The following is a 71,738-nucleotide window of genomic DNA, read 5'->3' on the forward strand; positions in this document are numbered from 1 at the left end:
AAGTAGTAGGAAAAAAACAAAACTGCTTCACTTGGCTATAGCTTTGACATGTAAACAGGTTGCTAGGTTACACAATAAAAGACAGCTAAATGAAGCCTAGACGTAAATTCAGCCTGGGAGACAAATTTCAGCATCACCTAGCACTTTGAGGTTTCGTTGAAATGTAAAGTGCAATATAAATAAAATGTATTATTATTATTATTATTATTACCTGCCTCCAGCTAAGGATCACGTCTGTAAAGGTCACACCTCCACCTCAGCCTATCAGTGCAGAGCCACACCTTTGTCACAGCCAATCATCATCCGCGGTCCTGCGTTTAAGCTCGCCTGCTTCCCAGCTGTGCTGCAACCCACCTCTACCCCTTCACCGCCTCTTCTGTCTGTGGCTTCACCTTGCTACATCCTCCACCGGTAAGACTCCAGTAAGACATCGCTAACTCTAACCTACAAACTATAATCCGTATATCGATGTCTACTGCAGGAGTCTGATCACCAAAATATTGTTTTTTATATAAATTGTTGTACAAAGGGGGATAAATATAAATGTTAGTGTTTCATAAACTTTTGCATATTTAGGTTACCATATATTTTGGTTTTGGGCTATGTTTAGGGAAACTTTGTAAATCACAGACGGCCTCATAAGTTTCTATTGCGGATATCGATATTACATCACTTATACGTGTAATGATAATTTGCCAATATATTTACAAATATCATTTACAAATTTAGCCAACAATAACAAAGTGACAATCACTATGCCAATGCCATAGGTGTTAAAAGGAATGTTTACTCACTTACATATTCTAGTTAAATTACTCTTTTAGTTCTACTTCTGAGTAAGTTCTTTTACTTTCCCACTAAAAGTTAATAACCTGAGTGACATTACTGAGTCACCTTTCACCTTTTGTACCTTTATTGTATATTTCAGTGGGGAAAATGTGCTTCAATAAAAATAACCCAGAACTGGCTCCAAAATTATGGCTCCACTGACAGTTAATTAGAAAACGGGCTGCTTATTTAGCTCGTTGCTTTGGAAGAGTTGCGGTTTGCCTCTAATATTGATTGAAATGTACTGGGGCAGAGGATTGCTTTGTTTTTGTGCTTAAAGGCTGTTTTTTTTTCTTGTGAGTTGCTTTATTAACACACACCCTTAGCCCACTGTGCGCTCCCACATGAACAGAGCAGCCAAATAATCCTCATTTAAGGAAACTGACTAAGCAGATTAAGTTTAATCATGCATCACAAACAAACCTTGAATTGTCTTTGGGTGTGTGGAAGCTGCACATACTTAGGAGCAGTTTGTTTGTGAAGTTTCTTAATCTTCAAGCAAACTTTTGTTTTAAGCTCAGAATAAGAGCTGTTTCTTGCCGCCTCGTTCTTGCCTTTGAAATAAAAAAGCAAAAGATAAAAAAGTGTTTGCAGACAATTCAAAGCATTAAAACAATTGTTTTCACTGTGTCTGAGTGTGTTTCCTCCTCTATGCTCTGGTTTCCATCATTTACCCAAAATATACACAACAGACCAATCCACAGGTGCTCCTGACCAAATCTAGCTCAAGATCTGGAAATGAGTTCCCAGGTGCAGCTTCCCTCTGCTCTTTTCTTGACAGGTTACATTGAATCATGGGTCAAATGCAGGGGGAGGACAGCTTTCCTTATATTGACAATAAGGTATACCTTGTAAAAGCTAAAATCTTTCATATTCAACATAAAAAATAAAAATAAACTATAAACAATTGTAAGTGTTGCAACTGAAAGAACAGATCTCACTGGATACATTTAGATAACTTCTGAGAGAACTTCAAATACAGCCTTTTTTATGTTTCAATGTTTCAACGTTTTCAAGAGGACATGCTAGTCCACCTGTTGTTGATACTGTAAGTAAAGTTCAGATTGTAGCTTGAGCAATTTAAACATGTTATGTTGAGTAGTTTTTTAAATAAAATATAAGAAAGTGTCATAATAATGCCAATAACATATTATAAAATCATACCTGTCTTTACATGCGGTCCATTTACTTGCACATCATGCAAATGAGATGGCATTCTTTGGCGCATGCGCAGTTCCTGCTCCTCCAGCATGTTTTGCTTCCGTGGTGAGCTCTGACTGTGGCTGTGAGGCTGTGTTGAATAAAGAGGATCTGTGAAAAGCGGAGCAGTTCAGGGACTTAAGTTAAACTGCATACGGTGAAGGGTAAGCGTGTCACGATGACGCTCATAAATCTTGCCGATAGTATTTCAACTGCACGCTTTGCTTTACTGCTGGTGTATGTTAGCATGTGCGGCTAGTGTTAGCATCTCGTTAGAGACACCGGAGACACCAAAACAAAAGTGAAACCAAGCTAATTCATAACGTGTCCGTTCGTTATAAACCGTTTTATTGCGTTATGCATATATATGATCTCAAAAGCAAATGAATGAAAATACATCATTACCGTAAAATTAATTCTTTAATTCTTTGGCTACCCTTTTTTTTCTCTTACAGGTGGACCACGATGTCAACAACAGAGCCAATCATCAAATCAAAGCAGACACAGAAAGAAATCAATGGAATTTCTACACAAGTTGTTTGTACAGAGTTTAGTAATCACATTTTTGTTGTTGTCACTCAGTATGGCAAAATAGGCACTTTAGTATCTGTCACACCAGACGCCAGGTGTAATGACATCAGCACTCCAACCTTCTCTACCAGAGTACTTCTGGGAAAAGACGAGGTATGTACCTGCACAGAGCCTACATGCTGTATTTTTATTATTTTACCATGACCCAGACTTTCACATAGAGGAATGGGTGGATAGTGGAGTTCAACAGATGTATTGCTAGAAAGGATATAGGAACAGAAACTTTTCAAATTTCACATTTGTCATCACATTGTACAAATATTCACTATATATATTATAATATTCATTTTTCAGATGGATGCCCTTCATTATATTTTGGTCAGATTTATAACTACACGGCAGCTACTAAGGCTCATTCATACTTCACAAGACGCAAGAACTTCTTGTTCTTGCACTCTGAGCTGCAGAACAAAATGAAGTCACTTTTGCCTTGTTGCCATGGAACTGTCCTCAGTTAGAAAACATTTCCATGGTTGCAAGGCAAAAGTGACTTCATTTTGTTCTGCAGCTCAGAGTGCAAGAACAAGAAGTTCTTGCGTCTTGTGAAGTATGAATGAGCCTTAATAACCCTACTGTGAAATAAAATACTACATATAGGTCGTGTTCACACTCTAGAATGTTACGATGTCAAAATATGAGGCGGAGGGCAATGTAGCCATTGCCCTCCGCCTCATATTTTGACAAAATAAAAATTCTCAAATGTTACACCTCATATTTGATTGTGATTGGATTCACAAACTGACATTTATTTATTTTTTTATGGCAGAGAGGCCTATCTACTGGACAACATCGCCTTAGTTACCTTAGTTGTATAAGCCAAAAACTAGTTACCATGGTTACCATCATGGAATTTTCAGTTGCCCTCCACCTCAGTTAATGTGATGTCACATGAACACAACCTTACGCTTTCCTGAAAGCTTCAGGAGACTATAACAATATAATACAAAACAGTTCCTGTTCTCTTAATGAAATGCTGCTGAGTGACCTCCCTTTGTTTGTGCTTCTATTTTCAGCCAATGACACACGTCTGTGCCAAAAATCTGACAACATTCGTCTCACAAGAAGCCGCTAATAGACCTGTATTATTGGGACTGGCCCTCAAGGATTCCTCAAAAGAGTCTTTACAACAATGTAAAGACTTGATCAAAACCTGTCAAGTGTGGTAAAAAAAACATGGAGCGAACGGTGGAGATGTGTGGGGGCTGTCTATGGTGTTATGATCTTTTGGTAACTGTTGTAGCTTTATTTCTTTTATATAAATAAATACTTGTCAGTACATTTTTTATAATAATAAAGAAGAAAGTGAGACCTGGTTGTTTTTGGAATAATTCCCCTCAAATTTCTTCTGAGATCATTGTGTTTGTTGTGTTTATTTTACAAGTAAAATATATGATGTACTGTACTGGAGTTTTTTACCATCTATATCACAGGAATTACTTTTGTAATTCTCATAGCATATTCCCCAATATAACTTGAACAGGTCACCTTTGCAACTTGATTTGGTTTGAATAACTGCAACGCTCTTTTCCCTGAGAGGGATAAATGGCGCTCCGCTTTCAATAGACTGTGTAAATGAATGGAATAAGCATTTAAACACTTTAAATTGCCCCATCAGATTGAAAAATTGAGTTAAATGTATTATAATCTAGCCGCTAACATTCTGTGGCTGTGATCGACTGCAGCTTTCACAAATACGCGGCATCAAAAGGTCATCGCGTTTAAGAGTCTATTTTTAGCTTTGTCTTGACTCAGCTTTGAGATCCAGCTATAGGGCTGTGATACAAAGGGTGAGGTGTGTGAACTTGACTTCTAATTACTTTGTTACATTTTAAGCAATATGAATTGGGGATTTTATTACAGGCCTGTATCACAATCACAACATAATTTTGCTTCAGGCATGAATATTTTCTTTTACCTGGCTGAGCACAGTTGTAAGATCTTGAAAGGGGTCCCTAGTAGTCCCCACTCCTCGGGCAATGCTCCAGGCAATACACCACGTGCACCCAATGTGAGGTTCAAGTGGCACAAAGGTTCCCTAGCGGACTAAATACGTACAGGTGAAACTCAGAAAATTAGAATATTGTTAAAAAGTGCCATTCAACTTAAACTGTGAAACTAATGCATATGATATACACTCATTACATGCTAAGTGAGATATAGCCTTCATTTGTTAGAATTTTGATTATTATGTCACTTTGCATGTAATGAGTCTATATCATATATTATTTTCACATTTTTAGTTGAATTAGAGAAATAAATGAACTTTTGAACGATAGGCCTATTCTAATTTTACGAGTTTCACCTTTACAGCCCATTTTGCAACAGTCACCATGTATTACAGGCTCTGTACCTGATTTTTGCTTTACAAACAATGAAGGTGGGAGCGGGTAAATTATTAGGTGTTTCCAAACTCATGGCTAACTTTCCTAACACATTCCTGGGTTCCAAATTGTTCACAGGGATGAGTTCATATGCACTTTTCATCATTTGAGTCACTTCCCAGGGTCACACAATGGATGAGAATGCTTTGTCAAAGGATGCAAAGATGTTTTCTACAAATATTTATAATATTTCCTAGTGAAAGACGACAAAACTAAAATTGTTCCACTATAACAGAAAAAAATATCCGTCATAGGGCTTCAAGGTTAACCTCAAATCAATGGCAAGTTTGCGTCATGAAGGGCCGATTTTCATCATTGCCAAAACACCAAGTTGTTTTACATCAGTGCTCCGAGACCCGCCATTGCCTTGATAACAAGCTGCGACCCAAATAAAACTGTAATTTGTCATATATCTTATAAAATATTGTATTTACCACACATGTTTTTATTGAACATTGCTTTTAAGACTGAAATTATGATCAAAACAACCCAATAATATTAATTTTAACAGACTCCAGTGTGTTTCCATGTTGTTTCAGATGGAAAATATTGAAAAAAAGTTCCCTATAGGCTCGCGACCCACTTTTGAGTCCCGACCCACCAGTTGAGAATCACTGTTTTACATTATATATGACCAAGTGGGATGTTCTGCAAAGACATTTAAAAAATACACTATAAAAAACACTATTTCTCGCATTTTTAGAGTACTTAAACAGGTATTTGATTCCTTATTTGCATAATGATATTTCTCAAAATCATACTGGGGGCCAGAGGTTCTGTGCTGGAGGGCCGGATATGGCCCCCGGGCCTTACGTTGCCTACCCCTGGCATAAAGTAACATCTAGAAATGTGTAGTTTCTGTGATCACATTTATTTGAGTAGGTTCTCGCGTTGTAGATAAAATATAAGTAAAATAAATATTTATTGAATGAAATATGCATAATTTTGTTTTGTATTTTTTTAATTAGTAGCCTATTATTATGATGATTTATTTTCTTTTTTTTTAAACATATTATTATGATTTAATTATGCATTATTCTTCACGCTTTGCTGTTAAAACTTGAAACGTTTTTCCAATTTCCATGACACGTAAAGGCAACACGATGACGACAGACGCGGCCCAGGCCACGTGACCAATCCACCTGTGCATAACCTGTTTATGTGCTGCTCTAGAAACTCACCGCTCACGGACATTGGCAAATCTTCCCTCTTTACACAAAGTTTCGTCCTCATCAATGTCGACACGTTTTCACGTTTTTCAACTCACCTGAATGGTTTGCGTGTTTTTACATTAGTTTGTTTTTTCTAGCCACTTTTATTGCTCCTCCTGTGGACTTCGCTCTCGACAAAGATACCTATCAAACAAGGAAGTGCTCGGCTGCTGAGGTGCTAACATGGATACATCGTCGGCGCTTGGTTAATGGCTTTCTCGTTCTGGATTTTGATCCTCTAAAGTTGGCTTATACACGGGCTGTTTTGTGGAGACTTTAACTGGATAAAGCTGATTCCTCCCCCCTCCTCTCTCTCCTCTTCTTTCTTCTGCGCACAAGGTGAGATAGCCCCGCTGTTGACTGTAATAACACCGGCATCATCAGCTTTTGGAAGTAATAATCCACCATAATCATTATTCTTGATTACACTTCTAGCTCCTCCTCGTGTCCAGTAATGCGTCTCAGAGAACATGTTATAACCTTTGCCCCCGAAATGTCGAAGTGTGCTCTGACTTGGTGGTGTTTTATGTCTCTCCCCCAGATGAACATCTCTTCTGAAGGCGTGGAGTCAGCAGAGGGTAATAATTCAGTTGTTCACCTGGATGCCCCTATTATCCCGGAAACATCGCACATGTCCAATATGACCATTATCCGGACAGGGAATGGTTCCGTTGATGACCAGATGTTCTTGAACACGGTGGCGGCCCAGGCGCTCTCAGGACTGTTTGTGTGGACGGCCCTGCTCATCACATGCCACCAGGTGAGTCGACAGGCCACTTATGCCATAACTTATAATCACATGAGAGTTGCTTAAACAGGAAACCACTATTTTCTTTGGCTTCCACATTCATTAATTTTTTTCACACACTTTTTCGTCATGTTTGTTTGAAGTTATTAATGTGTAATGATTATATATGATGTGCTGAATGTATACACTTTTATATAAAGATCAAAGTAACCAAGTAATGTTTGGTAAAGGTGTAGGCAAAGGTAAAGCCTCTTCAATACGAGAGATAAGAGAACATTTTCTTTCCACTCGTCAAGCGCACTGTGTGATCACAGTGCCGCGCCTGGGGATCCATCTTCAGACCTTGAACTAGGTTTGGTCTGTGCTATCTTGTGCACGTTTTCTTTTAAAGGGATGAGCTGTATTAGTCAGAAGAAACTCACCCAAACACTGAGATCCTGCAAACTTCACATTGAAAGGCCTTGCATGATCTGGGAATCAAAGCCGAGACTTTCTTGCTGTTGGAGATCCACTGTGCCATATATGGATTGGAGTTGTGACAGATATCTTAAAAACTACACTTTTTTCAACTAATTTGCAGTATATTTTGCTTGTTGTGTTCAGTACTTTTGCCTGTAGTGCTTTCATTCAGTTAGCCTGAGTCCTTTAGACTTGCTATACTTCCTTTGACTATAACAACCGTAAAAGATATAAAACATACAATCTTCACAGCAACACATTGACAAAGTGAATCAGTGCATGTGGCTCTTGTTTGTAATAATACCGCGCTACAGTATTCTGTCAGGATGGGAGTGTGTAATGGGAGACAGTTGGAGACAGACAGATTGCACCTCCTTTGCCAGAGGATGAAAACTAATTCTTCTATTTACAAAGGATTATTACAAACTGGGACATACTGTATCCCAGTTAGTGTTACAGGCATCTCTGGGTTTCCATAACTTCATGACCACACAGGTACGGCTCTCACTGCAGGTTTATTTAGTTTCTTTTCGGCTTAAGTGTTTGTCCGGAATCAAGGTTAGGACGATTCTAAGGGCCCAGAAGAGCAGACCCTTTTTATTTTTTTGCATAAATGTGCTAGGGCCCCTCATGCACTCAATGTGTGTATTTTGTCAATTTTGACTAACAAAGAGGGTATGTTGTATATATGTAAGTTTTATCAGAAAAAAGTGTAAGGGGCCCAGAAATGTTTGTTTCTGGTGGCGCCCCTGGTTGTCTGAATAATAATATTGTTGGAAATTGTAATTACTTTTGATAAGTTAGAGAAAATGATATTGGGAATAAACAAATAAAGAGAGGCCAACATGCGCCTGTGCCAGGGTGAGCTCTTTAATAAACAGATATTAATTTCTCTGAATTGCGTTATGCACCTTTCATAAGTGGCCTAAGCCAACATTAAAACACTCTTGAGTTTTCTGTTGTTTTTTTTGCTGTTTGTTTAATAAAGTTAATTGTAGAACCAAAAAGCCTGAGCCCACAGAGCAACCAGCGAAACACAGAGCCATCTTATTCAGACACGCTTCCAGGCTGCTGTAAATGACTGTTTTCTCGCGTGTGGCTGAGTTACCCACTGTGTGCGGATAATGGCTTATCATTACGGCTTTATCATTTGCTGAGAATGCAGTGGGGTGCAATGTATTATCAGCAGGGAAATCAATTGATATTAAGATAACATTTACAGCTTTATACACAGCCATTGTCGTGATCATGGTGTTTTAGGAGAAGCGTTATGTTACTCCGAATTCGTATTGACTTGTTATTAAGTTTCTCTATTCAATAGCCTCAATGTGTTCCCCCGCATGTGGCCGTAGCTCACGACACGCACGGATCTGCTCTTTCATTGCAGCGTTTAAATCTGAAAAAGCAATACCTGTTTAGAGATCCACTAAATTGGATACTTGCTTTTTAATATAGCCCTTGTTTTGTTGAACCCGGGACATTTTAATTGAACAAATAAATAGTGAAGCGGGCCGCAGGGAGAAGGCTCTAGTCACACGGGGAGAATAAAACGGTCCGAGTGCTGCAAAGCTGTGGTTTCATTCGAGTTGGCTCGCGAGAATTGCTATAGACTCTTAAACCCTCTTTCTGAATACTAAGCACAGATAGACAATGACCTTAGATCCTCTCTGCTGCAGTTGCCAATACTTTCAGGCTGGTAATCAGTGAAGTGTGTCTCGTCTTTTCTCCCTTGGTGTAAGTCCCAATGCGGCTCGATACAACCATAAAGCTTTCAATATTTTACTGTCATGTTTTGTAGCCTGCGAAAACCATCTTTAAAAGTTGTATCTTTTTTTCACTATTCAATTGTTCAAAAACGGCAAACTTCTAGCTTTTGACAAGTCTTGACCTAGAGTCCAGTCTTAAAGCTATGAGAATAACATGTTCAAATCCATTATTGTTTCACTGACGTTCTTCAACTTTTCTTATCTAAAATCACAGCCTTCAAGAAACTTGTCCAACCACATTATTTATTTGCATACTTGCTCATATCTAGCGCAACAACATGTACGTCAACCATACTATTTTTGATTAAACATTGATGAAAAACATGGCTTAATTAGATAACATTGTCCTATTGACCTGAGAATCGGTAAATAAACTGAACTAAAATAAGATAAGATAAGAGATGATACTTTATTGATCTCACAGATGGAGAAATTGCGTTCGATGAGCGAGCATCCGGCAGCAGCACCCATTCAGTGCGCACCACTCTTTTTCCACTCTTTTTTTTCTCTTTTTTTTAAATGTATGTCTAGTTAGAGATGCTGGTTATTAAATTAGTATCTGGAGGGGTTAATCGTTTGTCTGTCCAGTTCACCTGTCAGTAATCCCAATTTCTATGTCACTGATTGATGGACCTCTCTATATTATATATTCTAGCAAAAAGCCTCCGTGTCCATCTGGGCCATGACGTCTAAAAGAAACTCACAGTTTTTTGATATGTTATGCAAACAGGGGACATCTGTCTACAGTCCACTCCACCGAGGAAACGTCCAAATGCATCACACCCCCAACCTTCGTGTAATCACCCTTCAATGTGACTTTCTAATGGCCATTTAATCAAGCTGCATGTGGCAAAGAGACTCACTGGCTAAACAGAGAGGCAAAATGTCCCCTGGAAACACAAAATGACAAACTTAAAGAGGAAAATGTTCTGCCAACACTCTACTAGAGATTTATTATAGGCGAGTAAACAATTATATGCTGTTGTCATAGTATTGCTGTTCCTATCACCTGCCACAATAGGTGACTATGTTGTAAATTGTAAAGTGCCCAGAGTGGATAGACCTTGTTTGCTCATGGTTGGTTGTCAGTTTTTGTCCTGCAGGTAATTCTTGTACTGTCATACATGATGTTTGCAATGAGGTAGTAGTGGCAATGGTTATAGGTGTGGTAGAAGGAAAAGGTTTTGTGGCTGCACAATTTTGGAAGAAAAAAAAAGTGGTTTTAAAGCAGTAATCAGTAACTCATGCCCCTAGACGCCATCCAACATCCTATTACACAATGGAAGTGTTTCTCACTCAAACTTGGCTGTAAATACTCCTTTAAGTGGCGCTAGCCCACAGTTAGCTTTTCCTGTTAGCTTGTTAGCTTCTTCTTCGTGATTCTATTGGTGTGTATTGGTGGCTCTGACCCGGAGGCAGGGACGTTGCAATAGAATAGAATAGAAATAGAATAGAAAAAACTTTATTGTCTACCATGCACAATGATGGCAGACATTTGCCTTTGGCTTGCTCATACATTCTAATACATTTGCCCAGCAATGTACATAATAAAATCAGTTCATTATAAAATCACTTCACTGCAGACACAGTAGCAGCAGGTACACTTCATTAAGGAAAGGAAAAAGGAACAGACTGGCTGAACGACATTAATACCTACAACTTATTCAGCTCCTTGATGGCAAAGGGAACAAAAGAATTCCTGTACACATTTTTCTTGGCACAAGGAAGTCTGTATCTCTGCCCTGATGGAAGGAGCTCAAAGTGATGGGACAATCAGGTGGCTATCGTCATCTGTGATCTTAATACAGACACGACGCACTGCTTTACTATAATGCTGAGATAAACTGGTTTGTTCTTGGCCTGTTATTTTACTGCCCTGTTTAACAACTCTGCCAAGTTTAGCTTTGTTTTTGACAGTTAAATGACCAAACCAAGAGACTATGTTAAATATCAGTACGCTCTCAATTAAACACTGATAAACCCTTGATAAGATGTGTTCACTAACTTCAAAACCTCTCAGCTGACGCAGCAGGAAAAGCCTTTGCTGAGCTTTCTTGTAAACACAGTCAACATGTTCGTTAACTGTGAAAGAATTGTCCAAAATTGTTCCTAGATATTTGAATGAGTCCACTTGCTCTACATCATGTCCGTTTAACTGAAGTGGCTAGAACAGTGGATTTGACGGCCCCAGTTTCCTTTGGTTGCTAAAGCACATTTATTTTGTCTTATTTACGTTAAGTTGAAGGTTCCTGTCCTGGAACCATTTCATAAGCTCGGCTGTCGAGTTTACATAGTGAGCCACCGAGTCAATGTTGGTGAGACGTGCAACCAATGCCATGTCATCAGCTTGATTAAGGTTAAAATGTTTGTGTCATATCTGATTTCATTTGTGTATATTGAAAATAACAAGGGGGATAATATGCACCCTTGAGGCAGACCTGTGTTTAGCGTTAAACTGTCAGACATCACATATTAACTTTGACTCTTTGGGGTCTGCTGTAAACAGAAACTCCTTCAGCCACTGAATAATGGTGGAGTTTACCCTGAGATGAGTCAAGCGTGTGAGCAGTGTGTTTATGTTCACTGTGTTGAATGCGGAAGACAAGTCCATGAACAGAATGCGCACCCAAGACTTAGGTTTGTTGAGGTGTTCAGTCACTGTCTGGATGAGAGGCCAGAGACACCAGGGGGAGATGAAAGACCCCCCAATCATCCCATTAACACTTGTATTACCCCCAGAGGGACTACGAAAAGGATTTATTAAGGGAAACAAGTTACTTGGAACTGCTTTAATGACTGTGATTAGATTTGTAATTTATGTTTTAAAGGAGTGGTTTAGCTGGGAAAGTTTTGGGATTAAATTTTCTACCTATAACTCGAAAACAATGTTGATCTCAACTGGTATGATAATAATTTGATGACTGGCCCTGTTTCTCACGCCTCATTCAAAAATTTGCCCTGCGACCTACCCAGTTGAGAACCAATGTTTCTCGTGCACTTTGGTCAAAGTAATTTAGATTGTGATCTTGATGTCACAGTACGGTTCCTGGATTGCATTTTAACCCCCCTGGCCGCTCTGGCATGGCTTTAACTAACGGTGTACTATTTCGTTCTTAGACGTTCTTGGAATACAATGAATCTGCCTTGAGTTTAAAGACAGAAACATTGTACCTCATTTAGTGAGTCAACTATTCAATCGGAAATTTAAAGTATTGGTAATGGCTTCCCAGCAGAGTGCACATTGTAAAGCATAAAGTCTGCGCTGTGTCTGAGGTTCAAGTCAGGTGATCATTGCTTTTTTTATTGCCTACATACAAACTGACAGTGTAGACAGTGTGAGATAAATCCGTGCTATAAATACATCCCTGATTTGACTTCTCAATAGCTTGACAACCCACTCTTTTCTATGAATATCAATATCAAAACAACACACGCTGCAATACATCAACAAAGGTGTTTCTATTTAGGAATGTGTTTTGACAATATTGATCTGTAAAGAAAAGCTTGCTCGTGTCATAATTTATATCTTTGTGTTTTTGTTTGTTTCCCAATGGCAGATCTACACACATCTCCGATCCTACACGGTCCCTAACGAGCAGCGATACATCATCCGCATCCTGTTCATCGTGCCAATCTATGCCTTCGACTCCTGGCTCAGCCTCCTCTTCATCAGCAACGACCAGTACTATGTGTACTTTGACTCGGTGCGCGACTGCTATGAAGGTATGCTGTGCACTTACTATACTCCTGTTTGTCCTTTGAAAAAAGCAACGCAAAATGTTAACACGTTTCAAGGGTATCTGGTGTGATAATATTTATATTTGTTTAACTTTGAAAATTATTCGGTTGCCAATTATGCTTTAAACATGGAGAGATTCTTTAATAAGAGGTGACAAAGTAAGATAGTGTTTTCTCAAAGTACAGAGGAATTGAATTGCGGTAAAAACTCATAGCATATGGTTAGAGTGAAATAGGTTCCACATTCAAACCAGCTGATCTACGTCCCAACCATTAATTATTGTAATTCATTAAAACTATCTTTCAAATATGTCATGGAACATTATCTGTGTGCAGATCAATAAACTTCAGGGTTTATGATGACGAGGTAATCATACTGAACTTTAGCCCATGACCAAACAAGCTGTGTGTTTGTTATTCCATCTTCTGTGTGCTAAAATACTGCACCAACGTATAGATAACATTATTTGTTCCTCAAAATCTGAATCCAAGCCAATTATTAATGGCCACAAAACAAATTGGAAACGCTGTATTCTACTAAAGAGATCCCAATATCAGCAGCAAATAGAGGCAAGCAATAGTCAAAAAGCAACAAGACCACTTATATTGAGTCCAGAGTAGGACTGGGTACCATTAAACAGTATTGAAAGCAGGTTCCCGAAAAAAAAAAATGTTCAGAAAGCAGGTTTTGATGCCTGTTTGGTCCAGGGACTACCGTTTTTTTTTTTTTTTATTCGGTATCGATAAAGTACTGGTATTGATAAAATGTGCGTTACACAGCCCTCGTCCAGACAGAGCTTGGTTCAATGTCAGGAATTTAAACATTTTGCCTATTAAGTCTGACAGACGTGATGGGCAGGTATCTGTAACACCTTCTGACAGGACATGTGTGGGGGTTGGAGGTGATGTAGCTGGCTCTTTGAGTGACATGTTGGTGGTAAATTGGATGTAAGTGCTCTGTAGAACAGTGATTTTTGGAGGATTTGTTGACTATGTGCGGCAGTGTGTTGCGTGAGTCCACATTTCACACCAGACCATTATTGAAGATCTCTTTCAACAAACCTGTCTGTTGGAGACAGAATCCTTACGCACGACTAAGAACATTCTGACTAAGATACTCCCGATCTCATTTGCACCTTTATGGCCCTTGAGGCATTCTTACCCGTCTGTCTTTGTTGCAGACAGTGGTGTAACATTTCCTTAGGTCACCCGTATAAGTATGACAGCCCACATGGAGACGCAAAACCAGCTCTAACTAGTTTTTTTCAGAGCCATTGTTCCCTTGCTCTGAAACCTCAACATCTCTGGTGTTAGGTTTCTAAGGACTTAACACCTTCACTGATGATTTTGCATACTGTGTCTTACATTGCTTAAGGCCTAATTATACTTTACAGTTTTTGTGTCCCTGGGTGATGCTTTCCCAACGACCTGTGAAGCTTATATATAGTCTCTGTGAGCCGTGAAACAGATTAGTAAAGTTCATAAAGAAGACCATTATGTCATTGAGCAGAACCAGTAGCTTTGAGGATTTCTTTGACTCTGTGCTGAGACTGTCAAATCCCTTCTCATAGGGCCCATTACATATTGAAATATATGTACAGTATATTAAAAAAGTGATATCATAACTTTTCTCGAGGCCACAGTATCATTCTTCCTAAAACAGCTCTATGCTCAAATAATGAGGCTTTTCCTCATCAACTCCGATATTGATCAGTCTCTCCATGCTCTGAATGAGTGAGAGGGGCTTAACAAATCAGAATGTAGTTAAAAATTTATTTTCGAAGAAGCAGCAGATGATTCTCTTAAATATAAAGGTGCATGTGAATACACTTATCAAACACATATCAAAACTGTGATCTAGGCTTTAAGAGAGTAGTGAGTTGTTTTTCCTCCTCCACATTGATGGATCTAGTTTTCTAATCTTCTTGGAAACTTACTGTACACGGATGCTCCAAGAAAGCGAGGGGAGAGTTGAAAACGCTTTATTATGCAGGAGATTATTTTTCCCTTTGCTTTGGGGCAATTTTGCTGTTGATTGATGGCGCAGCGCTGCGAGAGGAGCACCGGTGTGTTACAACATAATGAACCTGCTCTGGACTGGACACCCCCTGCATTAGCTCCTTTTAATCCCTCCTTAAATAGCAACAAAGGATTAGCGTGGGATTGCGAAGTCACAGAGCCCTCAGGAGTATCCTAATGTAAAGACCAAATGAAGTTATTGTCTGAAAATGTAGAACTAATTGTTTTTATCAGTGCAAGTTTTCTCCAAAGGAATAGTTTGACCTTTTTAAATGAAGATATGCTTGAAGGAGAATGTGGATAATCCTAGAGTTGGGATCAGTGAGGACTAATCTACAGCACTGTGTGCTTGTAAAAGAAGGGTTTTTTATCTTCCAGCATTTGTCATTATGAAAGAATAATAAGAATATTGTTGGAAAAGTGTTCAGAAGTTCAATTTAAAGTGAAATGCTCCGACTGTTTTTATGTAGAATCCAGGCATAGAGAGGGAAACATTGGAGGCATAAATGTCACTCAAGACATTCTTACAAGTAGCTATATTTTCCATCAAGACACTTTTTAAGCCTGGCACTCGGGCATCTACTTTGACAGTGCTCAAATTCAGCGAACAACATCTCCATGGAGACAGGCTGGTGATGTCCTGCTATCAGCAAAGTTACAAGTCTGGTCTGAGGAGAGGCAGGAAAGGGGAAGAAGTTTTTTTTAAAAGGTCTTTCTGAACATTTAAAGCAGCACTAAGTAACGTGTTTCCCTTAATAAATCCTTTTTGTAGTCCCTCTGGGAGTAATGCAAGTGTTAATGGGATGTTAATGGGAAGTCTTATAGTTTAAGTTTATAGCTTATTTTTATCTAAACTCTGTGTTATATGTTTTTTATGTTTAATGTTGCACGTCTCACCAAGAAAAAATCCTATTTTGTGAACCTGTTTACAAGCAATGGCAATAAAAAATGATTCTTATTCTGATTCTGATTGGGGGGTCTTTCATCTCCACTGGTGTCTGGCCAGAAAAACACACTTGCAACTTCACTGCACTGAGTCAGGGTCACCGATAGACACTAATAGAATCCCGAAGAAGAAGCTAACAGGCTAACAGGCGGGCTAGCGCTACTTAAACAGTATTTACAGCCATGTTTGAGTGAAAAAAAAATATCTCCATTGGGTAATTGGATGAACAATATCCCTCTCTCCCTTTTGTCTTTTCTGTGAGCGTAGTATTTACTTTCACGGACAATTAATGAGTAAAAAACAGCAACATGCTACGACACCTGCAGTGGCGCTTTTGGCCTCTAGGGGCATGAGTTACTTAGTGCTGCTTTAAATAAGCATGTTTTTAAACACACTTTTTGAAAATGAGGACAAGCGCATTATGATGCTTTTACATTCAGTGCTGAATGTTTCATTTTTCTGTGGGTTTATTTGGGCTGCCGTGACCTTAACATTGTCAAAACCATAGCTTTTCATTTCATTGATACAGTTCAGTTCATATTTGCACAGATCTTGAACACAATAAGTCCATAAGCTTGGATACAAGAAGTCATATCTCGTTGGCAATAAGATACAATCAACTCGTGAAATGTGCCACATGTATCAATGTTTGTCAGTAGCATATTGGTATAAAATTGCCTTTTTACATTTATGTTTGAATTGCTCAAATGAGGTGCTAACCTTGAGTTCCTCGTCTTGGTCCTTCCAAAGATCTCAGAGTAAGGGTCACTTGGTTCACTGTGGCGCAAATACTAAAGAAGTTGCTTTTATCTTGCAGCATTCGTCATTTACAATTTTCTGAGCCTGTCCTTCGAGTATCTGGGCGGAGAGAGCGCTATCATGTCGGAGATTCGAGGGAAACCCATACAGTAAGTGCTTGCATTTTTATCCTATACGTACAGCCACGCACAGCCCATTGCTCAAAATGATCAGCTTTTACTGTCATTTTCTCCCACTACTAAATGTATTTCAGTCTCTTAGGCGTTGAGTACCGTGCTACAATTGCGAGGCATTTTTTTGCAGGCGGCTTTTACCCAATTCCCTGCGTCCCACATAATGTTATTGAGAGCAGGCGGAGTTGGCTTATGTGGATCGCACTGCTGGACTGTGGACCTGTACTTGATCGTTTTAAAAAGCACAACTTTTTTAAGTAGTTTGTTTAGTTTTGCTGATACCACATTTGTTTAAATTGATATTTCAGGACTTTTGCAGTCCTTATATCCAAGAGTTTAGTGATGCTAGGCTTGTGCTAGGCTAGCGCATGTCTATGGTAACTAGTAGCCTGCATTAAAAACCTCTTCAAATTCATTGGGTAGTCCTCCAAACGTGGCCATATCTGATTTATTGTAGAAAGCTCCTTTGTGAATTCCACGTGTAGTAATGCCAGCTGCAGGTAAACAAACTACTGTAGATCTGGCAGATCACTCCGCCGCTGCGTAGCTTACAACCAGGAAGCTGATGCAGCTTAAATATAAGTTATTTTAAATGCAAAATGGTATATTTCAAAAATGATTCAGTCAACACAGACATTTATATCGGTAGTCTAGTGTTAGAAGTGATTTACCTCAGGTGCACTGTGCTTGGGTCAGACTGTTTTTAATGCAGGCTACTAGTTACCATAGACATACGCTAGCCTAGCACTAGCCTCGTACCACTAAACTCTTCCAATATAAGGGCTGCATGAATTAAAAACAAAAAACATCTCCAGAAATCAACAACACTCTGGATAGCTTGGAAGTGAGGCCTTATGTGAAAAATCCTGAAATATCCCTTTAATGTTTGTTTTTAATATATACATCAGTGTAAAATCTTGCAAAAATGACATCTGATGCAGCTGCTCCTTTTCAGTGTGTATCTAAGGCCTAGGCAAATCCTGTTTTGTTTGTCAAATTCATTTCCATATTCATTGTTTTTCTAAATAGTAGTTGGCTACAACATTCTGATTTCAAGGAAGCCAAGTTAAAACATCAAAACTGCGCTTAAAGTTAGAATGGGCTGAATTTAGGCTGTTTTCTTTATATCCATGGGTTTGAAAGGTCATTAAAGACTAGGCGACAATAGTTTTAATCCCCATGAATCTCAGCAACAACCTGCATTTTGCCAGCTCTGTCTAATGTTCTTTACTTTCACCTCATTTGTCTCCTGCTGATTCACTTGTGGATGGGTCCGTTTTGTTGATAAATGGGATTTTTGTCCCTTCCCAAAATATAGTAATTCTCCTCGTCTTGGTTTTGTTTGTTTGGGAGAAAAAGGCTCGGGTTAAGTGACAGCCGCGCCAAAGCTGTTGCTCTAAATCCTTGAGTTATTTGAAGCTAAAATGGCTGTCTGCGTTTTGAGAAAAAGCCAGACCTATCGCTTAAATGACTCGATCGATAATGGTTTTGTTGTCAGATTTGTATTGAGCTTGCCTCTTCATATTACTGTATGCTGCAAACACTAATAACAGGCTACATGTTGATCAATAGAAAGGGCAACCATTTCCTTGTGATGTGAAAGCTGCTTTTTTTCCCCCCCTCAAGCTTTATTCAAAAGGAGAGTTGGCAAAACAACTCTATTTTTATTTTTTTATTTTTATTTTTTCCAAGATAGAGATCAGGGCCACAAAATACTGGTAGAATACTCGCTGCGATTTATCTGAATCTTTCTTTTATAATTAGATTTGGGATTTATGTTTTAAATCAAGACTGTGTTTAATGGGCACATTGTGTACCCCAATTGAGACACAAATATACTATATACAGTACCGTATTTTCCAGACTATAAGTCGCTCCGGTAGATAAGTCGCACCAGCCACAAAATGCATAACGAAGAAGATAAAAACATAAGTAGCTCCGGAGTATAAGTCGCACCAGCCTTAGCAACTACCTGGTCATGGAGACGTAACTGCACCGTTGACAAGCCTCTCCCGGCATCACGTTGTTTGCCAGTCCCTCACAAGGTTTTCGGCCACCACACTTTTTTTCTGCCGCTTGATACTGTTTTTTTAAATCTTCAGTGGAACAGGAGTAGCAGATACTGGTACACAAGCCTAGAGCGCCCTCTAGCAGCTGTCAGTGTGAAATTAACAAATAGGGGCGACTTATATATAAAATTATATAATTTCACATGTGTATAAGTTGCACCCCAAGGCAAACTGAAAATAAGTGCGACTTATATTCCGAAAAATATGGTATATATGTTTTATGTTTTTTTTGGCTGAATTGATTTTTTGTCTCCACAGGTCCAGTTGTCTTTATGGCACTTGTTGTCTGAGTGGAATTAGCTACTCTATTGGCTTTTTGCGATTCTGCAAACAGGTGAGCACCTTTTACACCCACTTTTTGTTTTTTCTTCATAGACACTACATTTGTGTGCCTATGCAGTGCTTACAGGCATTATATATGGGCGGCACGGTGGCACAGTGGTTAGCGCTTGTGCTTCACAGCTGGAAGGTCCGGGGTGCATGTTCTCCCGTGTCTGTGTAGGTTCCCTCCGGGTACCGCAGTTTCCCCGACCACTAAAAATGAGGGTGTGTTTGAGAGTGCGAGTGTTGGAGCAAAAGTTGTTTCATTATTATATTATTGTAAACTCAGACATTTGTGGGAAAAAACACTGTGCATCTAATTATAGAAGTATCGATTTCATAAACTTGCTTGCTTCTTTTCTAGCACTTCTGTGAAAGTGACCCTGCAAGTTGTGAAATGTGCTTATAAAGTCGGCCCTGTGAATACACTGCGTTCCAAATTATTATGAAAATTGGATTTTTGTGTCAAAAAGGTAAAAAAAAAAACAATAATAATGAAACTCATGGATGGTATCGTGTCTTGGGGCTCTATGAATCACTGACATTAATCTCAGAGACCTGGGATGATTACTTTTCAGGTTAAGCCCGGTTAAGGGAAAAACTACTGAAAAAGGGTGTTCCACTTTATTATGCAGATCATCATTTTCAAGCAATATGGGAAAGAAAAAGGGACTTTCTGCTGATGAAAAGTGTGAAATAGTTGAATGCCTTGGTCTAGGTATGAAAACCTTCGATATTCATATCATACTGATAAGAGATTTGTGGATGATTCAGAGCACACTCCGGTTTGTGCAGATAAAGGCACAATATGGACGGTTTCTGCCAGACAAACACATCAGATTATGAAAACAGATGCTACAAAGCAGGATACAGATATTTGAAGCTGCTGGTGCCTCTGGAGTCCCCCGAACATCAAGGTGTAGGACCCTCCAGAGGCTGCAGTTGTGCATAAACCTTCTATCCGGGCCTCCCCTAAACTGTTCATTGAAGCTGATGAACAGAAACGGCTGCAACAGGCTCAGAAATACATGAGGACTCATTTTCAAACAGTCTTCTTCACTGATGAGGCCGTGTAACCCTGGATGGTCAAATTAATGGAGTAGTGGATGGTTGGTGAATGGCCACAATGTCCCAACAAGGCTGTGACGTCAGTAAAGAGGTGGCGGAGTCATGTTTTGGGCCAGAATCATGAGGAGAGAGCTAGTCGGTCCCTTTAGGCCCTTTTAGGCTCCCTGAAGGTGTGAAAATGACCTTTGAAAAATATGTGGAGTTTCTGACTGACCACTGTCTTCTATGCTACAAAATGAAGAGCCGTGCTTTCCCTAACAAAATCCTCTTCATACACGACAACGCACCATGTCCTGCTGTAAAGAATACCTCTGCATCACTGGCTGCTATGGGCATAAAAGGAGAGAAACTCATGATGTGGACCCCCTCCTCCCCTGACCTCAACCCTATTGAGAACCTTTGGAGCCTCAACAAAAAAAACATCTATGAGGGTGGGAGGCAGTTTTTATCCAAATGGCAGCTCTGGAAGGTTATTCTAACATCCTGCAAAGAAATCCAAGCAGAAACGGTCCAAAAACACACAAGTTTAATGGATTTAAGAATTTTTAAGCTGTTATCACACAAGATCTCCTATGGTAAAATATAACTTGACCTGTTAATATTTTGTTTGATTGAAATAGCTTTTGATTTCAGAATATGACCTCCTAATGCTACAAATTCAACAAATGACCATTTTCAGTTAATTACAAGCTTTAAAATGCATTGAAACGATGAGTTGTATAATAATTTGGAACAGTAGATTTTGAGGTTTTTACTATATTTATTTTTGAAAAAAATACTGTTATCACTAGGACATTTTTTCCACCACATTTAAATGATCCTCTACCAGTTAAAGACTTGAAAGTTATGCTGACTCTCATTTGAGTTGACAATTTAGAAAATCTTAGAAAAATGTCATTTGCATAATAATTTGGAACGCAGTGTATATGTTAAGAGAGCTAAGAATGAGTTTGGACCGCAGCAAACTTATCATTTAGTGGCTTCCTCTTTCATTGCTCGTAATAAAATTCAGGTCTAGGCCTTAGGTCTTAGAGCCTATAAGATAAATCAATCAATCAGTGGTTTTGTATAGCCCAATAGCACAACAGGAGTTGCCCTTCTGGGCTTCCCCGAACATTAAGGCAATAAAAAAAAAAAGTAAATAAGACAATGTAAAGTTCAGGCAATTAAGTGCAGTCAAACATAATGTCCAAATAAGCGTCGGCAGCAGGTCGCGACGAGTGCCGCGGGTGTCCTCTGTCCTGAGACCCTCCAACACGGTGAGGAAAAACTCAAAAACCCAGTGGGAGAAGAAAAACCTTGGGGTGAACCACAGAAGGAGAGATCTGCTCCCATGAACGGTCAGACTATAGAGACCTAGGGCTGATGGGAGTCCCTCAGCAGACGGGCCAAGATCACAGACTGTCCGGTCCTTGTTTTCCAGTCCCTGTAGGTTTGGTTCCTCCATTCGCTATCTAGACAGGCACTCCCCATGAGGAGTGAGACATGAGACACCATGTGAATAGTAATAACGGACTACAGATAAAACAAATATCTTATCATAATAAGACAAAGTCTGCAGTAAGAAGAAAGAGGATATCGCTACCAAGATGTGTTTGTAAAAATGTGTACTGTACTGCAGTTTCTTATTTTCAGAAACCACTTTTCAGTGTAGCTGATGAAAAAATAGCTCTTCCAGCTCCACGCTCTTTTAGATATCTTTTTAGATATAGAAAGAAAACAAGTAGCCTGTAATATGTTATTCAGAGCACAGATCTCCCTGTTGCATACCTAGAATGGCAGATGCTATAATTGCCTGTGTTTTTTTGTTTTCAATGGGTATCCTTCGAAACAGGAGAGAACACAGGGAAGAAGGCGCCAGGTGAAAGAGCCTTGATAACAAATGTGGCTGGTGATATGCGCTGTCGCCACAGTGCTCCTGTTCAATGTCTGGGGAAGCTCCACAGGCTGTGGGTCTAACTGAGGCAGATTGAAAGTGAGAGTCATGTCTTCAAAACAAAATGCAGTGCGGAGTGAATGAGCTTTTTCATGAGCAGGAGCTGATAAACACCGGTCGTGCTGGGAATTCTCAATAGCCGTTTTTCGGCAGAGGAAATGTACTTTTGTTGCGGAAGAGGATATAGATGTAATACTAATTTAGAATTACAATAGAAATGTGTGTGTGAACTTGAGACATTTTATGATATACATTGATGATTACATGATATAAGATAATAGATGGCTTGGTATCCATGGGTTCAGGGCAATTTAGAATTCAAAAATACATGTTTCTGTCTTCTGTCTTTTAATTTATGAGCAGTACAGGGGATAGATAAATGTGATTTCAAACCCATCTACAGCACAGACATCTAATTTACGTTTGATGGCAATGTGAAACTAGCTTCAAGATTTACATTAAATGATCCACTGATATCAAAGCAAACATAGCAGCTAGTGCTTGTCCAAAAAGGTTTGCTGTGAATGATACAGATACGGTCTTTGACCTCAAACCTGTGCGAAAAAGTATTTTCTGTGTTTTTTTGTCTACAGGCTTCAGCAAAGCTGTCAACTAGAGTTTTTATTAGCTTCAAAGCAATGACCTGTTGTGCCTAAAGGTTGTCAGTCTGTTTGTTCTACAGATTTTAAGCCAATTACTGCCTTTTCCTGAAGTCACACTGTAGTAGGGCTGCACCTAATGATTACTGTGGTAATCGATTATTTTTACGATTAATCGCTTGGCTGTGAATGGTATATGAATATGTTATTATATCATTTTGCGCCGCTTGAGGACATTTTGATGGAGTAAACTTAAAGTGAGTGTTTTTGGAGTTTAATTCTGCTTTCTGATTGGATGAGACACAGATGAGACACAGACACATAATTTTCAATGCACAAAACACTACAGACCCTAACTTTAAACACAAAGTAGGTTTGTTGTAGTTGTTGATTAATCGATTAGTTGTTTCAGTCCAACACTCTTGCTGCATTCACTTATTACTTATTATACAACTTGGTCCCTTTAATATCATCTCTGAAAGTCTGCTCAGCTGCTAACCTCAATAACTAATGCACAGACAGGCTGATCAGTATTGAAAGGCCTTGATACGGGAGCATGTTAACATTGTATCGGGCTGAGTGTGATTAGAAGAGGTTAAATGAATCTCTGATGAGCGGCAGCCTTGAGTTACTGTGCCTTATTGCGATAAGGCTTTTTGGATAAGCATTTACAGCCTGTTTTGTTTGATAATTGTGTCTTTTTATCATAGCCTCTCCCAGCACTTGGAGACATATTTAGCTTGGCTTTTTAAGTCCGGTCATGTGGGCCAACCTCAAGGCGAGCAGTTCTTGTTGGAGCACACAGGAAGAGGATGAAAGAAAGTATGATTGGACATGGAGCGACTTCTGTGTCATTCATAGGGATTTCTGTAAGGTTATACCTCTGTTGCGTAAACAATTAGGTTAAGCCCCTTCAAAAACAGCAAAACGGAAGTATTCCTGTCATGCCCCTAAAGCAAAGGTACTGTACTGGATAAAATTGTATTTTAAACAAAAACTATAGGCACTGTTTATAGATAATCACCACATTTAAAGTGCTTTTTAAAGGAATAGGCCACCGTTTTTACATACGGAGATATGCTCTTACCTCACTTTAGTCTAGTTAATATATCTCCGTCTGGTCTTTGTCCGTGCGCTCTACCAGGCAAACGGAGCACATACGCAGCCTCTCCCACATGTCACATAGCTCCAAAAAAGCTCACGATAGAAGCTACCAAGCTCTTCCACGTGTTCCCTATTTAAATAAAGTTACGTGAAGTGTTTTCATGCGAAGTATATTTACACAGAAATGTAGCATGTCGATTTTATAAGCAAATAAAAAGGGGGACTATATTGTGAGGCGTAATGATACGAGGAGTAAAATGTCCGCGCAGTAACTCCTAAAGAAAAACTTTATTAAAACTTTACCTAAACTTTATTTAAATAGGGAACACGTGGAAGAGCTTGGTAGCTTCTATCGTGAGCTTTTTTGAAGCTATGTGACATGTGGGAGAGGCTGCGTATGTGCTCCGTTTGCCTGGCAGAGCGCACGGACAAAGACCAGACGGAGATATATTAACTAGACTAAAGTGAGGTAAGAGCATATCTCCGTATGTAAAAACGGTGGCCTATTCCTTTAACCTCTTACCCCCCGCTTTAATCGAGCGCATTTTCTCCAGTTCAACTTTACCCAAATCTAAAGCTTCTTAAGCTTACAGCCTCTAGGCCAAAGCAACACCTCATTTGAAAGCTAAGACCTACAAAACTGATCATAAAATTTTTGTCATGTGTTCATCTTTTTTGTTGCTTTTTTTACGCTTTTTTGTCGTGTTTAGGTCAGTTTTTCATTGCATTTTTGTCAGGTTTATTGTCGCTCTTTTGTGGCTTTTTCATCGCTCTTTAGGCGTGTTTTTTGACGTGTTTTTGGTGCTTTTTCATTTTTTTGCCTTTCATCCTTGTTTTCGTTGCTATTTTGACACTTTTTTTCATGACGATTTTAAATTTGGGTAAAGCCAAATTGGAGAAAATGTGCTGGGAGTTAAAGGGACTATACGGAGTTTATAATGTTGAAATTATGTATTTTTCTCCCCCTACATGTTCCAGCCATGTCCTAATGTGTAGAATGAGCCCAGACCTGTTCACCACAACTGCCTCTAAAATCCTGCACTGGCACTCAGAGTTGTTACTTCGGGTCCAAAGAGCTGTCATGCACAAACTTATTATAGAAGGTGCAGTTACACACAGGACCTGAGGTGGCAGTAGTGAGTATAAATTGGCCAACTTGCATCTAGCCCCTTTAAGAGGTTAACCTAACCAAAGAAACAACAGAAGCCCCTTTTACACGTGTAGATCGAACAATCACCTGGGGCTGTTCTCTACTTTCAAATCCTATACCTTCAATTTTCCAGGTATTCTGCAGTTTTTGTTATTAAACCACAGATGGGAGCCACCGATGTTTAGTGTGTGAGTGGCTAATGCTATAGTTAGCTTAAACATTGGTTTTAGAAGTGCTGAAATGTCAAATAAGCACAGAGGAATTGCTACCTCTACCTCTACCTCGGTGTTGTTTTTATTCACGCCCCATAATATCAAACTGGTACTCGATATTAACAACTAGGAGTGTGACAATATATTGATTTTCCGAAATATCGCGATATTTTGCGGGACAATACGATACTTTTTATTCCGATATCGATACTTGACTATGTCATGCATGAGGTCGCTCATTAATATGCATATTAATGAGGCAGCAGTGCTCCACTGTTTTGACAGTCAAAAGAGGCTAATAATGATCAAAAATTCAGTCAGGACAGCAGGGGGCAGCACTACAGGTTTAAGCACTTGGACCAAACACTCACACAATGTATTACTTTTAATGATAATCTTATTTATAATTGGGCTTATTCATTCCTTTTGACATAAGACTGCGGTTTCAAGTGTTCTTCAGTGTGTAAGTCAGGGATAATTTAATCACACAGAAAACGAGGTACAAAGCACATGGAAAGAAATGTATCTAAATGTATAAATGTATGTCTAAATGTATGTGTTTTATGTTAAAAGGTTAGAAGTGACATGTAAGTAGTACGTATTTTTGTGCAATATATCAATTATCACAGTATCAGTGTATCGTGAGATTATCGTTATCGTAAGCCATGTATCGTGTATTGTATCGAATGGTACCCAGAGGTTCCCACCCCTATTAACAACTACAGCGAGCCCAAATATGGGATCAGATTGAAATAAATAGATTTTAGAGCAACCCGACCTTTGGATGATGAAACGTTGTATAAAACAGAAGTAAAGTGCTGTATCTGTTTTCTCTAACCACTGAATCTAAATGCACTCAAACCGAAAACAATTAATTTTTAATGTTCGAGCTTTAAATGTGAATTGCTTTCTGCATAATAAGCACGTCATAAAACCTCCTGACACATTGTTGGCTTTGAGAGTTCCGAGAGTGACAGGCTGGCGCTAGAACATTCCGGCTGTGGGCAATGCCTGTCACCACTAAAGGCTTCAAAGCACATCCTTAATAAAATGATTATCGACGTGCTTTTGTCTGATCTGCGTTAACCTGGGACCATCTCAAAATCTTACCCGTGGGTAATTAAGCGAAACTCTCCTCGTCTGCCGCCTTTCAAGTGTGCGATTTAGAGTTGGGAGCAGCGTCTGTCGGATAATGGTGGAGATTGGTGGTTTTATGCCTCGGCGCGCTCTGGGGACCCACCTGTGACATTGAGGGTTATGGGGCTGTTCATCTGTCGTCAGCGTAAAGATGTCACTGTCTCCCACGGTTTACCCTGAGAGACTGACAGTCGATGCATCGCGCCGTTAAGTGACACACTTAGTGGAAGGGCGTCTGTGCTGTACAATACTGTGACTCGCAAGTCATTACGGTATACTCTTTTAGAAACTTTTTTGGTTTTTGAGTGAAAATATTTACTTTATTTATATTTTACACTTAGAGTATTTCAACCTCAGTAGCATATTGACAGTATTCTAACTGCTATAGACCCTTTCGCTACTACATCATTAGTGACATCAGATGGAGGCAGGAAGTGATCAAGAGAAATAAGATTAAACTGAAACTAGCGATTTATAAGTGTAAAGCGACAACTAAAAATGTGGTCCTGTTGTGGCTTAAATGTCCTCTTGTTCTTGCACCTTGAGACGATAAGATAAGGTTTATCTGATATTTCCAACAACAGTCAGACATTTGTTTATCGTTACTATTAGGGATGCACCGATACCACTTTTTCTAAAACCGATACGAGTATGAGAACTTTGATTTAAGTACTTGCCGATACCGAATACCGATAAGAGTACAAGGCATTTTCTTCAACATTCTTACTTTTTCACAGCAGATTGGTTTGTAATTAGTTAATTTACTCATTGACATTTCCTTAAGTAAAGTAGGCGACACATTTAAGAGCAGTTATATTAGAATTGTGCTGATGCCATTTATTTATTTAATTTTCATTCAATATAATTTTTATTTTTATTGCACAGTTCATCATAGACAGAAAAGCCCATGTCCAAAAGCTCCCCAATGCCTGTGCTTTATTCATTTATGTATATTTAACAATAGTATTGAGATGTTAGTTGAGATGTTAGTATTGAGATGGTCTCTTTTCGTCTTTACTTCAGCTCCGTGTAGATTTTCTCGTGTGTTTGTAGCAACTTAGCGAGTAGCTACAGCGTTTTCATTGTTCTGCAGACTCTACGCTGCAGCACCAACAACATATAGCTCTGGTTAAATCCAGCACAGACTCTGATTTAGAGAGCGCAGTCTGTTATAAAGTCAGCTCTATGTGGAATATTGTATTTCCACTAAAGAATTCTCCCGTTTGTTGCTTCGTCTCTCCTCAGCTGAGAGGTGCGCCTCGTAGGTGCGCTGGCCGTACGTCAAATGGTATCGGTTTCTGGTATCGGGACCTCATGAATGAGTACGAGTATGAGTCCAAGCGTGAGGTATCGCCCCGGTACCCGATACTGGTATCGGTGCATCCCTAGTTACTATGACGACAGCTAAAATGGGAATACGTTAAGTGGTGACGTCACAGCTCAACTTCCGGGTCCGCAGATGTGCGAGAAGCTACAAAAAACGATTTAATACCACAATCAATATTTCTGAAACTCAGCAGAGAGTAACTGCACATACTTATCTGTCAGACCCATTAGCCAAAAATGCTGTACCTACTGCTATAAAAGTAAGATTTACAAAGATCGGTACTTCCGGTTTAGCGGTGAAAAATGCTCACAGCGCAGCTGCTACGCTAACCCCTGTGTGCACTTTAATGTCTTGTAATAATTCAAACAAAACAACTGGACCTTTCGAGAGATGCTATTGTTTCTCTCCCCATCTTTGGAGCTTCCTCTTTGGCTGTTTTTGGTGACCACTGCGGCCACCAGATATGGCTGTGTTCGTGGGCAGTGACATCACCGGAGGATGCCCAGACTCGGCCCTGAACCAAGCCATGTCCTGGTCCCTGCATGTTTTCCAAAGTTAATTTTGCAGATTGTACAAATTATGTTTTCTTTCCCCTGAATGATGGACTGCATTATAATTGGTTCGACACCAGAGCGGGTTTCAGTCTGCTTTCTTGTTATGGTTTATGCATCTCAATCTGTGCTTTGTGTTTCCTAATGTGTTCTCCAGGCCACTCTCCAGTTCTGTGTCGTCAAACCCATCATGGCCGTCATCACCATCGTCCTGCAGGCCTTTGGCAAATACCATGACGGAGATTTTAAGTGAGCTACACCTCTCTATGTTTCTTCTCTCCACTTATCTTGTGCATTCATGCCTTTGCCAGCAGCACAGTTTGTTATTTATGCGAGCAGGCAAACAATGTGCAAATAGAGATAATGGTATCACTTCTACACAGTACGTAGGTGCACTCAGATGGGTTGAAATTATAACTACAATTTGCAAATGTGCAGGTGCATTGCAGTATTCTCTAATCACGTTTCACATGAGCCTTGTGGGTAAAAAAAAACAACTCACAATTGAATTCCTTTACAAATGGTGACAGACTAAACTCAGGTTAATATTTTGATTTATTTTCTGCCTAAAAATAGTGATGTGCATTGATGAATATTTAATTTGGGTATTGACTCTTTTATTATTTTTTTGCTATAGTAACAGCACATGATACAAATAATGGACATTTAGTGCTTCTATTTCATCTTTAAGAGGCGTTTTTGCATTATTTAACCTCTTAAGTCTTAACTCTTAACTTAACCAAGCGCATTTTCTCCAGTTCAGCTTCACCCAAATCTAAAAGCTAAGACCTACAAAAATCATTTAAGATTTTTCCTGGTGTTGTTGCCATCACTTTTTCATTGTATTTTGGATATTTGTTTGTTGCTTCTTTGAAATTTTGTGGGTTTTTTTTTTTTTTGTAATTTTGTATTTGATTTTTTTTTGTGGCTTTTTGTATTTGTTTTTTTGTCACTTTTTGGGAATTTTTTGTTGCTTTATGTCATTTTTTTGTTGCTTTTTTGTCCTCTTTTGTTGCTTTTTTTGTCATTTTTAGTCGTTTTTTGTAGATTTTTTTGTATTTTTTGTAATTTCATTTTTTGACGCTTTTTTTGACACATTTTTGTGACATTTACATTTTCGCATATATTTTTGTCATGCTTTTGTCGCATTTTCATCTTTGTTCACGTCTCGTTTTTGTCGCTATAGTTTTTTCTAGACGCTGGTAGGTATAGCAGAACGGGAGAAAATGTGCTTCGGTTCAGGTGGGGGTTAAGAAGCTAAATAACTTCATGATAATTAAGACGCAAATAGAATAGATGTTTAATTATTGCACAGCTTTTGACCAGGGATGAAAATGAAGCAATTAATAGGAAACACTTCTTACTTACTGACATAACTACTGCCATAACTACTTCTCCTAATTTAAAATGGTTTGTAACGCTGCCAAAAAATCTAATGTGCAGATGCTCTCTTGTATTCTCTCTAATCACGTTCCACGCTCGCCTCGTGGGTGCAACTCGCAATCGAATTTCTTTACTTTATATTTCAAAAACTTCATAATTAGACTTTGAATTACGGGCGAAAAACCCACGAGTTGTAATTTGAAATGAAGACCCTCAGTTTTGCGAGCTTGCGAAGCGTTGTTTCATTGGAGTTTATTAGTTTTGGAGATGAAGCTTTATTAAGACCAGCCGACAGACAAATGTGATTTTTACTTCATCTAACGCAGGCCCCGCAAGGAGTTGCAGCCGATGGAGAGGATAATTGTATCATTGTATTTAGCGCGCCCTCGAAAGCTATAAAATCCACTTCGTTATTTATTCAGCTCTTCCTTCCGTGCCTTTTTTTGTATTAAGCACAAAGGCGACACGTGCCTGAACTTCACGGAAAGTTCAACAAGCCTTTTTTTGACAAACGTCTGCAATCACTTTACCCATTTTAACCACTCGAAGCAACAATATCCGCAGCAAGAAATTAATCTCTTTTTATCCCTTTAAGCGGTGATTCGCAATTGTTTACCTCCGTTTTCTCGCTCTCAATGCTTCATGGGATTAATTGGCGCAGTCACAGCCGGCTCCTTAGAGACGCACTTTTGAAAAAGACAAAGAAATAGACACAAACGTGCAACTTTATTTCGGTGCATCTTGAAGTGAGAGCAGATACTTTATTAACCACCTGTTCATATAAGTGCTTGTTTATATTTAGCAACGAAACTAAATGTAATTAACGACGCTCTTTTGTCTCAAGTATAAAGTGTGAAGTTTGGCCGTTTGCCTGAATGAAACTTGGTATTCTTCAATAATCTTTAATCTGTCTGTTTCCCGTCATCACGAGTCACGAGTTTGCTCTTTTCTGCACATCCTGAGGAAGAAAAACAAGCCGGCTTCCTCAAATTACATGTTCACATTTCCAAACTGATTTACATTGTCCTCAGAACGGAGTGGGAATAAACTGGCAGTAAATAACCAGCAGGGGGCAGAAGAGCGCATGTTCACTGTGACATTTGAAATAAACATAACAGAATGAAAAAATAGTAAAAAAAAAAAAAAACTCTTTAACCTCCTCACACCCAGGAGGGAAGGAAACGAGGATGAAAACGTAAGAAAAATGTGACACAAATGTGACAAAAGAGCGATAAAAACGCGATGCAATGAAAAAGCAACAAAAGAAAGCCACAAAAAATCGACAGAGTAGCAACAAAAGAGTGACAAAAACATGGCGAAACAAGACAAAAAAGCAACGAAGAAAATCATGAAAAGGCAACAAAAACGTGACAAAAAATTGACCAAAAAAAAAAAACAGTGCAAAAAAAGGAAAAAAGTACAAAAACACAACCAAAAAAATACATAAATATAACAAAAAAGTGACTACAAATAAACTACCAAAACACAACCAAAACACTACAAGAACACAAATAAAAAACTACAAAAACATGACCAAAAAACTACAAAAACATGACAAAAAAACTACAAAAACATGACAAAAAAAACTACAAAAACATGAATAAAAAAACTACAAAAACATTGCGATCAGTTTTGTTGCCCTTAGCTTTGAAATGAGGTATTAAACTGTTGCTTTCCAGTTGTGAAGCTTTTAGATTTGGGTAAAACCGAACTGGAGAAAATGCGCTCGGTTCATGCGGGAAGAGGTTGAAATGTTTTTGTGGTCCAGACTACTTTTGGATTGGTCGTGTGCTTCCAGGAGCAGGTAACCAACTGTTTTCCGCACAAAAAGCAGCAGAGTTTTAAAGCCCATGCCATTGATAAGAGAACACTTATAATCTTATAGGAAGCTGAAAAAGTTTGCCTGCCCTTTAAGTCTGCGCTCTGCCTTATCAGTGTTTGTTCATTTCTGTCTTGCAGTGTTTACGGAGGATACCTATACATCACCATTGTCTACAACTTCTCTGTCAGCCTGGCCCTGTACGCCCTGTTCCTCTTCTTCTTTGCCACGAGTGACCTGCTCCGGCCGTACGAACCGGTGCTCAAGTTTCTCACAATCAAATCGGTCATTTTCCTGTCCTTCTGGCAAGGTAAGCCATCCACTTTCCCTTATTCCACTCCCTTAAGGGCCTTATATGATAAAGTGGTGTGGGGGGGGGGATCAATAGTAATCAGTGCTCAAAGGTTAAAGGCAAACGCACTCTACCGCATTGTAATAACACAGGAACAGGATGGAAATAGTATGGTAACTGTAATGAGGGATCATGTATTTTACAAGCCTCCTTCCATATGAAAAAAATGAACCTTCTTTCTTGTTAATTTACAATCTTTTACTGTGTAATCAATGTGATGATCTCTTTTGCTGTTTCCATCCTGTTAACATGTTAATGCGCAGTACAGTTTTTATTTGCAAAGGTACAGTGTGTTTGTAATGTTTTGAAATGACATCAGGTAAAAAATTAACTGGTAATTATTATATATAAATGATTCTTAGTATTAGAGTAAAAATGCCACTTAATGTTTTTTATACTGTGGAAGGGGAAATTAGAATAAAGGGGCCCACCATAGTCCTAGAAATACTGAAGTTTTTAATCCATTGAAATTTTTCCATTTTTCCTCTTTATTTGTAGGCATGGTGCTGGCCATCCTGGAGCGCTGCGGCGTTATCCCCAATGCCCTCTTCATCGATGGGGAGGAGGTTGGCGCGGGGACAGTGGCCGCGGGCTGGCAGAACTTTATCATCTGCATCGAAATGTTCTTTGCTGCGATTGCTCTACGTTATGCTTTTACATGCACCGTCTACCAGGAGAAGAAAAACGACGTGCCAGGTGAGTGTGCTGGGATCCCAGCGGTGAACTCGGCTTTACCTCTCCGCCGCCTCCTTGGTTCGCCTGGTTAATTCACATTTCTTCAAGGAAAAAGAGAATTTTTATACAGTGTTTTTCTCTTGTAATGAGAGACTGCAATTATAAATTTCTGTCTGCATTATTAATATGTTGCAGCATACACTCTACTTAATTCCTGCAAAAATCAAGTTATGCTTCCCACCCATCTTTACACATTTATGAATATAAGAATGGACTCACCATCTTGTGATGCTGATCCTGTTAGATTATGGAAGCTAAGCTGGGCCTGGTTGGAACCTGGATGGAAGACTGTCAGGGAATACTTTTTATAGCTTTGGTGAATTGTGTGTGAGGTAAGGAATATTGAAGGGGCTAATGGAGCAGATTGGCAGCCTGGATTCCATCAGACTTCCCCAGGGCAGTTGTGGCTACTTATATAATTTAACACCACCAGATGGAAGGAATTAAAAATGCACAGTATTATAAAGCGTCTGGAAAAGCACAATATGAGACTAATGCATTAAGTACTGCTTTATATGACTGGACTTTTTATCATCTCAATTGATTTTTTTCCACTCACGGCTGTATTATCATCATTAAAAATTTGACTCGATACAAAAATGTTGGTCATGGTATCAGTTAGTTCACTTTTTATAATTCCCTTAACACTTGAGCTGTAAATTAGACTCTGGGATTGGAACGTATAGATTTGAAAGTTGACGTATTTCTTCAAAAATGACACAAGCTTTGAACTCAGACACAATGCACTTCATTGCATTTTGACCAACCTGTATAGTTAATAGAATGATATTAGAGCTGTTATCTTTTGTGCTACGATTAGCACTTTTAAATGAAGTTGTAGTTGTGTAAAAGTTAAATAGAAGTCAAAGGAATTACTCCACTGCATCAATAAACCCGCTCGTCTCCCCTGACATAAACCCTTTATCCCTTTGGGCTGTTTCAATATGCCGGACCACTGATGATTAAAACATTCCCATACAATTTATTTTTTAACAATATCAGAATCAAAGCATGAACTGAGCTGACCCTAATTATTGGAGCTCATTCCCACCCTTTGTTCACGCTTGTGTAAAAAATCTCTCCATCTGAGGCATAATAACAGTGGAGATGCCCATTTCAGCTGCGTATTATTAGTGTTTGCTGCGGCTAATCGAGCTATTTAGTCGCACACAGATAAAGTTGGCTGAAGTTATGAATGGCTATTATCTTTGATTGTTCGAACTTAACACAGCAAGATTTAAAAGTGCACTTTCCTAAATGTTAATATCACCATTATGGTAATTTTGTTTGTTTATGTTGGTAAAAGAAATGGAATTGGACCACTTTGCCACTGTTTATGCTATTATATGTCAGGCCTTATTATGGTTGCACAAAATGAGAAAAAAAAAATCCAATGACCGCCTCAAATTTTGCAATAATGTCAAAAAGAAAAAAAAATCAGAACATAACAAGGCTAAAATGGAAGTTAATAGAGGAAAATCATTCAAATAAATGTAAAATGTGTAGCTTTTGCACATTTAAGTTACCAATTGTTGGCAAAATATGTACATCACTGTGAGACAGAAGACATAAGGGATTTTGCCATATTTTGTGGCTTGTTGCGCAATGGATATTGTGTCACCCAATATTGCAATAACAATTTGTTTGCAATGTGTAGCCCAAGTGTGCACAATTCACGTTTTTTAAGGGCTTTTAAACACCTTAGCATGATATTAACCTAGTTCCTGTACACAGTACCATGGGTTTGAGTGCTTGAAAGGGAGCCTGAATATGCAGGATTAACTGGGGATTAATGTAACAATGCATTATTAGCTGCGTTGATTTTGTTTTAATAACCATCATTTAAAGCAGTACTAGGTAACTCATGCCCCTAGTGGCCATAAGCGCCGCTACAGGTGTCTTAGCAGGTTGCGGTTTTCTTAATCTTTAATTGTCCGTGAAAGTAAATACTACGCTGACAGAAAAGACAAAGACAAAGGGAGATAGAGATATTGTACATCCAATTACACAATGATCACAATCCTTTTTTTCACTAAACTTGGCTGTAAATACTGTTTAAGTGGCGCTAGCCCTCAGTTAGCTTTGTTAGCTTCTTCTTCTTGATTCCATTAGTGTGTAATGGGGCCCTCCGGGTCGGAGCAGGGAAAGTAGCAAGTGTGGTTTTCTGGCCAGAGACACCAGGGGGAGATGAAAGACCCCCCAATCATCCCATTAACACTTATACTACCCCCAGAGGGACTATGAAAAGGATTTATTATGGTAATCAAGTTATTTAGTACTGCTTAAAGCTACACAGTGTAGAGTTGAAAAATGGAAAAATACCTCATAAATGTACAAACAAGCAAGTGCTTTTGCTGTGAGTGGCTCATCTCTCCTAAGACATGACTGTAACTTTACCGAAAATGGGTACGCCTCAAACTCGGCTCCATGGAGATGTTGACTAAAGTTAGCAGAATACGTTTGTTAAGTGGTGACATCACAGCTCTACTTCCGGGTTCGCAGATGTGCGAGAAACTACAAAAACGATTTAATACCACAATCAATATTTCTGAAACTCACCAGAGAGTAACTGCACATACTTATCTATCAGACCCATTAGCCAAATATGCTGTACCTACTGCTATAAAAGTAATATTTACCAAAATCGGTACGTCCGGGTTAGCGGAGAAAAATGCTAATGGTGTAGCAGCTCCGCTAACCCCGGCTTGACTAAATATTACTTTTTTAACAGTAGGTGCGGCCTTTTTGGCTAATGCGTCTGAGAAATAAGTAGGTTCAGTAACTCTCCGTTGAGTTTCAGAAATATTGATGGTTGTTAAGAGTTTTTTAAGAGCATATTTGCTGGTTTGCTAGGACCCGGAAGTGGAAGTTGTGACGTCACACTTAACAAATGTACTTGAGATTTAATTAGGTTAGGTTCTCATTCACCCACTGCAGTAATAGCATTTTCTGTGTCGAGCTGCTCATTAGGCGCTTGTCTTTTATTGATGGAAAGAGTGCAGTGCAAAATGTTACTCAGTGTCCCTTTAAACTACAGAACATGGAGCTAATATTTTATTGACTAGGTTCAGGTGCAGGAGTACGCCTCAACCATTACCCATTTTCTTCACAACCGATCACTCCTGTCTTCACCTAACCACACCTCTAACTACCTATTTGTACCGGCCAAACCCAAGCAACGAACACTCAGCCTTGCTCATTTGGAAGAGGACCAAATGTATGAGACACAAGGAAAACAGTGTCGCCATGGAGACGAGCAGGTGACGTCCCACTCCCTGCAGTTACCGTGCTCATTGTTGAGAAATATCTTCATTTCATTCCATTAATTAGGTGAAATTTCATGCTGTGTGACTTAATACTGATATTGAACACTATGAGTTGCTACTAATGTATTCTTCTAATAACTTTAGAGAGCCTGTCATTAGCCTCTGTAGAACTTTTGAATGACAGTCCATTGAGTCTCCATTTGTCCAAACACCCACTGTGCAGTCAGCGTGTAATAGCCAATGAGAGAAATGGTCACCCGAAGTCCTGTGTCATTTTCTCTTACTTACTTTTCCACCATAAAAATAGAAAAAAATCAGCGCGTCATCCCATACGAACTTCAATCACACTCAGATGTACAACATAATTTCCCTGCAGTCTTAACTCAGCCTCTTTGTCTGATAGAGTTCCAGTCATTAATCCTTTTTTACTCTCGCTTGATTGTGAAGCTAAATGATGCATTGCGTTGGTTTCTTTTACATAATTACTCTCACAATATGCAGTGCTATTAGTTATTTGATTAGATTATTCATTCATCATGCGTCGTCTCCTAGCTGTTGACACTTCCTCGGATGTAGAAGCAAAGTGCACTCATACTTTCTATAACCAGCAGTGAGTTTGTGCTCATTTGCACAGTTATGTTTGTAGAGCACTTTCAAAACAGGTGGAAAATAGCATAGAGATATTTGTGGGCATGTTGCACTTAATTTACCATTTGAAATGAGCTGCATTACAGTTTTAGAGCCCCAAATCTGATACGTAAAGAGAGAATGCTGCGTGAGTAATCAATGGGTAAATGTCTCTGCTGCTAAGCCACATCCGTCAGTGCTTGTTTTGCACATGAGCAAACATTTAGTAAATGACCCTCTTAGTATTTTCTATGTACTTACTTTGGGTTAGGGCTGAAGGCTTGTTTGTTTGTGTCACATTTCTGTTAACGATTAGATCTGCATTTTGTATGTTTTGTATAATTGAGGGTGCTTTTAAACACGTCCCAGAGCATTAACATTTGATAGAAGACTGAATTATGTCACTAGAATAATAAGATTCACATGCATTTCAAAATATGTTTGTTGAGGTCTTAAAGGTGCATCATGCAACTTTTATGTGAAAAAAAAAGTTGACATTTGTGTTCATTTGACTTTGAAGTGACCCAGCGGCTGTGTGAGTGGTCAGCAATGTGCCTCTACTTTCCATCACAGTGGCCTCTAGGACGCTCCAGGATCAATTGTTTGGAAGGTTTTCTCTGTTCCTCAGAAAACCTACAAAACCATTGATCCTGTAGCCTTGTAAAGACCACTGTGATGGAAAGTAAAGGCGCCATGCTGACCTCTCATACAGCTGGGTCACTACAAGGTAAAATACGCACAAATATCAACTTTTTTTCTGCACAAAAAGTTGTATAATGCACTTTTAAAGAGACTAGACGCATGTTGGTCATAATACTCGCTACTGCCACCTCAGGTCTTGCGCGTAACTGCAGTCTCTATGTTAAACTTGTGTATGACGGCTCTTCGGACCCAAATTAACAACTTTTTGAGCGACAGTGCAGGATTTTAGAGAGAGTGGTAGCGAATAAGTCTGGGCTCATTCTACACATTAGGACATGGCTGGAACATGTAGGGCGAGGAAAATACTTAGTTTCAACATTTTTAAACTCCGTATACTATAGCCCCTTTAACTACGGACTTAGCAACTACGATGCTGTACATAAGACGCCATATCTCTTCATGACATATAATATAAAAAAATTTTTTAAGCCTTTGCATATTGTAAAATGTGACTGATCTATTTCGATTTGACTGGTCTTGCAGAGCTACATTTGTTTATATCGGGCTGTAAACATCCTTGTAACACTGCATGCAGCCCTCCTCGGCCCCACACAGGTGATGATCCGTTTTTGTGCTTGCCACTCACAACTTGTACCTTTGATTTTCTACCATCCGGCTACTCCATCCCCCTGGGCCTGGCCTTGGAGCTCTGAGAGGAGAACCCAGCAGAGCATGTCTAACTTACCCCGTCACCCGTACCTCCTGTACTCCTGTGTTTTTGCAGCATCCATAAGCCACATCCACACACCGCCACCATTGACCCTGAAAAAGCAGTCTGCCAATGTTGCGTTTTTCTCTCGTTTTTTTCACCCCCTCCCTCCTTCAGAAGTGATTTTAGCTCCAGAGCGAATTGGACCTGGCTCGCAGTAGGGGAGCCGAGGGACTATCAGAGCGGCTGTGACTGGGAGTAGCTTAGCTCATTTAGACACAGCAACCGGTGAAATGTAATGTTGAAAAGGCACGTTTTACGCTTGTTTTGGCGTATTATTGGAATGATTCAGAATCATCAGGTAAGGCATGAAATAAAATGAAAGAATTTGTACAGATTAATCAGACCCAAGGCCCTGCAGAGTTCGCATTAAGATAAAGGTGTGGTGTATCTATTAAGGACAGGGGTAGGAAGATTAGCAATAATGAAATGGTTATTATTAGTCATGTAGAAGTCGTTCAAACAAAAAAGAGAGAAGGAATTGTTTTCTAAAAAGACTAAACTACTAATCATCATATGCTTTTAAAAGATGCTTTGTCCCATCAAGGGCACACTATACTGTATATATATATATATATATATATATATATATATATATATATATATATATATATATATATATATATATATATATATATATATTGTCAAATTACCATTATTGGATTTGTTTTTCATATGGTACAGCTTTATTGACCAGATTCTTCCACTGATACTGCATGAATGTTACAACCTACTTCACTTACATTTGTCTACATTCTGTTTGCTCATTACTGTTGCATATTATAAATTATAGTTCCTTTCACTGTCCTTTGAACTCGTATAAAATAGTTGAAGTGCAGGAAAATGCGATGTGATCTGCTTTTAAACAACCTCTTTGGCGTATTAGGACAGGATGCAGTCGTTCCTTTGTCTACTCTTTGTATCAGGAGGAATAGGCTAAAAAGATGCTTGAGATATAGTTATTATTTTTTATATTTAGTTATTTGTGCATTATTCATTTTTATAATATCACAATGTTCAGGTTTATGTAAAGTTTGGCACGTAATGGTGTAATAAAAGTTATAACATTATTTAGTTACATATTAATGAACCCTCTTTGTAGTGGAAATACAGGTGAAACTCGGAAAATTAGAATATCTTTAGAAAGTGCATTCATTTCTGTTATTCATCTTAAAGAAGAACTTGTTTACCTTAATAAATCCTCTCATCTCCCCCTGGTGTCTCTGGCCAGAAAACCACACTTGCAACTTTCCTGCACCGGGTCGGAGGCTCAATACACACTAATGGAATCATGAAGAAGAAGCTAACAGGCTAACGGGCAAAGCTAACTGCGGGCTAGCACCACTTAAGCAGTATTTACAGCTAAGTTTGAGTGAAAAAGAAATCTCCATTGTGTAATTGGATAAACAATATCCCTCTCTCCCTTTGTCTTTTCTGTCAGCGTAGTATTTACTCTCACAGACAATTACTACTTACAACTTACTACGACAACTGTAGTGGCGCTTTTATACTTTTACTTTTACTTTACTTAGTTCTGCTTTAAACTGTGAAACTAATATATGATGGACTCATTACATGCAAAATGATAGATATGTATAGCCTTTATTTGTTATCATTTTGATTATTATGGCTCAGCTTATAAAAAGCCCAAGTTGAAAATGTCATGAAATTAGAATATTTTGAAAATGGACTGTAAGACCTAATCATAAAAATTAAAAGAAATAAAGGCTTGGCATGTGTCACTTTGCATGTAATGAGTCTATATCATATATTAGTTTCACATTTTAAGTTGAAGTACAGAAATAAATGAACTTTCCAATATTCCGAGTTCACCTGTATAGCCAACTTAAGTACATGCATAAACTACATGAACTTTGACGGCAGCGGAAAGGCAGTGAAAACACATTTTACATCAAGCGCCGTGTGAAATGCCACCCCATGCCAGGAATCGCCTCTGGGCCAGAGTGGACACATTTGATTTAGAGACATCACATAAAGCTTTCTTAAACCTTGCTGTTCTCAGCTGGTTTCCCATTATCTAACCATTGCATGTCTCTTTTCACTGCAGAAAACCTCCCTCCTATGCAGAGCATCTCCAGTGGGCTGAAGGAGACCATAAACCCCGGGGACATGGTTCAGGACGCAATCCACAACTTCTCCCCGGCCTATCAACAGTACACTCAGCAGTCCACGCAGGAAGTGGTCCCACCCACCATCGCCAACGGGAAGGCAACCTCAGGCAACAAGAACCCCCGCAAGTCAGACAAAATCATGCTGATCACCTCCGATGATGAGTTCTAGGCCTCACTCCAACTATAGTACATGGTTTTCTGGACCAAAGGGCTATAAAGCACATCCCGCTAAGTGCGTTTTCAATACTGGATAAATACAGACCGCTCGCTGTACTGCATCATCTGTGATAAAAGTGCACCTGGAAAAGGCTGAAGACCAACCTGCTGTAAATCTATCTTGGAGTCGTCACAACTCATCATGATCATTTTTGGTATTTGTTTATGGATTTGACATTGCTTTCTACAACAGTCCTTCTATGCCTTGGACTGAGAAAAATCCAGGCCAGTGTTTTTTTGTCCCTTGGGAAGCTCCCACATTGCATATGATAAAGGGTAACTCAATTTATAGAACGCTTTTCCTTCCTTCACAGGGCACAGAAAAATGCAGACTTCTTGTTGTATTTGCTGTAATGATAGTGCACCTTGGAGAGAATAAATGCAAAACAGCTATAAATGTTTCAATCTATCGTTGCGTTGTGACCACAAATCCCCATTTGAGATTTTTCCTGATACGTGCATCCATGCCTTGGACTGGTGCTTTGGTCCTTAGGGAATCCTGCTAATAGCACATGGTAAAGGGTAAATGATCTCAATATATATAACGCTCGCACCATTGTTTTTTTTGTGGTTGTATCCTTTATTCAACACACAGTGCTTACTGTAATGTCTGTATAAATTGCACACCAAGAAAGCCGTCAAAACATTTAAAGGGTTTTAATCTTTTACCGAATGATCTGACTCTTAATGTGTGTCTAATGCAGCGTATACGTTTTTAAACCATATGCTCACTCTCTGCTATATGCATCTCTCCAACAGGGAAACAGCCGTATACCGTGTCACATGAAGATGAAAGGTGGTTGTGTTGTGTGATCCTATATGGAGGAAAGCACTGTTTGTTGTACTGTAATGCACATAGGAATCCTGCACCAAAAAGGAAGACATCAAATACTCTTTCATCTCACTCAATCATCTGCTTCCTAATGTGTGATTTGCATACTTTTTGTACAGTTTTTGTCCTCAGATACTTTGTCTGAAGATACCCTCCTTTAGCCCAAACTTGGACTGAAAGAGCACACTGGCTTGTTGTGACCTCTTGTGGCTGGATGACCATTTATTTTTGGCTGCCACATTAAATAACCTGCCTTCTAGCAGAAAATCCTCAAACCTTTCTTCGCTTGGTCTTGTCTTGGAGATACTAACATGGACCTCATTTCTCTGATTTGGGCGTCTTCTCCTGCTGTGATGTCTGGAACTCAATCTCAGATGAGCTGAAAAGAGCCATCCCCTCTAAAAAAAAAAAAAAACGTATCAAGTGATTTATGCTTGTCTCCTGGTAAAAAGGCAGAGGGAGCCGGCAGTGGGTTGGGAATAACATTTCACGGACTGGTTTCGTTTTTGAAGTATTTGCTGAGCCTCCCTCCGTGTGATTTCCCTGACAAAAGATTGAGCTCTCAAAGACACATCCGCATTTAGAGCTGCACTTCAAACTGCAAACTAAAGCAACGCGAAGTTCTTTGTTCCTCTGCAGCAGGGACAAATTGGATAAACCTGTCTTCCTTCAAAGTGGGAGAGGTATTCTGTCATGTTCCTGTCATAATAAGTTAAAAAATGAGTAATTCGCTTTTACTAGACAGCTTTTTTAGTAACTCTTAGCTTTGCTGTTGTGCTTTTGGCAGCCTCTTTGTTCTTGTGATAACTATTCATAACGTAATCCACAGTTTAAGGGACTGTGCAATTGAAAAAATAACAAATAGTGTAAATTTTGTGAAGTGTTTTCTTTTTAAATTATGAACCAAGCTCTAGCTCAGGAAACAAACTATACAAAACAAGTACAGCTGCAAACATACATGGATTTTGATGTTGTTGATAAGGCACATCTTTTGATTAAAGGTGACAAGCTTTATGCTGTAGATTCAGTACATAAGGTTAAATATTTATTTGCTGTAATTGTGATCATGTTGGTTCACTTTGACTTAAACCAACAGCCTCAATAACCTTTGTAGCTATTTAACTGTTTTAAATGTATTGATGTAATTGATGCATTTCTCCTATGAGTACAGACCCAATGTCACTGATGATATTGTATGTAAGACATGCTCATTTAGGCCTCCTATAGCAGTGGTTCTCAACCTTCTGGAGTGGCGACCCCCATTTTAATATCAATGGGGTTCGGGACCCCTGCCCAGATGTCTATATCTTATTTAATCCCACGGTTAACCCCTGAGCCTAATCATAACCCGAATCCCTGAGCCCAATCATAACCCGAACCCCTGACCATTACCCGAACCCCTGACCCTAATCATAACCCGAACCCCTGACCCTAATCATTACCCGAACCCCTGACCCTAATCATTACCCGAACCCCTGACCCTAATCATAACCCGAACCCCTGACCATTACCCGAACCCCTGACCCTAATCATAACCCGAACCCCTGACCCTAATCATAACCCGAACCCCTGACCATTACCCGAACCCCTGACCCTAATCATAACCCGAACCCCTGAGCCTAATCATAACCCGAACCCCTGACCATTACCCGAACCCCTGACCCTAATCATAACCCGAACCCCTGACCCTAATCATAACCCGAACCCCTGACCCTAATCATAACCCGAACCCCTGACCCTAATCATAACCCGAACCCCTGAGCCTAATCATAACCCGAATCCCTGAGCCTAATCATAACCCGAACCCCTGACCATTACCCGAACCCCTGACCCTAATCATAACCCGAACCCCTGACCCTAATCATTACCCGAACCCCTGACCCTAATCATAACCCGAACCCCTGACCCTAATCATAACCCGAACCCCTGACCCTAATCATAACCCGAACCCCTGACCCTAATCATAACCCGAACCCCTGACCCTAATCATTACCCGAACCCCTGACCCTAATCATAACCCAAACCCCTGACCCTAATCATTACCCGAACCCCTGACCCTAATCATAACCCAAACCCCTGACCCTAATCATTACCCGAACCCCTGACCCTAATCATAACCCGAACCCCTGACCCTAATCATTACCCGAACCCCTGACCCTAATCATAACCCGAACCCCTGACCCTAATCATAACCCGAATCCCTGACCCTAATCATAACCTGAACCCCTGACCCTAATCATAACCCGAATCCCTGACCCTAATCATAACCTGAACCCCTGACCCTAATCATTACCCGAACCCCTGACCCTAATCATAACCCGAACCCCTGACCCTAATCATAACCCGAACCCCTGACCCTAATCATAACCCGAATCCCTGACCCTAATCATAACCTGAACCCCTGACCCTAATCATAACCCGAATCCCTGACCCTAATCATAACCCGAATCCCTGACCCTAATCATAACCTGAACCCCTGACCCTAATCATAACCCGAATCCCTGACCCTAATCATAACCTGAACCCCTGACCCTAATCATTACCCGAACCCCTGACCCTAATCATAACCCGAACCCCTGACCCTAATCATAACCCGAATCCCTGACCCTAATCATAACCTGAACCCCTGACCCTAATCATAACCCGAATCCCTGACCCTAATCATAACCTGAACCCCTGACCCTAATCATAACCCGAACCCCTGACCCTAATCATAACCTGAACCCCTGACCCTAATCATAACCCGAACCCCTGACCATGATCCCTGATCAAGGCAAGTAACAGGTTAAAGTAAGTCGTGTCAGAACAAAACCTCAGTGATTTTCTTATATTGAACCATATACTGGCGTGATATGGTTATTGTGTCATCCTATATTATAATAATGATAAATTGGCGATATAATGTGCAGCCCTACTTCTGTAAATTCATGCTCTACTGGGCTAGATTGTGTTATTTGACTTAAATTATATTTTTACAATGCTGCACATGTACAGCCGGCTAGTACTGTGGCTTTTGGGATTGTTTTGTGTAAATGTGGCATACTGTAGTTTCATTCTCTTTTGTGCCAATGATAGCTGCCTTTCTGAAAAGCAGAGATGAATGTACATTTGGGAACAAGGTCATTTTAACTTTTGTCCGCGTTCCACTCAATAAAACTGTTTGCTGAAATGACTTTGCACTTTTTTAGTAAAAACATTTAAAGGAGCAAAAAATAGACACAAGATGTGGATCGTCTTAAGTCAGAGACAGATTTATTTGTACATAAGGGTTGAAAAAAACATGTCAATAAATGTATGTAAAATAAAAATAATTTAGGTTTTTAATAAAATTACACAAATCAATGAAATAAATATAAAACATGAGTAATGACAAGTTGTGACGGGTACATTTTATGCTGCCTTATAACTACCCTTGTTTACAGTCACGCGATAAGCCTCAACGACGAGGGATTCCCATATCTTTGAAGTACATACTTAACATAGGACTGTTGGTTAGCATTTTAGTCAGCCCCAACCACAGAATACAATTAAATGCCCCAGTATATTTCTACTGTGGAGCTTCTACCTCTACAACCCTAAATAATAAGCTAACTTTACAATGTAGCTTGTAGAATAAAGAGCTTGAGTTTAAACAGCTTAGAATTTACAAACTACGGAGGCCTTCAAAGGACATATCAACCTCCAACTTGTGCTTTGTCGATAGCTTGAACAAAATTGCATTGTCAGTTCACACCTTGAACTTCAGTCATTACTCAACAGAGAAGTATTAATAATCTTAAATCTTTGTCCTTCCCTATAGCTGTATTGTGTGTGATCACCTTGAGAGAGGTTTGTCTTGTTAAGGCACAACAATATAAGTACATCTGTAATGCTTTAAGCTTCTGCTGAAAGAGTCGTTTACAGTAATAATAAGTGCTAAATACATTTTTCAGCTGTATGCATTTTGCTTACCACAAGTCACTGCTGTTTCCGAAAATATAGCTAAATGAATCGCGTTGATCTCAAAATGAAAAATGTAAACATGCTGTCTGTGTGTTATCTGTGTACTCTTAAGAACATTTAGAGACAGTCTTTTAGCAGCTTTTAGGCAACATCCTAATAAAAAAAAAAAAAAAAGGAAGTAATAGCAAAATCTCTTGAATTTACCAGTGAAAATCAAAAGGATAATTTTTAAATGATCGGGTTTATAGTTTCAAGTCAAAACTTTTTAACAAAGTTTGTCAGGTGAATGTATAGCACATGTTTGCAAAAAAAAAAAAATACAATGGTGTCTGTGTCCATTTTCCTTAACGAGGTGATATGAATCAAAAGAAAAAACGTGTTAGACTTGTTGGTGTGCGTCTAGTGTGGAGATGTTTAGAACATTGTGTCCATAACCTCTGTTAAAGTGGAACAGTTTGTGTTTTTTAGACAGAAATGTGAACACAGCTTTTGCAGGAAAAAAAAAAGACCAGCATTGACATCACTTGATTATATGATCACAGTCACACCACTCCCAAATAAATGACATAAATATAGAAAAATATGAACTGTATATTGTATAGGCATATAAAACTAAATACAGGATAAGGGAGAAAACAGGACGTATGAACATTGAAATAAGTGAAAATACAAAATGAGTCAAGACACAGCAATGGCCTGCTCCATCACAGCAGGTCAAACAGCAGCAGATCCCCATGAACAGGGTCAACAGTCGTGTCCTCTTCACCAGGAGAAGGTCCTGACTACAGTGTCTGTGTCCACCTCACACCAACAGGAATGGGTCCCAAATAAAAGACGTGATTTCAAGTGAATTTCAGAGTGAACTTTAAATGTCTGGAGTGAAGTGTGTGACAGCGCAGTCAGGAGCTCTCCTGCTGAAGAGCGTGTCAAAAGCAGTGGAGAGCTTGGTGTCAACCAACAGCCGCAGAAGCCTCTCTGTGACCTGATAAAGGAATGATCTTTGGACGGACTTTCAATGTAAAGTGTCAACGACAGCGGAGCAGTGTGCTTTGACTTTTGTGAGAAATGAAAAAGAGCTCAGGTTCATGTCTGTAATATACAGGAAATTTCACCAGTGAGAACCTCATCATTGAACATCCAATATGGACGAACCCAGTGGCATTAAAGAGAGGCACAGTGGTGCTGGTCAGACCTTCAGTCACTTCAGGTCAGACCTGAACTATATCACATATAAATATCACATGTCACAGCAGAACCTCTCTCCATCGTCACATTATACTGTCCCAACAGTTTTAAGTGCTTTCTGCATAAAACCTTTTTTCTCTGTTAAAGTTTCATGAGCCTGGCACAGATTCTGCAGACATACCCATATAACACTATTGTATCATAATGCATTAGATACTGTGTAATAGAGTTGTATGTCACTTTGTTCAAAGTGCTACCAGAGCTTATGGTTTCTTTTTCATCAGGACCATTACCGAAACCCAAGCATTTTCAGCTCAAGTGCGAACAAATGCCTTGCACAGATGAGCTCTAATGACTGCGTATTGAAGATGCATTAGTAAAGCTCTTTTTATAAAAATCAATGACACGGGAAACCACTGACTGTGAACAACCTCATTCTGTGCTTTTCACAGGCCAAGATGAGAAAAAAAGGCACAACTCCCTCTGTTACATTTCATTAACGACTTTCTATTCACGCCTCACATCTCACTATCTTTATCCATCAGAATCAGAAGCCGATCCCAGCGCCCTGCAGCTAAACACTGCTCCCTAATTTTTTCAGCATCAAAGTGCGGCGCTATCCAACATCCCCATAGAGAGCAATCAGCAGGCTGGGTCTCACTCCAACCACATACTTAGCGCCAAATTTGCAGCTTTTCTGAACACTTTTCCAAAAGAGTAATCAGTGAAAACATCTGGTTGTGTGTTTGGCTGAGTTTTAAAGGCAGCGGGGTTGAATCGCTCTCGTATAACGACAGTGAAGAAGCGTCCAGCCGACCACCGCTCATATAAAACAACACAGTCGGACGGCTTAAGGCAACAGCTGAGCTCTGGACACCCCACTTAAACTCGACACTTGCATGTGCTTACTCTTCCCTCTGTTTGGCAAATGCTCCGCTGTCTTACACTCAATTGTGCTTTCAAAGTATTCTAGCACTGTAAGGCAAGTAAGTATGATTTAAAAATCTGTGCTATCAGTCATGAGGCAAGGTCACATCGGGCCAGTGCGGAGTTGGTTTAGAAAGGGGCGTGGCCTGTGCTCCAGGGGCGGGGTCAGGAGGAAGGGGGAGGGATGCACAGTGCACAGACAGACAAACGTAGAGATAGAGACAGACTGGTGAATGCAGCATAACCTCACGAGGGACTGGCACCCACTGCGCCCTCAGTCTCTGCTGAGCTCCTCTCAGTTCAGGGCGAGCGGGTCCAGACTGAACCACACGGGACCAAGGACCAGGCGGAGATCGGGAGCCCAGCCCTACCAGCACTAGGACAGGGCGGAGAACGGGGCGGGGCTGGGGCTGCTGCTGCTGCCGTTGCTGTTGTGATTGGCCGATTTGACGATGGTGATGACGCTGGTGGTGGCGACCTTCCCCGGCGACAGGGGCCCGCGGGTGACTGTCCGGGCGAAGCACTGGAGCGCCTCGTACTTGGCTCGGAGGGCGTCCAGCTCCAGCCTCATGCTGGCGTTCTCGCGGGCCAGCTTGTCCACCTCCATCTGCAGCTCGATCTTCTGCCTCTCCAGCTCCTCCTTCTGCGTCACCCGCTTGATCCGGCAGCTGGCCGCATAGCCCCGGTTCTTCAGGGTGCGCCTGCGCTGCTTTAGCCGCACCACGTCATCCTTGGTCAGCCCGCGCAGGTGCTGGTTGAGCTCGCGCACAGACATGGCAACCAGCTCGTCATCGCTGAGGACAGGGGCATTCTCTCCCACCTCCCTCTTGACCTGCACAGGAACAATTGGAAAGTCAAGGCACTGAGAGACTTTATGAGGTGAAGAATAAAATCTAAAATGTCAAACACTACATGAAACAGAAGCACTTTACGACACAGTAAATGCATGGTGAGGCTGGAAATAGCATTGTACTAAATGTAATAACATGGTTACAGTCATGGTAACACAATACACACCTAGAAACCAAACCCGGAATAAAGACTGTACCTCTCATTATCTCTAGTTACCTGGCCTTTTCCATCCTTTTACAATCTTAACATTGTTCCCTAAAGGTTGAGAAAAGTGTGACTAAAATAATTTGCTAAAAAATACTTTGCAGAAGTAGTTATGAGTTCTCAATTTATGTAACTCATGGGAAAAAGCTGATTTTGAGTGTGCTTATCCTGGTCTTGGTGCTCCCACAAGCTTGACATAATATTCTCATGTTGACAGAATAATAGTTTCCTTGTATAACAATTTAAAATTACTGTTTCTTCACAAAACTAATAGAGAATAGATAGGCGAGACCGGGGCTATTCGTCACATTGCTTTATTATAGCCACACTAGAGCGCGCTGTACAATGGTACTGATATATAATATGTGTATTGATGTTCTTCTTCTCTTCCAATAATAATTTTCTCATCTGGACTGAAGACATGAGGAAAGGACACATTTGAATTGTTTTTATGCCTTTTCCCAAACTTTAATGATTGGGTTTATGTTTCTGTAGTGAGAGCTTTCCTTTAGTCAGTGCCTTAAACAAAAGGCACTGATCTGAAAGACTCAGATGTTAGCTTCGATTTGAGCCGTTTTAGAGCTAGCATGCTAAAGCCGTTAGTTAGCTATCTTACATTGTTGGTAAAGTGGACACTCAGGGTTATTTGTCACAAAAACTGAGGGGTTTTGTGTCTAATGTTTTTGTCATCACTTTATTTTAACATTATATTTTACAGAAGCCGTATGTTTGGGTCATTTTGGTGAATTTGTACATTTTACACCTCATAGAGCATTTTTCAAAGAAATCAACAGTGAGTTCAAATGAGTGTTATGAACATTGCGACAAAAAAGTTACAAAGGTTTATCAAATTTCAAGTTGAAATAAAAAAAAACTCCATTAAAAACAATCGTGACAACCAACCCCACGCCTTGTGACAACTTGCCCCGCATATGGGGCACATTGTCACAGTCGATTTTGTTGTGTTTGGCGGTTAATAACTATTTATTGCAATATGATGCGAGGTCTCCTTCAAGTCAAGGGTCCAAGCTTTCATTTAATGCAGCTCTGACTCTTGTGGGATTTTTTTGTTGATGTGCAGTGAACTCTAGAAAAAAAAAAAGTGAGACAAATGGCCCCAGTCTCCCATATAAACATCTGCACAGAGAAGGAAGTAAATCATTAATTTATTAGTCGGCATTAAATGATATGTCCACGTGACGATAAGCATCAAAGCAACGTTCGCTAATCATTTGACTACATCCCCTTGTATAATTACTTGCTAAATTTCCTAATGCCCTGCAGCGAGGAAGTCAGATAAAAAAAGAATATTGTGACGTCAAGCAGCAGAGCAGTGTGATCAAAAGCAGAAGTTGAAATGAATGCCCCCTTTTGTGGAGTGAGCCTACCTTTAATGCTTTGTTCGGCTTGAAATGAGTCGTCATTCCCTGCATGCAGAAATCTGTCCAGGAACTCACAGAAGCCACTGAAAGACAAAAAAACAAAGAAATAATGCCCATATGTTTTAAATAAGTGTAATGACTTTGAGTGTTTGTGCCGCGATAGCCAGCAGAGGGCAGCACACCACCATCAATACATCAGCTCGCCGGCTCTTTACTATGTAGTTCACCAGGCCAAAGCGGGATTACGTGTGTTTGTTGCGGAGACATTGACATTTGAGCTTTCTGTCAAGGGAAGTATAAAGCCCCTTATTGTATCATTCCATGCTTTGAAGACATGGCCAAAAAGAGAGGCGAGAAACAGCGAATGTCCCGCGACTGTAAAGATGCTCTGGGAGGGAGGGATGTGAGGACTGGCTCAACCACCACGAGCCCACTGTCATGGAAACGGCATGACCAATGGGCGTGGGAGTCTGAGTCACATGGCCAGCAAAAGGGTAAACAAGCCCCATTCATAATCACAACACAAGCCTACGCGCGGCTTCAAGCGGGTATACCAGTCTGCGCAGCCTGTCTATGTGCGCAGACTGGCGTTTGACTCCGCAATTTATCAAACCTTTCAAGGCCAAAGTCGATCACTGCGCTGTTTGTTTGCCTTATCTGATAACGTGAATTAGTGCATTAAAAATAGCGCCCGAGAAGCCCGCCAATTGCATGACTGAGCCTTAACATTTACGCTGAACTTTGCGCAGCCGCATGTGGAAAATTCCTGGCGATAGAGTGTCACAGAGGCATACTTTCCTTTACAGTCACCGATGTATTTTTACGTGCAGACAATGCTCTTCCCTCTTCGTGTCGATTATGGGCCGAGAGTTTGGCCGCTGTTGGATCCCCTTACGCACCGGGCTTTCCTGGGACGCCCGCTCCATGCCCTTATTTAACTCGCCTGGTGGTTATATTTAGCCCGCTGTGCTGACAAGAAATTCTGCCAACCCAACAATTTAAGTGAGTGTGCGATAAGTGATAGCCCGAGTCAATGCCCTCCACTGCGCGGTTTGAGCTGCAGCTTCAAGGGGCCATGTTGGGTGGGATCTTTGAGACATGGAACACAGTGTAGTTACTGTACAAAAAAAGTGATATTGTTTTGAAAAAAGGTTTTACAATTTGGACCAAGCGGACGTGCTCGTTTGTCTGGTGCTTTTGTTGGTATGGCTTGCACTGATGTGTAGATAATATGGTACATGCATAAGAGGAAATCTGTAGTGGTTGGCAGTCACCTCAAGATGTGCATTATGACTCAAAATAATGGGGTTGAATGAGTGCATTTGAACCTTAAAGAGAGATTTGATCAACCGCAGCAGTGGGTCTCAAAACGTTTCAGACACGAGTACAACCTCATAAAAGATCTGACCTTCCAACCACCAAGATCAAGATAAAGTCAGGACTGAAGTGGGTCTTAAATGCACTTTTCAAAATGATGTCTCAATGAGAAAAACACCTAATTTCCATGCATCTCTTTATTGCAGATGACCCACCACTTGGAGAAGCCGAAGTACAACAGTGGTACCCAACATGGACAAGGTTTCTAGCACCACTGAACTGGAGTCTTCCCACAGATCTGATGTTTTGGTGTTGTTTTATAAGGGGTGCTGAAAGTAATAATAATAAGCATTAGTAATCTTTTTAGGGTTAGGTTTAGGGTAGGCCATGAATAAGCATGTTATTCATGGTAGTTTAGCATGGTAGTCAATGAGAGGCATTTACAAGCAGATAAATGGCCTACTAGTATGGTAATAGATATTAGTATAATAAGCATATTTACAAGCATATTATTCATGCATGATTAACTCCTTATTAATACATAGTGAGCACCCCTTAAAGGTGCATTTTGCAACTTGTGTAAAAAAAAAAAAAGTCGATATTTGTATGTATTTGACCTTGTCGTGACCCAGTGGCAGTGAGTGGTCAGCATGGAGCCTTTACTTTTAATCACAGTGGTCTCTAAGACACTCAAGGATCAATTGTTTGGAAGGTTTTCACTGATGGACCCTCTCACTAGAAAACTTACAAAACAACTGATCCTGGAGCATTATCGAGACCACTGTGATCAAAAGTAAAGGCGCCATGCTGAGCACTCATACAGCCGCGTTGTCACTACAAGATAAAATACGCACAAATATCAACTTTTATTTCCAAATACAAAGTTGCATAATGCCTCTTTAAAATAAAGCATAATCAAAGTTTTAAATAAAGATATGAGATACGGGACAAAATCTATGCCAAATCACTTCATTTACTTATAGGAAGCTAAAAAACATATTTTGGTGCAGAACATTAGACATTACAGACAGTATATTACCAATAGAGCAGAGCCCACAATAAAGTGTGTTGCAACAGAAAGAACCGCAGCTCTAAACAAACTGTCAAAGTGCTATTGATAGTGGGAAAAACCACAACTGAAACTATAAGTGGCAACGAAAGACTCTTGCTACTACACAGTATTAGCAATTATGGAGAGTGAAAATCAACCTTGCAGTTGTATCTAAAAGTCACCTTTACAACGGTAGCACCTGTACTGCATTCAAATGAGAACACTTTTTTGGGATGCCTCACCTTTTATGCAATTGCTTTGACGCGTTTATGTGACGGGCCAATTACCGTGTTGGTACAGTAGTGCTGTTGCCATGAGGACAAATATGCAGAGTGTTATGAATACTAGTCAACAGGGTTTCAGTCTGAGCCTCCTAAGTACCTCACATGACCCCACTTCAAAACAACCACACTATCGCTTCTCCCAGCGTCCTGTTATAGCACACATTTGGATTTGACCGTCCTGTAATTGGATTGTTTTTGCAACCAGTTTGAGAACCTGTGAAAACAAAACAGATGAACACACAGCTGCTGAAGCAGAAACCACGTAAACATCTGCAGTGAAAGACGTCCTTCGCACACTTTCCATAACTCCAAACATTATGAAACAAGCGGCCTCAATGTGATTTTTAGGTATAACACGACAGAAAACAAAGCATTCCTCATTGACAACCAAACAAATCCAATTCCAATCCAAATCAAGTTTAATAATAATAATTTTTCCATACTTTTAATTTTATAGTAGCAATATGTATCCAAAGGCTGTGATTATATAAGCAGCTGAAGAAACTGAAGAGAGAGAAAAATGAACTGTAACATAGTAGTATATCGCAAACTATTTAGGCGACACAGTATTCTCAGCAGACAACAAAACACCCTGTCTCGAATGGGTCTTGTCATGTTTAACACATGCCAACTAGGGCAACACAATATATCGGAAAAAACATATTGTATCGCGATTTTAGGTGACGCGATATCCGTATTGAAAGAAGCCACAATATATCGCAACATCACTGAAGCCTTCATCGGACTGAGATTGTCTTTTTTTTTTGCAAAGTCTGCCAAAAACAAACAATGCGTTGAACTTTTAAATATGCTAAAGCAGTACTAAGTAACTAATGCCCCTAGAGGCCATAAGCGCAACTGCAGGTGTCGTAGCAAGTTTTAACTTATTAATTGTCCGTGAGAGTAAATACTACACTGCCAGAAAAGACGAACGGAGAGTTGGATATTGTACATCCAATTACACAAAGGAAACATATTTTTCCCTCAAACTTGGCTGTAAATATTATTTAAAGTGGTGCTAGCCCGCAGTTAGCTTTGCCCGTTTTCCTGTTAGCTTCTTCTTCGTGATTCCATTTGTGTGTATTGGTGACTCCGGTCCGGTGGCAGTCAAGTTGCAATTGTAGTTTTCTGGACACCAGGGGGAGGTGAAAGACCCTCCAATTATCGCATTGACCCTTGTATTACTCCAAGAGGGACTACGAAAAGGATTTATTATGGTAATCAAGCTACTTAGTATTGTTTTAAAGTTCAGTTTTAGTTAAATATTCACTAATTTAGTTCAATTTTAGTCTGGTTTTGGTCCTGATATAGTCCTTTTTTATAACGCAATAATATCGTTATCGCGATATTGCACAGCCGTCACATATCGCAAGTTACTTCACTATCGTTCAGCTGTAATTCCAACCCTGTAGTTTAGACCTCTACAAACATGTTCTAAATTCCTGTGATTCTTGTATTAGTTTAGCTAATACAGTTCCTTTTCAGTCATAACTCAAACATATAGTAAATCTAATTACAACCAAGAGATGTTGCTTCAAAGGATAAGGTTCGAACTACTGGATATTCTTGATTTGTTGTCAGTATCCTAACTTTGCGGAGGGCTTCTCATAATTCACTCGAGGTGAAAACATGGAATTCCTCGGTAGCAGTTGGGTTTAAACAAGTCCTGCTTCACAGGGGGTCCCTGCCTGGGTCGACGCCGCGCAAAGATCACGGAAAAGTGGTGTGGGGCCTCCCTGTCTTCATACAAGAGGCCCATAGCTTGAACCAAGGGGGCAGGTTGTTTGACTCAAATTCTTCAGGCATGTGCTTATGTTTTTGCAAATAGTTCAGGGGAAGTTTTTTTCCCCCTCATCAATCTCCTGAGAGGAAAAACAAACTATTTGCATTGGGTAGAGCACTGAATATGGGCCCTTGTTGCACATATAGATTTCATAACAATCATTTCTACGCGGCAGAGATAACAGTTCTTTTAGGTTTTTTTTTTTTTGGTTTTCCAAAACAGTAAGAGAAGGAGTCTGGGAAAATACCTCCAGGAAAAGCCGCAGATGGCGAGTAGAAGGAACAAAACCCCACATTCCTGAGGGAGCGCACACATGTGAAGAGCCACACACATGCAAATCTACCATAGGGGGGAAAGCGGGCAGAGGGGAGATGTCCTGGGATGCACTCAAACCGCGGGGGGAGGCGGGGCTCAGACGATCAAGCTTGTAAAACAACGGCTGCAAATTTCACAAAATGTCTGGAATTCGAAATTGTCTCAGTATGCCGTTCACTTGTCCAAACAAATCAAACAGCAGTGCAGCGTGCGCACAAAAGGGGGATCTTAGTTGTTGGTGTATCAGTGCTGTCTAGAAAGATTGGTACAGTGCCCTTTTCATTGCAGACTTGCAACAATATTTTTGGCAAAAGCAAGCGAAAAGGCTACTGTTTAGGAAAGGTTATTACTTTCATTAAAGTGTATCAGTGCAGTGTATAGAAAGCGACGGGTGCGCATCGGTGCCCTTTCCAAGGCAAACTGAACTTGACAATATAAGACAATTTAAGTGCTTAGCTTGCAGACCTTTCATAAACATTGCATGGGCCACTGAGAAAGCATTTATTAACATTTAAATTTATTTCTTTGTATTTTGCTTTGCCATGTTGACAGGTTTTAATGCTTTCGAAAATATGTCTTATTTAAAAAGGACTATGAGGTTTAAAAATGTTAAAATTATGTATTGTGTCATACACAAGCTTAATATACAGACTGCATTTACGCATAAGACCAGAGGTGGCAGTAGTGAGTATAAAATGACCAACTTGCATCTAGTCTCTTTAAGTCACCCAAATGTACAATAATCAGCTTAGTTTTGGGCCATTACATTTTTCTTAGTCATAACAGTGGTATTACAGTAGTAGTAGGTGGCGAAACAAGCTCAGACATTCTGTTGACGTTCAAAAGCATAATTTGTCTACAAGTTTGTGCAGAAATGTTTAATGTTTTACATGCTGTTATGCAAGGGAGTGCTGTCAAAATTAATTTTGTTGTGATTGATTTTGCAATGACAAGACCAGTTCTATCCAAATTCAAGCAATTTGAATGGCTGTATCTACAGCAAATCAATAATACAATTGTTTCACTAGTACCTCTTCAAATTCAGTCGTCTCTCAAATGTTGAAGCCCCTGAACATGATTAAAATGAGCCCTGTGAGACGAATTTTGATTTGAAATTTCATAGCTCTTTCCCAAAATCGTTCATCCCTACTTTGTGCATTTCGGCTCTTTGTAATAACAATTTGTGCAGTTCATGATGAAGTAAATGAGAAGCCGTTATTTAAATTACAATCATGCATATTTTACATTTTGCATCATTCTGTCCACTGGAACGTAAGCATAGGTTTGTAACATGTGTGTTAGCTTTAACTTTGATCAATCGCTTGTGTCTTTGGGTTCAGGGATCTGGTCAAGTTCAAGGCCACAGCTCACTGCTCCAGGAGGCAACAGAGGGGCCTCCAACCTTTTCACTAAAATAAACAAGCTATCAAAGCCTCCAGTCCCAGTGACAAATGCAGCACTGGCTTGACTGGGGGCCCCTAAATGTTTTGCCTCTTATTCTGCAAGAGCTCAAAGCCTTTTAGCAGCCCTCGCATTCTCTCTGTGCTTTTCTTGCATTTTTCTCAGGGAAGTCGGAGAGAGAGTGGATTCTTTCCTAGCTGCTTTCCCCGAGCGCAGCACATTTGGTGGGATATTCTGCCGAAGGAAATGGAGAGCATAGCTGAGCGGTGAGTCAGGCTGTTTACTGGTAGAAAAGCGGCCGACCAGCGGCAGGGAATCACACCCTCCTGATCTGACGTTTCCTGGAAAATCCCGTCGTTTCACTGGGAGGAAGGAAAAGTACAGAGGAGAAAACCTTGGGCCTGGCTGGCATGACCGCCACTGCTCCGACGCAGGAAGGGAGGAGGACTCAGCGAATATCTGAGTAAAAAAGGCTTTCTCCTAAAACCGCAGACGCTGGGCTTCAAAGAATGTCAAGAAAGGCATACCTGGAACACTAAAGCCATGAAAAATGAGGCAAACCCCTTAAGCATTATAATGAACACAATTACTGTTCAATCACACACACTGTCATCCATACTCAATGACACGGTCTTGCTCAAGGACCCAACGGCAGTCAGAGCCAGGGACGTTTCCAAGAGCACGCGACCATTACACAAAACAAAACCATGTGTAAACTTGTTTTGAGTCAATATGGATCAAAATCGTGAGTCAGACTCCATCAAAATAAGTCATTTTAAACCTCAAACCCCAAAAGTGTGCCAACACAATGTGAAACTTCAAATTGTCCATCACTAAAAGGGTAAGTGGTAAAGTGGGTAAAGTACCCGCCACTACAGCACTCCTTGTATAACGTCACCTCTTATCTCTGGCCTCTCTAACATGGTAAATATTTAGTTACTACCCTACTGCAAAACACTTGAGTTGATACAGTCCCTAAGTGCTATTTTTTTTCATGTTAAGTCACCAACATATTCTCAGCGGTGCATAAATCCCCTTCAAAGCCAAATCCACCATGTTTTTCTTCCATAAAAAGGGGCAAAACACACTGTTCCTTATGACTCATCACATCACAAACCGCAGCTATTCAACTTTCACAACAGGCCACCACAAAAACACTATACGCTTTCCTACGTCACTGCCGACTGACCAACGCACATTAGCAATGGATTTTTAACTACAAAGCTCACGACTTCTGCAGAATTTTCCCTCAGTATTGTGCCTTGTCACTATGAGACTGCATAGCAAGGGCGGCTCGGCATGATTCAGTCAGACGCTTGTGCTTCTCCTTCCAAAAAGAAGACATCATCGGCTTTTTATGATCGAGCCACATGGTAACCTCATGACAGGGGAGTGCTCCTGTCGTCCGCTCCCACTCAGCTTCTGCAAAATAGCAACTCAACACGAAAAACAGGCGTCGAAATAGGCTAGTCATTCTGAAACTTACACTTTGAGTTCCATAGTAATTAATTATAACAGGATTTATGTAATAAACACTCAATTTAATGCCTGTGTTTTTATCTTAGTTTTACACCATTGCATTGAGAATTGACTTTACAATTTTGTGCATTATATTTATTTACTTCATACTCAGTAGTGATAATAGAATAGAATTCTTTATTTGTCATTACACACAAGTATAATGAAAGTAAGCAGCATTTGTAGCCACAGCTGCCTCGGGGGGAGATTGATGGAAACGAGACTGCCAATATGCGCCGTCGGCACTCCTGACCACCAACAACCACTCACTTACACAACATTCACCCAGTGGTCTTAACCAGTGTTTGTATTACAAAAATAACAAGTTACAAAAATGTATAACTTTTTTCAGTAACTAAGGAATATAACATATTACTTAAACAAAATACAAGAATATATTAGTCATTACATTTCAAGTAACAAGTGCATTTATGAACGAAAAAATGCCTGACTCCCCCCCAAATATAATGCAGCATGCCAAAAGTTGGAGGTTGGTGTATAAGACCTGCAGTCTGTAGTTAATGTCGTCAAAACAAAACACGAGAGAATGGGGGAAAGTGAAGGAAAAGGACATTTCTGACTGTACTTTTCCTCGGTGGCTTTATTACTATATTTTCAGTTTATATTTTGCCAAAAGTATCTCAAAGCAGTGTAACTCAGCTACATTTTTCAAACAATAATATGTAATACAAACATATTACATTTTTAAAGCTGTAATCACTAATATCGAATATATTACCATTTTTAACTAACTTGCTCAACACTTGTCTCAACAGGTGGATCGCAAGACCACTTTCAGATTACCATTGGATTTGGGCAATGACCCTTGAGTTTTGATCGTCCTTTTGATCAATGTTTAAACCAACACAACTGTGTTCTAAAATGTTAGTGACATAAGATGAGGGAGATCGATGAGGGAGATCACAAAAAGAGAAATCAGGGAAAACTAGGCTTTATTGCTGCATGATCTCAATATGATTAATGTAACCAGGTTAAATGTTCACTTAAATGAGCGGAATTAAATAGACTAAATTAGTATTAAACAAGGATTGAAAGCAGTTTTAAACAAGCCCTGGTCTAAGCCAGGAATAAACCAGAAACTGTATTTAATATGATCTAAAGCAGAACCAAACCATGACTAACCTCGAGGGTAAACACAAACACATTTCAGATAAGAAACAGAAGATGAACAGATGTTCTGGTAATAAACCAGGTCCCGACCAGCTATTATACAGACAACCAAACCAGATCTGCATCTGCTTAGATGAATAGGAAATACAGCTGGCAAACCAAAAATAATAAAAAAGGAAAATAAAAAACACCACCAAGGCTGCAAGAGGCAGTTTGAGAACCACTGCCCTCCTTCAGAGTCAATGGCTATCTAATTGGAAGACATTACTCACTGAGTGGCTAATATTTTCCATGTATCTCGCTCAGTGGACTTAAAAGGTCAGTGTAAGCACTTGAATAAATGACAATGCCATGGCAGCCAATATTACACCAGTAAATAAAACATGTAGCATCAAAGCAGTCAATGGCACTCTGAGGACACGCACCCTTATCTATGGCGAGGACATGAAGATGAATGCGAAGTGGAATAATAGCCAAACAAGTCGATAAGATAAAGCTTTTCTTCCTGGGGAGTGATTTATAGTTAGTGGAAGTGTGCGCCTCCCCTGGGTGATCGTTTCTCCTCGGGACAGACCCGGTCAGCCCTGGTGGTCCCACTTCCCTCGGTGCCCTTTGTCCCACATGTCTCTCAAATGCGCACCACGTGTTAATGTTAAAACAGAAGTCGGCTGGTGGTAAGTCGCTTCTAAACACGACCCACAACAAATCGAGCGTTAAACCGAGCGGAAGGGGCTTTCAAGGGTGTAGAGACGTGTTAATGTTGGAGAAAGTAGTTGTTTACAAATTAATATATTCCATCCAAAGCCAATGCTAATGAGTTAGAAAAAACGCGAATTCGGCTAGCAACAATCACATACAAGCACGTTTCGTAACGGCGCGAAGTCATAAAATTGTTCAAACATCGACACATTTCATAATTTTATCATGTAATTATTATCGTGTATTAAAACAACGAATACTGCCATAAAATAATAATAAAAAAAATATTAATATCGAAAAAGAAAAATATTACTGTCGGTGGATTAGGCGTGGTTTGCCTTTAAACATGCCTACAACTCTAAATTAAGGTTAAATTAGCAATACATTTATATTTTGTATGATGAACATAGAAATCATTATTAGCTTTTAAAATAGTGATAAATGCATTGGTTCCCATGGTCACATATGGCGCACTCGATCCGCCGTTAGCGTGTGTTATGTTACTTACTCCAATTCAACACGTGTCCTCACTTCTCAAAGTATTTACAAAGTCAACATTTTTCATCGATAACTTCCATCACAGCGAATTGTGTATAATAAGAGCACATGGCCAGTATTAAGCCTGTATCAATGCGCCGATCTGTCACCGTGAGAACTTGAGCAATCTATTCAGGAATGCCAAAACATCTTCTCAAAAAAAAAAAAAAAGGGAAAAAAAAAAAGACATCCTTACCTATTACGGGTCTCGTATCTGAAGAGGAATGCAGAAAAGTAGTCGTGTTAGTTTTCCCTTTTTCAGAGCGCGGCAAAAGTTGACACAGTTTGTACAAGCGTCCGGCAACAGGCAGCGGTGTATCCTCGGACTAAATTAAACTACAAAACAACAACAATGTACTGCATTCCACGCTCTGCTTCCGCAAGCACTCACGTCACCGGCTCCTCGTGACCGCCCCCTCCATTCATGAAAATAACTTTGTGCTGACGTCAGTCTGGGGAGGGGGGCAGAGCAGGCCAGAAATAGAAGATAGATATGCTGGCCGCTGCTTCTGCTTACTTTACAAAACTAATCTGGACAAAGTCGATGTTGCCTGTTGCCAAAATTAGACAAAAAGTTGGCTCCTGTGGGGAGAGTCATAAGAAAAGTGAAGAAAGTGAAGTCATGGGGTGAAGAGACAGAGCCCGGTCTTCTGTCCCCCTCCTACACGCTCTTTTATGGTCAGGTCTCCAACACAAGAATAAAAATGTGCATAAAGTGAGCGAAAACAGCCCCCTCCCTCTTTGGAGCTGGGAGCGGCATTCCATTCCTAAGGAAACTATGTGGTAGTAGTCCAGCAGTCACAGGATTTCTCTTATTTTAGCTGAGCGGCTGCAGTAACGTCACAGGTTATTCAGGGTAATTAAACTCTATGAAAATGTGAAGTCAGTCATTTTCAGAGTGCCGCCTGTTCATTAATCAGCACAGCTCAGCGTTGGTCTGTGAGAGTCGAAACAGGCACAGCGTGTTTACACTAACGCCGCAGCTTAAACAAAGCTAAAGAACCAGTCACACGCTCAAATTCTTTTCTTTTTCTTCAAATCCTTTATGCTGACTAGGCTGGAGACTGCTTGTTTGTGTTTTTCTGTGTTTTTTTTTTTTATAATTATGAGAATATTTAAACAAAAGCTATACATTCCTTGATTAATTGTACACTGTTTATTGCAGTAAAGATGATACAAGTATTTAAATTTTTTAATATTTTGATAATATTACGCAATTTGCATTCAAAACCCATTAATTCGAAAGAGAATGGGGTCATTATTTTTTACTTTCCAAGTGTCAAAATGATCAAAATATTATTTCACTCCTTGTTGGCACTGATTTGACTTCTGTTGCTGTGACACTAAGCAGCACATTTGTCTTTAACAGATTTTGACTCTTTAAGCAATACATACAAGAAAGGTTAGAAAGTCCGCCACTCCCTGAAATATATCTCCATGAGTTACAAAAGTTACAAAAGGTTTATTATGTTTGTTTATTACAAAGGTTTAAGTTGTTGCGTGTAATTACTCTCTCGTGAACACTGCTTGCACAGTCATATTTATTCCATGATGAAGTAATTAGTCATTAGAACCGACTGAGGAAATATGCTGCATGCATGGCCTCATTCATGACGCATGTTCAAATTTATATCAAGTGTGATAGGGAAAATGTGAAATTTAACCAACAACATTCACCTGTGCCTAATCTGAGTCACAAAGAAGAGAATGTAGAAAAGCTGTTTGAAGCTAAACTGACTAATTCCTGTCTTTTTTTTTTTTTTTGGTCCAGTGCCAAAAATCCCAATTGACGTTGCTGTAGTTTGACGTTACTGTAGCTGACTGTCATGGTTTGAGGTCGGTGACTCAGTGGATCAGTGTTTCCTCCTGCTGCATGTGGAAGTCATTGTTCGGCCTAAGAAGAGTAGGTGTGCTTTATTTCATGCGCACTGGTGTCTGCTCGTGAAAATGCAGCGCTCTTTCATCAGGGAGTTATTCTGGTTTTAGCCTTTTATCGTGTTTACCACAAACAGCGCATCACTTCCTTTGTGCAGACGTCCCCCTGCAGTGACAGGAATACTGCACGTTGACTTTGACTTTAAGGAAATGTAACCCAGCGGAACAATAAAACAATCTTAAAGAGAGATTAATGAGCAGCACTCCGGAGGGCACAGTAGTGATGGTCAGTGTCTTATGATGTGATTGCACCCAAAGCTAAGTGTGCACCCCGGAAAGTTACACGACCAAGACATTTAGTTGAAGTTTGTAGACAAAGGTTCTTAAGCCATCATCTTTACTCTGTAGTTCTATAAACAACATGTGTGGTACTAGTGCAAGTTATACCACTCCCATAGGTGTATGCTCAGCCTTCTGCCAAAACATAAGGTCATTTCCGAAACCTCCATCTACAGTGAGTACAGCTTAATAACCTTTGTCTACAAGCATATATGTCAATGTCTTTGATATTGCTTCTGTAACTTTGTGGGGTACACCCTGCACATTGGCTAAAGTTACTTAATTTAAAGCGAAGAAGCGACTCTGATCATCACTGATCTCCTGAGTGTTGGCAATCAACCTCTAAGGCGCCATCCATCCATTTATCCAGGGCCGGGTCTCCAGCTGTTCTGGGGGGACCCCGAGGCGACACCAGGCCAGCTCAGAGATCTGGTCCCTCCAGCATGTCTCGGGTCTTCCACGAGGCCTCCTCCAAATCGGACATTTCTGGAACCCGACCAGGACGCTTCCTGGGATGTGACCAGGAAGCATTCAAAAGAGATGCCCGAGCCACCTCAGCTGGCTCCTCTCGACGTGAAGGAGCAGCGGCTCTACTCCGAGCTCCTCACAGGTGACTGAGCTCCTCACCCTATGTTGAAAGGTGTGTCATTACCCAAATCTCATGATCGACTGGTAATTGAGAGCTCTCAATCTCTAAGGCGCTTTTAACAAAGTATGAATGCCTCACTCTGTGTTAAGATTAATTTACGCATACATAAAATTGTGTTTTGTGATTAATTTCAGCAAAATAATTACCATAAAACAAAAATCTTTATAAGGAGCTCAATTAGTTGCAACGAGATCCTAAACATACACCAATGAGCATTATCCCATCACAGCAAAGGCTTCAAATAACGATAAACATGAAACTGCTATAATCTCAAAATGATATAGTTAAAAATGTTTTTTTAATATTTGGCAGCATAATTCACTATCAAAGTGTTGATATAATAATATTGAATGAAGTTTTTGTTGCTATGACATAAGTAAAATCTCCAGATGGATTATTCATAGTTTGTGACCTTTCAACTTGACATAAATAATACAATACAATACCATATCACTAGTGGAATGTGTCATATAAAATACCCAAAGTAAATATATGTGATGTGTAATGTTTTAATTAGACAAACAAGCAGTTAGCATGTTTTTCTTATAGTAAATTCATCTGGTAGTACATAACATAATGAATGGCATAAAGCTGAACACAAACATTGTGTAGAACCTGTCGGGCTGGCCTTAGATCATCTTTCTGTGGGGTCTGTGCAGCTTAAAAGCAGCGTTGGGTTTCAGGAAGTAGCATTGACTCACTAATCTGGCTTGTTTTCTGACTCAGACTACTGAACTCTGTAATGTGATCTGCTCCAAGGGGCCCCTGTTGTAAGCTGCACATACATTTTTCAATCAAACTTTGTTGCTGTTGTTAGTGGAGGGGGAAAGTCGCAATTCTACTTATTTACAGGCCGTCATTGTTGTCATGTTATTTTTTTTTGCTCACTTGTCACTGCGCCGAGTCGAGTCCTTTTTTAAATGTGAGAGCCAACTGGTGTTTTTGCTACCCAGAATATGAACTGTGAAATGATTCATGAAAGTAATCATTTCAGATTCAATAAAAGTCCATGGTATGTTTATCTCCAACCGGCTCTGCACCACTTTCCATGTCGTTTTCTTCATTTTCACAGACGTATGATGAGTCAGGTTTCATCAATGTCTTGGCCAACTCATATGCATCAAGTTACATGTGTAGATGAATTTTCAATTGTGCACCAAATAATTGAACTGTGAAGTTGCTGAACATCTGCAAATCTTTTAACAAATATATTATGGTAGGAGAAAACTAAATTAAGTAGTATGATACTAACAATAAGCACAAGAACTGTACAAGTATACTCAATAAGTAAAAGTGGCTAGTAAAAGTAAGAGTTACAAGTCAAAAATCTACCAGCATTATTGGGAAAGCGGTTTTATTAAGCCCTGGTATAGCATAAAAGGGAATATGCTACTTTCTGGGAAATTATAACCAGGTCATTCTCTCACAAAACACATGGAGTTTCATTACTTTTTTCACACCATCCTTCTTTTCTTTGAAACAAGCACTACTCTTACATGTTTACTCAAAATCACATTCAAACAAAACATTACCAGAATGACTCTATGAAAGACATATTAGAGTGTCTTATGACTATGTGGTAGGTGGCAGGAAGGGCATCCTGAATAAACAAAGTTTGCAAGAAAGTAAACTTGGGTGATTGGAGTAGCCACTTGTATTTACAATACATTTTCCACTTTTACTTTAGGTCTCGACTCCTTGCACCTCTGGCTATGACACAGCAGCTATCAGCCACAGAATCCCCAAACTAATAAGGTAAAAGCTGAAAGGGAGCTCTCATGTTCGCTCTACAGATGTTTTGACATAGTTTAAAAATAAAAGACACTCTCCCCTCTGGCTCAGTGACTTGATGTAATTTGAAATGTAAAAGAACTTTTTTTGGTGCAGATTTCTAGACTTCCCATATGAGACCAGATTTAATTTAGGACATTACTGAACATTCCACTGACTTCATCAAAATCTGTTTCAAATGAAAGCACTTTACGTAACTTGCTGGCAGCTTGGATCTGCCATGTTACTGTATTAATGGCTGTGGCAGGCTGCAGCTGTTTAAGTTTATGGGTAGTTTTAGAAATTACATATGAATACAGTGTACTATATTATGCCAAAATATGATTTTGATTTAAAATAATAATAGTAAGGAAAAAAAAGGAAAAAACGGTGTACTTCAGACCATAAAAGGAGATGCATTGCAACTGTTTGATGATGATAACTTACACATATCTGTCACTGACCAATGGCCTGGGTGGGGCACCAAAGGATACTGTTATATAGCAAAACAATAGATGTTCTTATGCTTTGTTTACCATTGTGTAGGATATGGTCCTTTGACCATTTGTATGGGGAGTTAAAAGAAGCAGCAAATGTCAAAAACAACTTTAAAGTTCAGTTGTTAGAAGTAATAAGTAGGCTACTGTATAATTAACATGTGCCTAATCAAGAGACAAATACTTAGACTGATATTTAGATTTTCATTGGTCTATGCACCACAGGGCTCTGATTAGGGACTTTGATTATTTGATCATATGCATGTTATAAACTTTTAGCCATAACAGTGAACATTTCCATTTATGCAAGCAACAATCATTTGATTTAAACGGCTAAATACTGACACCTGGTGGTCAGTTTTTATAGTTTGTAAGAAGTTCTGGGAGGATAAATATATTCCCCTATTAGTAGCAGTTTGCCATAGGCGATATTCTCCCACATGTAGTCAGTCTTGAAAAATAAAGAATAAAAATAATATAATAATTCAACCATAACTCATCGTAATAACTCCTATTCCTGGAGTTCTCCCGCCATCTGGTGGTCAAATACACACATAGAATACCCTCTTCTATGGTCTCGTGCGGTGTGTAATTTATAGCACCTAAGCTTGTACCCGCTCTTATTACATATTCCGCCAATACAAAATAGCTTTGGAGGAAAATAGTTGAGTTGGTGCTTTTATTTGGCTTACTTTTTTGAACTGCGATTGCATTTTATTACAGTTACACATCTGTGCAGTAGATGGCGACACGGCGCCGTGCTACACATTTATTCACAGAAGAAGTCGTAATGGTGATCTGTAACGGGAATGATACTTCATAGTAAACGGATCTTTATTTACATAAACACGCATGTAAAGGCGTCTGGCGTCAAACCCTACAAAGCATATGGGATATGTGAGTACTATTCATTTCATTTGTTGCTGGTTGATGTCTTGAGGAGCTATTATGTTTACCTTAACGATGCTAATGCTGATAGCTTGTAGTTAGCCAAAGTTGTTAGCCCACAAGCTGGCTTTTGTTCGCTGTTTAAATACACTTCATATACATTATACATTAAAGAGTTACAGAGATCAGATACATAACGTTGAATGGCTTATTGTCAGTCTTAAGTTCCCTGTGTGTCAATTTACATTTTTTTGTATACCTAGAGTTAATCCTTATCTTTCATTTACTTCTCAGATGTGTCACTAAATGAAAATGAATCGCCCAAAACCCACCAGCATCAGACGACCAAGTGCTGCGAAGACATCAGGTTGGTTAAATGTTACAATTTTTATGTTACAATTCTCCACTGACTAGGATGAATAATGTGTTGTGTTTGGCACTGTGATGTACTATCTACCCACGTTCTAAACTTTGGCGTTTGATTTGATTGAATGATTATATAGCAATAATGATTTCCTCTTCACTTACCTTTCATGACACACTGATGTTTGCTGCTTCCCAGGTCACCCCCCTCCTGGAGACTTCATAGCTCTTGGGTCCAAGTCTCAAGGAGGCGAGCCCAAAGCCCCAGCGGTGCTCCTGAAGCCTGCAGCAGCTGGATTACCTGCTGACCGTAAGAGAGAGCCCACCTCTGCTCTGCCCTCCTCGTCGGGCCTGTCTGGTCTCACTAAACGCCCCAAGCTTTCCACCACCCCTCCGGTGAGTGCCCTGGGACGCCTCGCGGATGTGGCTGCTGCGGACAAGAGGGCCATATCACCCTCAATTAAAGAGCCATCTGTGATTCCCATTGAAGGTAAGCTAAGATTTGATGCTCGTTTGTCCAATGCCCATATTATATGTTTCATTGTCTTTATATGTTTTCTGTATTAGTCTCCCCTTCCTTGCTCTTGGATGAAATTGAAGCAGCAGAGTTGGAGGGAAATGACGACCGCATTGAGGGACTTTTGTGCGGAGCCGTCAAACAACTTAAAATGAACCGAGCAAAACCTGACATTACGTTATATCTCAGTCTGATGTTCCTCGCCAAAATCAAACCCAATGTTTTTGCTACGGAAGGGATTATTGAAGTAAGATTCTTAATACATTAATCCTGTTTTTTTAATTTCTGCTTTAATCTGGTATTTTATTTCATTTGTTTTTGTCAAGGCTCTGTGCAGTCTTTTGCGTCGAGATGCCTCTATTAACTTCAAAGCCAAGGGTAACAGCCTTGTGTCTGTACTGGCTTGTAATCTGCTCATGGCAGCATATGAGGAAGATGAGAACTGGCCTGAGATCTTTGTCAAAGTAAGAATTCCTGATAACGTTTAATTGTTTTGCTGTGCACCATAACAAAAGCTTGGTAATAGTATGGAAATGGTACCATAGGTATATTCATAATATGATTATTTTAATAATTAATAATTGCTGTTACCACACATTGAAACAGGACACACATCTGTCATTCTAACTGATTTCATAGTATTAGATCAATGGTATAGACTAGTAAATTACTTGGAAACATGTTAACAGTGCTTCAAAATGCATTTTTAATTCTATTTCATCTTATTACCGTGTTATCACAGTGCAGTAAAGTTTGCCTAATGTTTTTACTTTCAGGTGTACATTGAAGACTCTCTGGGGGAAAGGATCTGGGTGGACAGCTCTCAGTGTAAAACCTTTGTCGACAACATTCAAACTGCTTTTGGCACCAAGATGCCGCCAAAGAGCATGCTGCTACAGGCGGAGACGGGTCGGACTCCTGGAGATCTCAGCGCAGGTAAAGCATAAATGATTGACTCCACAAAATGAAATAAGTTTAGCTCATTGATTAACCTTCTTTTAGGGAGCAGTCCCCATCCTTCTACGCCAGACGAGGATGACAGTCAGACTGAGCTGCTGATAGCAGAAGAGAAACTCAGCCCTGAGGATGACGGGCAAGTCATGGCTAGGTATGAAAGCAGATCCATATTTATTCTATTAATCCAGATGTCACACCTTTTGATTCACTAATTGCCACCGGCTTTAGGTACGATGACCTGGCAGAGAGTGTGGAGGACTATGTGCTTGACGTACTCAGAGATCAGTTGAATCGGAGGCAGCCAATGGACAACGTGTCCCGCAACTTGCTGCGTCTGCTCACTGCCACATGTGGATACAAGGAGGCCCGTCTCATGGCTGTCCAGAGGCTTGAAATGTGGATTCAAAATCCAAAGGTCTGCAATGCATCCTACATTTGCTTTTTATTTAATGTGGATTCCAAATGTTAATGACTGATTTTGGGTGGACAGCTGACCCGGCCAGCGCAGGACCTCCTCATGTCTTTGTGTATGAACTGCAACACGCACGGCGCAGATGACATGGAGGTGATTTCCAATCTGATCAAAATCCGCCTAAAGCCCAAAGTTCTTCTGAACCAGTACATGCTCTGTGTCAGGTGTGTATCCTCGCCATTTTAACACAGTAGTACAGTTTCGAGATTCAAGCTATGTAATCATCTGTTTAAAGGGAGCTTCTGAATGCGCACAAAGACAACTTGGGCACTATGGTCAAACTGGTGATCTTTAATGAGTTGTCCAACGCCAGAAATCCCAATAATATGCAAGTTCTTCACACAGTTCTACAGCACAGCCCAGAACAAGCTCCAAAGGTAACATCCCTTAATATTCAACTTCTGTACCATAAAGCGAGTATTTTAATCAACACGTTACTGTCTTTTTGTGTTCTCAGTTTTTAGCAATGGTGTTCCAAGACCTCCTAACAAACAAAGACGATTACTTACGAGCCTCCAGAGCATTGCTGAGAGAAATTATCAAACAAACCAAGCATGAGATCAACTTCCAGTCTTTCTGCTTTGGCTTGATGCAGGAAAGAAAGGAGGCCGTTTATGTGGACATGGAATTCAAGGTACGTGGAATAGAAATTCTTACACTGTCCTTGATATTATTTCTCTCTAACCTTGTTCATTCTTGCCACTAGGAGCGCTTTGTTATCCAAGTAACAGATTTATTGACCGTCTCCATGATGCTGGGAATTACGGCTCAAGTGAAAGAAGCTGGCATCGCATGGGACAAAGGAGAGAAAAAGAGTAAGGATTTGTTGAACTTTAAATTGTACATTATAACTTTTCATTGACTGCTGTTTTTTTTTTTTTTTTTTATAGATTTAGAAGGCTTGAGGTCGTTTCAGAATCAAATAGCTGCCATTCAAAGAGATGCCGTGTGGTGGCTTCACTCTGTGGTCCCTACAATCAGCAAAGTCGGTCCAAAAGACTATGTCCACTGGTCAGTATATACTCCAGACGTCAAGTCATGCTGCGTAACATTTCACCCAAAACGTAAATTCCACAGCATTTGTGGAATTTCATTTGTTTTTTCAATGTCTTTTTTCCACATCTAGTCTCCACAAAGTGCTTTTCACAGAGCAGCCTGAGACGTATTACAAGTGGGACAACTGGCCTCCAGAGAGCGACCGGAAGTGAGCGTCTGCCCTTTACAGACTTTCCCTGCTTTAAAATTTGATTTCACTGAGACCATATCTTTTTTTTTTGTGTGTGTTTTCTAGTTTCTTCCTTCGTCTCTGCTCTGAGGTGCCCCTGCTGGAGGACACCTTAATGCGCATCCTGGTGATCGGCCTATCGCGTGACTTGCCCCTGGGCCCGGCTGATGCCATGGAGCTGGCGGATCACCTTGTAAAGCGGGCCGCCGGGGTTCAGTCGGACGGTGTGTGTGAAAGATACAACTAAAACTGTTTCAAATCACCTTTGGGGGTTTGTTTAGAATAGCCCCGGGCGGAGTGTTTGGACAGCTTGTAAACACGCGTTTCTTTTTTTAATGGATGTCTTGAAGAAGCGGTATCTTTCTGTTTATACCGCCGTAAAATGAAGTCACTAAAACAAAGGGTGCCCCAAGAATAGGTTGTATATTTATTTTCACTTGTTGCGAGAGGTGACTTCCTTTGTTGTTAAACAGATCTGGAGGTCCTGAAAGTGGAGAGGATCCAACTCATTGACGCAGTGCTCAACCTGTGTACATACCACCACCCAGAGAACATTCAGCTGCCAGCGGGGTACGTCATCTGGATTAGCTGCCACTTGTGTAGAGCTAATTATACCAGTGTTTCCAAAACTGTGGTGCACACTCTTACTCAGGTACCTCAATAGATCTAGCCTTTGTTTCATTATGGTTAATTTCTGTCATGTTTTATTCTTCCTATTTTGATTTAAAACTACTTAAGTCATGGCTAAGTACTTATTTTTTGAGCCCTGATTTAGCCCTGTAATATTCATTTAGCCCTGTAATAAATCACGCATTAGTACCGTATGATTTTTTTATAGTTTGGCTGGGGGTGCGACATATACTCAGGTGCGACGTATAGATATCAAAATTTATAATTTCACATATTTGTTATTTTCACACTAGAGACAGCCACTAGAGGTCACTCTGGGCTTGTGTACTGAAACACAAAGAGGTTACCCTTAATGCAATGAAGAAAACCAAAAAATCTAATTGCAGGCTAAAAGCGAGATGGCGACAGGAACGAGTTCACCAATGGGTGCTTGAACCACATGCTGCCGGGAGAGGCTTGTCAACAGTGTACAAGGGTGGCTAGCGCGACTTATACTCGGAGCGACATATATATGTTTTTGTCTTTTTCATTCTGCATTTTTTGGCTGGTGCGACTTATACTCCGGAGCGACTTATTGTCCGGAAAAGTAGTTGGTACCTGGTGTGAAAAGTTTGAGAACCACTGCCTTGTTCTTGTTACTTGCTTGTAATATTGTAATCTCCCTTGTTTGCAGGTACCAGCCACCAAATTTGGCTATTTCCACATTGTACTGGAAGGCATGGCTTCTGTTGCTTGTTGTGGCGGCATTCAATCCACAGAAAATAGGTAAAACAATGTGTACACATACAGTCCCAACCAGAAGAGGTCAGTGTGTGCTCTTGTGCCACTCCTCCAATTCTGGATAAATCATTTGGTTTGCTAGAAAAGGGGCATTCAGTGTTCAGCATACGTATATTAACCCCCACTGCAACCGAGCACATTTTCTCCAGTTCGGCATAACCCAAATCTATAAGCTTCTGCATTTTTTGTCGCTTTTTTGTTGCGTTTTAATCACGTTAAGACGGAGGTTAACTCTGAATTTAAAACACTGCACTGTTGGTTGATAATTATTTTCAGTGGTGACTCTGCGTAGGAAAAAGCCAGTAGTTAAACAAATAGCTGTACAAAATATATTATGAAATGTGTTTTAACCAAGTCAACATCTTTCCCTTAGGTTTGGCTGCCTGGGATGGTTACCCAACCTTGAAAATGCTCATGGAGATGGTCATGACAAAGTAAGAGTCTTGTTTTCCCCAAGCCCGACTGTTGAATGTTTTTGACAAAATGTACAACTTTCCCCTCGTCAGTAACTACACCTACCCGCCGTGCACCGTTGCGGATGAAGACACCAAGACTGAGATGATCAACAGGGAGCTGCAGATCTCTCAGAGGGAGAAACAGGAGATTCTGGCCTTTGAGAGCCATTTGGCCGCAGCTTCGACTAAACAGACCATCACAGAGAACAACAGCCTGCTCCTGTCCCAGCTCACCAGCCTCGACCCACAGTATGGCATTCGCTTTCTCAGTTTATGCTTTATACCGTGTGTTCAACCCTCTGAGTCTGTTCCTATGTTATGTTGAAGTCTGATGCTTTATTGCTTTATTTTCATGTGTTATTGTTGGGGAGTGGGATGAATTCACTGTTATTACACATTTTTGGTGTTAGTGTAGAAATCTGACTCACGTCTTGTGTGTTCAGGGGTCCGCCTCGGCGCCCTCCCCCTCAGGTCCAGGAGCAGGTGAAGAGTCTGAACCAGTCGCTTCGTCTTGGACATCTGCTGTGTCGCAGCCGCAGCCCGGACTTCCTGCTCAACATCATCCAGAGACAAGTCAGACTCATTTTGTTTTACCCAATACAGAAAAATGTTGTCTTTGAGAGTTGTCTGTTGATGTTTTGACAATTTACTTCAACGTAGGTAAGGTTTTATGTAATTGTTCCGTCTCCAGGCATCCTCTCAGTCCATGCCGTGGTTGGCCGACTTG

The 71,738-nt window shown here is 40.0% G+C and overlaps 4 protein-coding genes across 4 annotated transcripts in view; 3 read left to right on the forward strand and 1 right to left on the reverse strand.

Moving 5' to 3' along the window:
• Positions 1-2,064: 2,064 nt before the first annotated feature.
• Positions 2,065-3,920, forward strand: psmg3 (proteasome (prosome, macropain) assembly chaperone 3). Its single transcript, XM_079564907.1, has 3 exons — positions 2,065-2,192; positions 2,484-2,712; positions 3,633-3,920. Exons 2-3 carry the CDS (start codon positions 2,494-2,496, stop codon positions 3,783-3,785), a joined length of 372 nt encoding a protein of 123 aa, XP_079421033.1. The 5' UTR covers positions 2,065-2,192; positions 2,484-2,493; the 3' UTR covers positions 3,786-3,920.
• A 2,190-nt stretch (positions 3,921-6,110) lies between these two features.
• Positions 6,111-40,654, forward strand: tmem184a (transmembrane protein 184a). Its single transcript, XM_079564521.1, has 9 exons — positions 6,111-6,550; positions 6,753-6,971; positions 12,742-12,907; positions 16,705-16,795; positions 19,147-19,222; positions 28,451-28,542; positions 31,636-31,805; positions 32,346-32,543; positions 39,955-40,654. The coding sequence occupies exons 2-9, from the start codon at positions 6,753-6,755 to the stop codon at positions 40,185-40,187; spliced, it is 1,245 nt and encodes a 414-aa protein (XP_079420647.1). The 5' UTR covers positions 6,111-6,550; the 3' UTR covers positions 40,188-40,654.
• A 3,638-nt stretch (positions 40,655-44,292) lies between these two features.
• mafk (v-maf avian musculoaponeurotic fibrosarcoma oncogene homolog K) lies at positions 44,293-59,912 on the reverse strand. Its single transcript, XM_079565485.1, has 3 exons — positions 59,791-59,912; positions 49,565-49,641; positions 44,293-47,952 (listed from the first exon to the last, which is right to left on the reverse strand). Exons 2-3 carry the CDS (start codon positions 49,607-49,609, stop codon positions 47,497-47,499), a joined length of 501 nt encoding a protein of 166 aa, XP_079421611.1. The 5' UTR covers positions 49,610-49,641; positions 59,791-59,912; the 3' UTR covers positions 44,293-47,496.
• Positions 59,913-65,505: 5,593 nt separating this feature from the next.
• Positions 65,506-71,738, forward strand: part of ints1 (integrator complex subunit 1) — a 20,038-nt gene continuing 13,805 nt past the window's right edge. The window contains exons 1-21 of the mRNA XM_079564193.1: positions 65,506-65,621; positions 65,907-65,979; positions 66,175-66,465; positions 66,543-66,739; positions 66,819-66,956; positions 67,269-67,428; positions 67,495-67,600; positions 67,678-67,864; positions 67,940-68,085; positions 68,157-68,298; positions 68,379-68,555; positions 68,628-68,736; positions 68,812-68,932; positions 69,048-69,125; positions 69,213-69,370; positions 69,620-69,716; positions 70,450-70,541; positions 70,930-70,990; positions 71,063-71,260; positions 71,455-71,584; positions 71,703-71,738. The exon at positions 71,703-71,738 is cut by the window's right edge and continues 144 nt beyond it. Of these exons, the coding sequence (XP_079420319.1) occupies positions 65,919-65,979; positions 66,175-66,465; positions 66,543-66,739; positions 66,819-66,956; positions 67,269-67,428; positions 67,495-67,600; positions 67,678-67,864; positions 67,940-68,085; positions 68,157-68,298; positions 68,379-68,555; positions 68,628-68,736; positions 68,812-68,932; positions 69,048-69,125; positions 69,213-69,370; positions 69,620-69,716; positions 70,450-70,541; positions 70,930-70,990; positions 71,063-71,260; positions 71,455-71,584; positions 71,703-71,738 (2,685 nt within the window). The 5' untranslated portion in view covers positions 65,506-65,621; positions 65,907-65,918. The remainder of the gene's footprint in view (positions 65,622-65,906; positions 65,980-66,174; positions 66,466-66,542; positions 66,740-66,818; positions 66,957-67,268; positions 67,429-67,494; positions 67,601-67,677; positions 67,865-67,939; positions 68,086-68,156; positions 68,299-68,378; positions 68,556-68,627; positions 68,737-68,811; positions 68,933-69,047; positions 69,126-69,212; positions 69,371-69,619; positions 69,717-70,449; positions 70,542-70,929; positions 70,991-71,062; positions 71,261-71,454; positions 71,585-71,702) is intronic.

The sequence above is a fragment of the Gobius niger genome, assembly GCF_951799975.1.
Source record: "Gobius niger genome assembly, chromosome: 10".
NCBI classification, from domain to species: Eukaryota; Metazoa; Chordata; class Actinopteri; order Gobiiformes; family Gobiidae; genus Gobius; species Gobius niger.

Excerpts from the sequence above, each read along its gene's own strand:
- tmem184a (XM_079564521.1), top strand. The coding sequence starts at position 6,753 with ATGAACATCTCTTCTGAAGGCGTGGAGTCAGCAGAGGGTAATAATTCA. Across the intron at positions 16,796-19,146 it reads ATTCGAGGGAAACCCATACA|GTCCAGTTGTCTTTATGGCA; the intron begins GTAAGTGCTTGC and ends TTGTCTCCACAG. Across the intron at positions 31,806-32,345 it reads TTTCCTGTCCTTCTGGCAAG|GCATGGTGCTGGCCATCCTG; the intron begins GTAAGCCATCCA and ends CTTTATTTGTAG.
- psmg3 (XM_079564907.1), top strand. The coding sequence starts at position 2,494 with ATGTCAACAACAGAGCCAATCATCAAATCAAAGCAGACACAGAAAGAA. Across the intron at positions 2,713-3,632 it reads TACTTCTGGGAAAAGACGAG|CCAATGACACACGTCTGTGC; the intron begins GTATGTACCTGC and ends TTCTATTTTCAG.
- mafk (XM_079565485.1), bottom strand. The coding sequence starts at position 49,609 with ATGCAGGGAATGACGACTCATTTCAAGCCGAACAAAGCATTAAAG. Across the intron at positions 47,953-49,564 it reads AGCCGAACAAAGCATTAAAG|GTCAAGAGGGAGGTGGGAGA; the intron begins GTAGGCTCACTC and ends GTTCCTGTGCAG.